We start from the raw sequence: 72,089 nt of genomic DNA on the forward strand, positions 1-72,089 counted from the left end.
ACGACACTTGGATGAATTGCTAGGACATCACTGAAGTAGTCATTGCTTTGAGAATGATAAAAGGCTGCCTGGAAGCATGAAGGAAACCCAATTCTGTTTCTAGCTTTTGTCTATGCCCACTTCCAGTCAGAAGGGCTTGACTAGAGTGTATCACTTCAGTTGGTTTGATGACCTTGAAATGTTGTCAATAGTCTTGATGTGGCACAGTGATATGTCTCTACCCCTGGACCAAGAGGCCCAGGTTCAAGTCCCACCAGCCCAGAGAATGTGTAACAACATCGCTGAACAGGTTGGCTTGAAAAGTAGGTTAGATAAAATAAACATCAATGTCTTGCTAATATTAAATCTGTTTTGTGTGCCTGGTTTGGGGGCTGGGTATTTGGGGTTTTTTTTCAGCCCAGAATATGCCTCAGTAAAACAAAAGGCCAGAGGCATATCTGCCCCCATTCTGTCAAATGTTTTTGTTTGTCAGGAAATGGTGAACTGCCTCTTTTACACTTGCTGTGTTCTGATATCTCTTTGGTTTCCAAATTCATTGCTCAGACCATTAAGTACAAGAACCATGTTGCAATACAGGAAATTGGTGAGACCACTTTGAGGACTGTGTACTGTTCTGGTCACCCTGCTACAAGAAGGATATTGTTAAATTGGAAAGGGTGCAGAAACAATTTACAAGGGATGTTACCAGGACCAAAGCGACAGGAAAGTGGAACAAGTTTAGTTTAAGAAACTTGGTCAGCATGGATGAGTTGAACTGAAAGGCCTGTTGCCATGCTGTCTGATTCTATGACTCTAAGTCAGTAAGCAATGGTCCATTGAGTGATAATCAATTAAAAGCCAAATCTGATGAGCAGCAGTCCCATATCTGGAAAGCCATTTAACATGGAGCTGAAGATACTTACTAAACTTGTAAAAAAAATACCAATTGTTTTTAAATCAAGGGTTAGTGACCATGATAGGAAGTATTTATTTGAAAAACTGAGCTATTGATAAGTCAATTATGCTGCTGTAAAACAAGCAGAACTATTACAATAGCTTTTCATCACAGCACTCAGTTGCCTGATAAATTGAAACTGGCTGACTGATCAGGTTCACCTGATGAATTTTAGTCCAGTCCAGTAAATTGTCGAAATGGCATAAGTTTTTTAAAAAACTATACTACATCTTAAGGCTCTGGAGAACCCCAAATGCACATAAACGCTCTTACAGCCAGACATTAGGGATGCTCAAGTACGACATTTAACCAGCTCAAAAGTGCTTCTGAAAAAAAAAAGGTGCTCAACACAAGACCATTGTGGTGCAGAAATCAGCTGAAGATTTACAAAATGAAAAGATCAATAGTTTTACCACCACCCAGAAAGAGTTTCAGTTGCAAAAAAAAAAAGGCTTGGATGACTAGTTTCTAAAGAAAAGCAATGTTAATTTATGATTTGGAGATGCTGGTGTTGGACTGGGGTGTACAAAGTTAAAAATCACAGCACCAGGTTATAGTCCAACAGGCTTAATTGGAAGCACACTAGCTTTCGGAGCGACACTTCTTCATCAGGTGACATAGCTCCGAAAGCTAGTGTGCTTCCATTAAACCTATTGGACTATAACCTTGTATTGTGTGATTTTTAATGTTAATTTAGTAAGTTAGTTCTTTCTGAGAGCAAACGGCTGAAAATTCTTCTAAAGTAAAAGGTGGAAGTCTGGCCATGTTCTCTCAAGGAAGCTATTTTACAAATTAAATGCTCTAGAAGCAAATTAAACAATGATTGCTTTACAGAAAGGAAATATTTAATGAATGACTATTGGTTGATTAGACAGCAACTTCACACCAGCAAATGCAAGTGCAGCTTTTTTTTGTGCATTTTATTTTGAATGCTTCATTTAAGACATTACATGGCCAATGTACCACAATAATTCTCATCTGTGTCAGTAAAGTGCAGAATTACAGTATTTGCCCAAATCCAACTGAGCCCTCAAATGTCACTTCCAGAGTCAACAGTAATGTGGATATTGTTTCAGGTATTACTTTGATGTAATATCTGGTAATTATCAATACCTTGTAGGAAGGTTGTTCTTCAAAGGAAACATCTCTTCAATTGCTGTACAAAGCCATTGAAAAGATGTGAAATCTAATTTAATGATGCATTAACTCTTGTAGATCAAAGTAGTTCATTTCCCTCCTCACTCCATAACACAGTAAAAAGGAGTCAAAATGCAGCAACTTCAAGGATATAGCCCTATTTATATTCAAAAAAGCTCTAGGTGCTTCCATCAATAAAATGGTCAGAATACCTTACGCAGTTTGAAAAACAAAGCTTTTTAAATAAATGAGCACTCCACAAAAAGCATGAGAAAAATGCCCAAAGTTCTAATCAGCTTCCAATATCTGCATAGTGATGTTTTCAACATGAGCAGTATTTTCTCCAAGCCATTGCATTGGGAGACTTTAAAGCACTTAAGGCGTTGACATTAAAGCCAGCTTTGACAATGTGCAGAATCAACAAAACACAATGCCAATTTTTTTTTTCCGTGTCAATATTGCATCTACACTAATCTGGACCACAGGAAACGTAAAGTCAACTTGAACTGATCATTCCAATACTTGTAAATATTCAGAACAAAACCAAGTTTGGCAGGGGTGTTGCTAGAACTCCAAATTATAATAAACAATCCCAAGTTTAAACAAAAAGCAAAGCAGCATATAACAGACTTCCATTAAAATACTGATGAACAGATACAAATACTATATACACACACATGCATTACCATTACACATGAATTGCAATGCAAGGTGACCTAGAGGGCAAAACAAAAACATGCAATCAAAATTCACTAACAGCTGCTGAATCCATTCAACACCTCTTAGCGCACAGATGAAAACTAAAGCACGCAACAAAATTCTTCCCATTTTTACAGGCGTTCTAGAAACTAACCCAAAAACAATTCATTTCATCTGTGGAGCAAAATGAAAGCCTCCAGTTTCTCTGGAATCTGTCCTTTGTAAACTAATTGGTGTTTTACTATGGCACAGGCAGCAAGACATTGCAAAGTTGTGTGGTTGATGGGTTGAATCAAGTTTTTCCCCATTTCCTTCTCATCCAGTAAATCACAGGCAGTCTGTTTATGGGAGTTTGTGGTGTCAAAGTGTGCACCTGCCTTAATTAGAAGATTCATGATCTCTGGATGATTGTTACGTGCTGCAATGTGCAGCGGGCTGTTGTCCTCAAAGTCTCTTGCATTGAAATCGGCTCCACACTCCAGCAACATTGCAGTGACTTGTAAAGATGGAAATTTACAAACTGGATAGCGACCCACAGAAGTAGTGTCTTTATCAACTGCAAGATGAAGTGGAGAAAAGCCAGTTTTCCCTCGGGAGTGAAGTTTTAAAAATCTGTAGATAGTCTGGCGCTTGAGATGTTCTTGCTCGGAACTGCATTTCACTTTCTCCAACAAACAGATTAGATGCAGAATTATCGAGAGCGCTTTGCTCAACTGTACTAAGTCAGGTGAGGTCTGTACCTGCTTCATGGCTCTGTCTATCTCAAAGACACTTTTGCTTAATATTTCAATCAAATCACTGAAGGACACACAAGTTCCTAAGACACCTTTTGTGCGATCTTGCAGCATAAAAGAAAAAAGTTCAGCAAAAGACAGCAAGCTGCTCGCCGTCATTGGACTTAATGGATCCAGATTGTTCTGCTGCATGTCTAATGCATACTTCCACAAGTTGATGCACCTTTCAAAGTTGCCAGAATCAGCATACACAGCTCCTCTGTATCTAATATAGTAAGAGGTATCAGGGTGTGAAGGACCTAGTATTCTCTCTCTGATCAAAAGTGCTTGCATCCTCATCTCATCAGGATCAGCAATCAAGGCTTCCAGTTCCTCTCCAGAAGTTATTTCTTTGGCATAATCATAAGCCATTATTAACTCCTGGGGCTCTGGTTTAATAAGAACATTAGTCTCATCACTGTATCGCATGTCCATAGCTTTCTTCCAGTATTTCATAGCTCCCAATAAGTCTCTCTTCTTGTCCACAAATGTGGCTCCAAGCAGCTCTAGGGCATCAATGCGTTCACTTTTGCTAGTTTGTGGGTGCTGAGTCAAGAATTCTACAATATTGGTGTGACCAGTCACACTGGCTGAAAGTAGTGGGGTCATTCCATAGCCATCTTTCTCCATTTTGGCTTCATACTTAAGCAACATCTTCATAATGTCCAGGCTTCCAGATTCAGCACAGTCATGCAAGGCTGTATTTCCTTCAAAAGAGAGGAAAAGAAATTTAAAATGTTGAAAATATTTAATGTTTAAACCATGTAAGAGAATATCGGAAGCAATGTCGGACTGAAAAAAATCTCAAAATAAACAACGTTCCATGTGCAGTCTCACTAATATCCAGTTTGATTGCAGCTGCAATTTTCTCAGCTTTATTAATTTTGTAATAAATACCAAAATGCCAGCTGCCTTCTATATTACCTGCACACCAGTTTTTGAAGATTCATGTATGAGGACATCCAAATGCCAGTAAAAGTAACACTAACACAGATAAAACAAATTGAGGAAATAACGGAGTGCGGAAATGGATCAGAAATCATCTGAGGTTACCTAAGATATCAAGGTTGTGGGCTATCTGATTTAACTTCGGAGTTGAGAAAGAATAATTGAGTTACTAATAAGGATTGAAGCCAATGACTTTGGCCTTCTCAAAACATAAACAGGAAAAACGTTCTGCTCAAGCAATACTGGAGAAGTAAGTGAGTAAACTCACTTGAATGTGTTCATGTGGGGTACTGCTCGTTGTCAAAAAAGGATAAGGAAACTCATTTTTACCAGATGCTGCAGCCAAAGTACAGCATGAAAGAAAGAGAAATGAGGAATCCCAATGGATTAGTCATCGTTAGAGTCGTACAGCAAGGAAACAAAACCCTTCAATCCAACTCATCCATGTCGATCAGGTATCCTAAATTAATCTAGTCTCATTTGCTCGTGTTTTGTCCATATCCCTCAAAGCCTTTCTACTCATTTACCTATTCAGATGCCTTTTAAATACTGTAAATTGTACCAGCCTTCACTTTCTCTGGTAGCTCATTCCACACACGCATCACCCTCTGCGTGAAAAAGTTACCCTTAAGGACCCTTTTAAATCCCCACCCCTCCCCCAACCTTAAACCTATGCCCTCTAGTTGTGGACTCCCCTACCATGGCCCCTTGTGCTTTTATAAACTTCTATAAAGTCACCCCTCAACTTCAAGACAAACAGCCCCAGCCTATACAGCCTCTCTCTACAGCAAAAAAAATCCAACCCCACCAACAACCTTGTGAATCCCTTCCGTACCCTTTCAAGTTTAGTAACATCTTTCACATTGCAGAGAGACCAGAGTTAACACAGTATCCTAAAAGTGGCCTAACCAACATCCTGTGCTGCCACATCATTACATCCCAATTCCTATAGTGCACGAGTCCATGTAAAACTCTGTAAATCACACTTTAAAAATAGAACCAGTCTAACTCAACATTGGGACATAGACAGACCTCACATCTTACTGCACTGAGTTGAGAGAAAAGCTAGACCTTGAGAACGCAATTTAAAAGTAGTTCTGGGATTTACCTCTCAAAAAATTGAAATCAACACATCCCATTCTAGAGGATGAAAGACAATCTAAAATTGTTTGATGTATCATATCTCCATGACACTCCTCATTTGGCTACAAATTCGGTGTCTTATGATCTTACACTCCACAATCACCTGAGGAAGAACCAGTGCTTCGAAAGCTGGTGTTTCAAAATAAACCTGTTGGTGTGTGATTTTTAACTAACTCAAAAGGTAGTGTACCAAATGCTTTCTTCGCTACCCTGTCTGCCTGAGAGTCCACTTTCGAGGAATTAAGACCTTGCATCCCAAGGTCGCTGTTCAGTACCCCTCATAACCTTTAATTTAAAAGTCCTGTCCCAATTTGCCGTTCCAAAATGCAGCACCTCGCATTTATCTAAATTAAAATCCATCTGCCACCCCTCGACCCACATGATCAAGGTCCCATTGTAGTCTGAGGTAACCTTCTTTGCTGTCCACTACACCTCCAATTTTATCGTCATCTGCAAACTTACTAACCATTCCAACTATGTTCACTTCGAAATCATGACGAAGTGCCTTGGATCCAGCACACCACTGGTCACAGTCCTCCAGTCCAAAAAAACCCTCCACGACCTGCCTGTTTCCTAACTTTGAGCCAATTTTGCATCCAAATGAATGATGGTCCCTCGATTCCGTGTGATCTAACCTTGCTAACTAGTCTACCATGCCAAATCTTGAATACCTTGATGAACTCTAAATAGACAATGGACTCCGCTCTGCCTTCAATCTTCTTCGTCACTTCTTCAAAACACTAACTTTTGAGACACTACTTTACATGCACAAAGCCATGTTGCCAATCCCCAATCAAGCCCTGCCTTTCCAAACACATGCAAATCCTGTCTATCACAATATCCTCCAACAACTTACCTACCACTAACATCAGACTCACTGGTCTACAGTTCCCTGGCTCTTCCTTATCATCTTTCTTAAATAATGGCACCCCATTAGCCACCCTCTTCCAGCATTTCCCCTGTGACTATTGATGATACAAATACCTCAGCAAGGGACCCAGCAATCACTTTCTTCGCTTCCCACAAAGTCCTACGATACACCTAACCAAGTCCCAGGGATTTATCGTTTTAAGACATCCAGCACCACCTCATCTGTAATATGGACATTTTTCAAGGTATAACTATTCATTTCTCAAAGTTCTCTAGCTTCCACATCCTTCTCCACAGTAAATACTGATGCAAAATATTTATTTAATATCTCACCCGAGACCTGTGGTTTCACACACAGACTGCCTTGCCCATCTTTAAGGGGCCCTATTCTTTCCCTGGTTACTCTTTTGCCCTTAATGTATTTGTAGAATCTCTTTGGATTTTCCTTAACTATATGAGCCAAAGCTATCTCATGTCCCTTTTCGCTGTTCTGATTTCCCTCAGAATATACTCAGAGGGACTCATTCAATCCCAGCTGACTATACCTGATATGCCTTTTGTTTTCTTGACCAGAGCCTCAATTTCTCTAATCATCCAACAGTCCTTCCTCCAATTTAGAACTCTGACTTTTAGACCAGGTCTATCCTTTTTCATAATATTTCAAAACTAATAGAATTATGATCACTGGCCGCACAGTGCTGCCTCGCTGATACTTAGGAAATAAGGCAGGGCAAATGACCAAAGAGAAAGTTAAGTTTTGCTCCATCTCTAGTTGGTACATCTCCGTACTGAAGAAGAAAATGTTTTTGCATACACTTGAGAAATCCCTCTCCTTTAGCACTATGATACTCCCAGTCTATGTTTGGAAAGTTAAAATTCCCTACCATTACAACATTATTTTTACAACTATGAGATTTTCTTACAAATTTGCTTCTCAATTTCCAATTGATTATTGAAGGGTCTACAGCAAATCCCAATAAGGTGATCATCCCTTTCTTATTTCTCAGTTCTACACAAATAACTTCACTGGACACACTCCCTGGAATATCCTCCCCTGACACAGCCATAATGTTAGCATTGGTACCTCAAGCATTTCACTGCCGGCCCTGTCCTTCCATGAGCCACGTTTCTGTAATAGCTATGACATTCCAGTCCCAGGTTCCCAAACAAGCCCTGAATTCATCTGCCTTACCTGTCAGGCCTCTTCCATTGAAATAAATGCAGCTTAACTTATCAGTCTTGCCTCATTTACTCCCTTGACTATTTGACTTGCTCCTGTCCTTAACTATCTCAGTCTCAGACTTCTCTTCTCTCACTCTGTGGGTCCCATGCTCTTCACTAGTTTAAAGCCTCTTGAGCAGAACTAGCAAATCTCCCCACCATGACACTGGCTTCCTTCCAATTCAGCTGTAACCCATCCTTCTTATACAGGTCACATCTACCCCAGAAGAGATTCCAATGATCCAAAAATGAATCCCTGACCCCTGCACCAGCTCCTCAGCCACACATCCATCTACTCTATGCTCCTCTACTTACTCTCACTAGTACATGCCACCAGGAGTAATCCAGACACCAGAGGACCAATTTTTTAAACTCCCCACTTAATTTCCTCTATTCTCTTCAGAACCTCACCCCTACATCAGTCGGTATCAACATGTGCAATGACGTCCTGCTAGTCACTTGCCCCTTTGAGAGTGTTCTGCACCCTCAGATATCCTTGACCCTGACATCATGCAGTTGGCTGCAGAAACATGTGCCCCTCACTGGACAGTCCCCTACCACAACTGATCATTTGCAACCTGACGTACCACACATTACAATACAGCCAGTCTCAATACCAGTAACCTAGCATTCAGTGCTACATTTCCCGGCAAGGCCATCACCTCTCTATAGTTTCCAAACAGCATACTTGTTTGAGATGGGGGCAGCCACAGAAAGCTCCTGCACTACCTGCATTCCTCCCCCACTTTTCCCAGAGATAACTCATCTACCTGACTATATGTATTTTTTTAAAAGCTGCTTGAATCTGCCTTCCATCACACCCCTGTAAATCCCTCACTAAAATTTGTTGACAGAAGGAAATAGTGGGAAGAGGCTCATGTGGAGCTTATAAAGGCCACTTCATTGACTGCTAGATGTCTCTGTTGTCATCTAGCATTTTTTCAATAGTTTCTAACAAAAACTGGTCAGGGATGCTGTTGCACACCTCTGGAGCAGCTTGGACTTGAAGTCATGCCTCCTAGGGGGACACAAGATAAATGATGCTGGATTGGTGGGAAGAGGAGCCACAGCAGGTGGTTGTCTGGCTACAAGTTGATAGTTACGAATAGAACTAGAGGGCTCTTGTAGCATGCAGTGGTAACACTTCTACCTATGGGCTAGGAGACATGGTTTCAAGTCCCAGTTGCTCCAGAGGTGTGTAACAGCATCCCTGACCAGTTTTTGTTAGAAACTATTGAAAAAACAAACACACGAAATGAGAACAGTCGCATTTAGCAGTCAATGAAGAAACCTTTCCATGCTCCACATGAATCTCTTCCCACTATTTCCTTCTGTCAACAATTGTTTCTATTCCTTTCTCCTATGCAGAGAATAATTTCATCTTAAACATAATAACAACTATCTAAAGTGCTCCACATATTACCAAGTTTGACACCAAGTCAGCAATTCCAAAAGACCGGTCAACTTGAAAGTTTCTGCTCTGCCCATCATACGTCAATGCTCAACTTTTAATAATTTAAAAATCAGAGTAGAGTTTCTCTGAATTGTTCTCAAATAGTATATCTACAATATTCCCTACAGATGGAACCTCAATGCCAATTTGAAAATTTCTTTTAGAGTATACTAAAATTGATATATTAAAACTAAAATTGATTTATACATTTTCTATATTTGATTAGTTCTAATGATATACAGCTGAGAGTATGCACAAATCCATCTAATAGTCTGGCCCATTGCTCATACAGTAAAGCCACAATATACACTTACCTTAAGGGTTTAAGCTATTCAGTCGATTGTGCAGTTTGCAAACTGTACGACATTACTGTGCAGTATCTCAAAGCAATTGCGACAGTTTTGAGTTTACTTAATTGCCAAGTCATACACAATTGTGTCTTGTTACTTGATGTCAACTGGAGTACTGTAGCTAAAGGCTAATATTTTGACTTAGGATAAAATGATAATTATGCAGGATTTCTGCAAAGCAACACTACCTGGAATGTGTATATGCAGATTCCAAATGAGAACACAATCAAATAACATCACAATTCATGGGTGAAATTAACACTGGTGAAATTCAGTTTCACATATTACAGAAAAACTGCATGGATATATTACGTCCTACACGAATACCAATGATCCAAAGCAATTATTTCTTTTTATCCCAATCATCATTGCAACAAGTAAAACCAGGATTGCATGAAGGCAGACAGGAGGACGCACGGACAGAAGAACAGGGGGAAAGGACTGAGACGGAAGAGGGAGGACATACAGGACAGAGCATGAGGGCTGGGGAGACAGACATGCAGACTGGACAGAGACGGGTTAGTCAGCGGAGAGACAGAGAGAGACGGGACAGACGGGGAGTGATGGATAAAAGGACGGGAGGAGAGAGACAGATGGGGGGCGAGAAGAAAGAGAGACACGCAGATGGAGAAAGAGAGGGAGGACAGACATGAACATAGAGAGACAGAGACAGACCCAGACAGACAAAGGGGCTCAGAGACAAAGACAGGTACAGGCAGGGCCTGAGAGACGGCAGAGTTGGGCGGAGGTAGCTGCGAAGTGAGGGCCGCAGGACTTCCCTCTAGTCAATACCTTTCACGCTTTTCCTATTGACATCGGCCCCTTTCTCCAGCAGGTATTCGGCGATCTCCCGATGGCCCTTGTAGCAGGAGATCATGAGGCAGGTATGGCCGTGCCTATTGGCCACCTCCATGTCGGCGTGGTGCTCGATCAGGTACCTGACGATATCCAGGTGGCCGTCGAAGCAGGCAGCCCGCAGCGGGGTCGAGTTGGTCAGGGTGGTGTTGTTGACCGAAGCTCCGTGTTCGAGTAGAGACCGCACCACGGTGAGGTGGCCGGCGGCTGAGGCGGCCCAGAGAGGCGGCGCCCCCTCGATGGTCTCGCCGTCGAAGCTGACCGAGCCGCCGAGCTCCACGTTGGCGCCGCACTGCTCCAGCAGGTAAACCACCACGTCCAGGTGGCCGTAACGGGCCGCCATCAGCAGCGCCGTGGCGCCGTTGGTCTTCTCGGCCGCCAGTTGCGACACCTCGTCCGGGCTCTTGGCGGTCAGCAGTTTCTGCAGCAGCCGCAGTTTGCCGTCCCGGGCAGCGTTGAACACCGCCGTCTTGAAGTCCATCGTCGAGTCGGGAGTGAGGAAGCTCGGCCGCGGTCCTGGCCTGGCCTCTGGCCCTCGTGCGCCTGCGCCCCCCCTCCCCACCTCGGGGCTCGCGCTCCCCTCTCGCGCCGCCCGAGCTCCAACCGCCGCCGCCTCAATCCCGCCGGGGGCCGCTCACACCGACAGGTCCCGAGTTTCTCCTCCCTCTGTCAGATCCCGCAAACTCTCTCTATTCCTTTCCTGACCCCGCTTTTTTTTTTAAGAAATCCACTCCACTCCCTTCCCCTTTCCACTGTTTAGTTGCAATTATTTCTTATTTTGAAAAACAAACTGTTGTCGAGTGGCTTTTCGACCAAATCGAGAGTTTGCTGAGTTTTTTTTCTGGTTCCTTCTTTCCTCCGCTCACAGTCCACACCGTCCAAGGGTGTTTTCTTTTTGGTTAAATCCCACTACCAAGCCTAAAGGGAGTTCACATCCGAGAAGAGCCGACGAGGAAAATCGCCGGGCTAACTTTATTAGCGGAAGTTGAACTTTTTTCTTCAATTGAAAAGCATCATGGCCGACACGCCGGGGAGTCTGAGCTGGGAACCGACCGAATGCGACTCATTATGACGGAGCCGGTTTCTATGGCGTCCACTAGCCAATCGGACGGCAGGAGAGTTGTTGGGGCGGGGTCCTGGGAGAGGTCAGTCGCAAAGAGCTTGTAAACTCCTGTCATTTCAAAATCCGCCCAACGTGAGGAATGAGTGTCAAAGTTAAGCAACATCTAGTTTACAATCCAAAAATAAAATTAATTTAATGTACGTGAACGAGTTTGTTTTAAATTTAGAAAGCATTTCCCTGGGTCCAATTTCATTTCTCTACCCGTAGCTTCATGTTCTGAAGTTGATGACTCATGCTGCACTCATTCACTATTTCACCCATCTATTCATTTCTCAGTACTCAGTTGAAATATTACTTTTCTTGGTAAATTGGAACCATGATCAGTGGAGAAAATAGTCACGTTTGGGAGCTGTTCATTGAATAAAACTTCCACATATATATCTAGACTTACTGCTCACCCAGTGTGAAATGTACACTTACGTTTGACGACCCTCACTGGGATAATGACTAACAGTGCCATGGGCTATAGATAACAAAATTAGATGATTTACTTAGTTTTGAGCTTTCATTACATGGCATATCATTCTGGTGCCACGTCACCTTCAACAGATGTGCTAGATACTCCACACCCAATCCTGACTGCCAAGAAAGATCGTCACTACATGATTTCAAACAACTGAAAAGTACAGAGTTTAACAAAATGATAGCAAGTTCATGAACAGCATGAATATTTCCAAACTGCACCATTTCTTACTGAAACAAACGCAAATAGTACCAGTTTCTGGAAATCTGAAATAAAAACAAGAACCAATGGAAATGCTAAGCTCAAGAAACATCTCTGAAGAAAAAAATAGATTTAATGTTTCAGGCCTTTTCTCAAAATATATTAATTGATTTTCCTTTCGAGTGTAGGGCAGCTAAAACAGCTGGCCTTCGTAACAAATTTAGTCATCCGAATTTATAAGACATCTCTACAATGTTGCAAAACTTTGAGAGTGTGCAACCAAATAATTTTTGACACTAAGCCACAAAAGAAAATGTAAGATCAGGTGATGAAAAGCTTGGTCAAAGTTGAATTTTAGGTACTGCTAGCTAGAGTTTCAAGGCAGTAAAATTCATTAGATAATGACAGGCGAGGTACTGGAAAACGAGAGATTGGCAAAAGTGGTGCCACTGTTTAAGACTGGTGCTAAGGAAAAGCCAGGGAACTGTAGACCAGTGAGTCTGACATCAGTGGTGGGCAAGTTGTTGACAGGAATCCTGAAGAACAGAATTTACATGTATTTGAAAAGGCCTGAATTGATTAGGGGTGATCAACGTGGCTTTGTGTGTGGCAAATCATGTCTCACAAACTTGATTGAGTTTTTGGAAGCAGTAGCAAAGAGGATTAATGAAGGCAGGGCAGTGGACATGATCTATATTGGCTTCAGTAAGGCATGTGACAATGTTCCTCATGATGGTTTGGTTAGTAAGATTAGATCACATGGAATACAGGGATGACTAGCCATTTTGCTTGAAGGTAAAAGACTGAGTGTGGTGGTGGAGGATTGTTTTTCAGACTGGAGACCTGTGACCAGCGTTGTGCCACAAGGATCAGTGCTGAGTCCACTATTTTTGTCATTAATATAAATGATTTGGATGTGAACATAGGAGGTATGGTTAGTAAGTTTGCAAATGACATCAAAATTGGAGGTGTAGTGGCCAGTGAAGAAGATTGATCAAGATTTTACTCTGAGGTAGATGGGCCGAGGAGTGGCAGATGGAGTTTAATTTAGATACTGTTGAGGTGCTGCATTTTGGAAAGGCAAATCAGGGCAGGACTTATACACCTAATGGTAAGGTTCTGGGAAGTGTGGCTGAAAAAACAGACCTTGGAGTGCGGGTTCATAGTTCTTTGAAAGTGGAGTCCCAGGCAGTTAGGATAGTGAAGAAAGCATTTGGTACATTTGCCTTTATTGGTCAGTGCATTGAATATTGGAATTGGGAGGTCATGTTGCGGCTGTACAGGACATTGGTTGGGCCACTTTTGGAATACTTTGTACTATTCTCGTCTTCCTGCTTTAGGGAGGATGTTGTGAAACTTGAAAGGGTTCAGTGAAGACTCAGAGGCTGAGGGGTGATCTAATAGAAGTTTATAAAATCATAAGGAGCATGGATAGGGTGAATAGCCAAGATCTTTTCCCTGGAGATGGGGGAATCCAAAAGTAGAGGTCACAGGTTTAAGGTGAGAGGGGAAAGATTTAAAAGGGACATTAAGGGTAACGTTTCACACACACGGTGGTGTTTGTGTGAAATGAGCTGCCAGAAGAAGTGGTGAAGGCTGGTACAATTACAACATTTAAAAGGCATCTGGATGGGTACATAAATAGGAAGGATTGACAGGGATATGGGTGAAATTCTGGCAAATGGGACTAGATTCAATTAGGATATCTGGTCGGCATGGACAAATTGGATTGAAGGGTCCGTTTCAATGCTGTACAGCCCTGTGGCCCTATGTTACATTAGCAATATATGAAATTTAAATAGTGCCATTCCCCCTCCTTTCCCCCATAATATTGCATATTCTTCCTTTTCAGATAATTTAATTCCCTTTCGCTTGCTTCAATTTAACATACTTCTGCTGTGTTCTTACATGATGCATTCCAAATCTTCACGACTTGCTGTGTGAAAAGAAATTCTCATCATATCATTATTATTTCTTTTGCAAATTACTTTAAATCAGTGCTCTGTCACCTCATTTGTTTCACAAGGTGGAAAAGATTCACCTTTACACTCTGTTCAGACCCCTCATGATTTTAAATATCTCTATCAAATGTCATTTCAGTCTTCTCATCAAAGGGAAATATTTATAACTTCACCAGTCTATTTCCTTTACTGAGGTCCTTAATCCCTAAAACCATTCCATGAATCCTTTCTGCACACTCTCCAATGCATTCACACATCTTTCTTAAAGTACTGTTCTTGTGTACTATGATGGGATGCATCATAGAATATTAAAGAAAGATGCTACAGATGGGAGGTTGAGTAGGTTGAGCCTATGCTCCTTGGGATTTAAGAATGAGAGGTGACATTATTGAAACATACAAGATTCTTGTGAGGTTGTTTCCCCTTGTGGGAGCATGTAGGACCAAAGAGCATAATCTCAGAATAAGAGGTTACATATTTAAGATAGAGATGAGGAGGAACTTCTTCCCTTGGATAGTAGTGAACTGGTAATTTGTTTTTATGGCAAAGGCTGGTTAATAATTAAGTATTAATAATTCTACTTATTAAGTATGCTTAGAAGTCAAGATTTAATCAATAAGGTAATCATGGGTTATAGGGAAAAGGCAAAAAGTGGAATTGAGAATTATCAGATTAGCCATGATTTCACTGAATGATGAAGAAGACTGAATAGGATGAATGGCCTACTGCTACTCTTGTATCTGGTCTTAATCATGCTGTGTGCATTAACATGCAAATTCTCCAAATGTATCTTATTGCCTCACATCTTCTCTGTCTGATATCTCATATTTCTGAATTATTCCATACTCTGGTGATATTTACCTGTCTTGGTCTTCTGTTCATCTTGTTTTTCTCTGTAATATTTAATCCTGGTGCCCATCCTCTGCTAAATTAATTTAAGTCTTCCCCACAGCACATTTCTACAAGGACAAAAGTGCCAATTTCATTCAGGAGCAACACACCTACAATATACAGCTTCCTCCATTCCTTGACTACATCCCAAAGCCCTGAAGTTCTCTCTCCTCCTCCATTTGTTCAGCCACATATTAACTATTAATCTACTACTCCAATACTCACTAACACTAAGCACTGAGAACACACCAGAGATTGGTATCTTTAAAATTTTCCACAAGTTCCTAAAGGAACTGCAGGAACCACACCTTTTTCTTTTACATATTATTAATTATCACATGGATGAGACCTCCCCCTTCAAGAACACAAGAACGAGGAGCAGGAGTTGACCATATAGCCTTGCAAGTCCACTCTGCCATTCAATATGACCATGGTTGGCATGGCCTCCAACACCACATTCCCATTGGGTCGCCATGTCAGTTGATTCTCAGAGTAACAAAAATTCTGTCTAACCCAGCATTAAATATTTTTAATGATGGGTTGTCTGCACCTTCTGGAGAAGAGAACTACAAAGATTCAGAACCTTTGAGTGAAGTAATTTTAGTCCTAAGTGATTGACCTCCTTATTCTGACACTGAACCCCGGTATTTGGGGCTCCTCAATCGACTTTGTCATCGCCCTCATAATCTTGTATTTTTCAGTAAGATTGTCTGCCACACTTCACAGAGGATAAGCCCAATTAAATAACTCCGGTCAGAACAATCCAATATCCCAACAACCCAATATTCTTTAACAAAGCAAGTCTCTTGTCTTTATTGCATCTGTGCTACATGTGACTTCAGGCTCACAGCAATGTGACAGGCTTTTGGAATGGGTGAGAAATTCATTCAGTTCAAGGGAAATTAAGGTGGGCAACAAATGCAAGAATAAAAAAACTTGTTCCCAGGAATTTTTGCTGCATAGCCCCCAATGCAAAGAATCATAGAATTTTCTTGTGAAGAAAAGGTCTTTCAGCCTGGCGTGTCTGCACTGACAAAATACTACATCTCACTGTTTCTGCATTCCATCACTTGGCTCAAAGCCTTGAATGTTATATTTCAAGAGGTCACCTTTTTATAGGTTGTGAGGTTTTCCACCTCATCTATCCTACCAGCAGTGCATTCCAGAATGCAATTGTATCTTTTCTTAAGTCATGTGATCAATACTTCACAGTACTCTACATATGGTCCCATCAAAATCTTGTGCAATTATAGGAAGACTTCTTCATTCCAAAACTTATATCTGCCAATCCTTTTGCATCCCTTTGTAATGAAGGTCAAAATATTATTTACCTTTTCAGTGGTGTTCTTTAACTTAGTATCAGAGAGTCAATGCATCATGTTTCATATACGTACACCAGAGCTGGAGAAACTTTTCTACCCCCATGACTGTTGAATCCAATAAGATCACTGCAATCTTATACTGAAATTTCAACATGGTGTGAGAATGTCACATTCCTGAAGTATTCTTGCATGGCATTGTACTCTGCTGCATGTGTACATAGTCACTTACAATTCAGAACCGTCAATAGCTTCAGTGTCACTTTCTGAACTATGTCCTTCACTCTCCTCATCTCTACCCTAGCTGAAAATGTGTTGCTGGAAAAGCGCAGCAGGTCAGGCAGCATCCAAGGAGCAGGAAATTTGATGTTTCGGGCATAAGCCCTTCATAAGTTTCGGGCATAAGTTTCCTGATGAAGGGATGCTGCCTGACCTGCTGCGCTTTTCCAGCAACACATTTTCAGCTCTGATCTCCAGCATCTGCAGACCTCACTTTCTCCTCATCTCTACCCTACTAAAGATCTTTAGAAAAAATTAGCTGCCATTGCCTGTGAAGAGTTCTGTTGCTCCAGTGTAGTTTTACAACCAATGTGTGCTCATATAATCACAGTAAATGATATTTTGTCATTGGTATGACATTTAAACCCACAAGAAAATCTCTCAAAGTTTAACACTGATTACATCAACATGAGAGAAAAATACATCCTTGTTTCTTTTGGGCGGCATAACATTTGATTACATCTGTGATTTTATTCCTAAACTGAATTAATATTCCAAGTCTACATTTATCTACTTTTACAATGCTTGTTGCTGACTCCTTGAAGAATATCTTCTCAATTTGAACACTGTCTAATTTTAAAAAAAGACAAAGGTAGTGATTTTTTTCCCCATGTCTACTTTTTCCATATTGTTTCCAGTATATGGCACTTTTATTTTATATAACATTATCCAATCTCTGAATTTGGTCCTTGGATGCTGCCTGACCTGCTGCGCTTTTCCAACAACACATTTTCAGCTCTGATCTCTGATTTTGGTCCTTTCTGTTTGTAGGATACAAAATCTTTTTTTAACAGAAGGCATTAGAAATGGGAGAAAAGAGCGCAAAACTGAGTAAAATGCTCCAAACATCAAAAGAATGTTTTATATCAGTAGGATTTTTGTGGTACTTACCTCAACAGATGTTAAAAAAAATTTAACTTTATTTTTTGATTGTCGACTAGATTAGGAATAGGACTGTTTTACAACAAAGGACTGAGGAAGGAATTGCAGTACTCTTAAAAAGCAAGTTACTGAAACACATTGTAAGTCACGTTGACACTGCTGTTCCGCGAGCAGTTTGGCAATGCATACGAGATGACAGCTTGACTGCAGTGTCTTCGTGCAAAATGAGATTCTGCTGGCAACATATTGCTGATTGGTTTGTGCAGTTGTGGGTGCCAAAGGACAGTGGCCTGAAAACAACTATCTGATGGGCTCCTGGGTGCTGAACAGCCTTTGAGTGTGATTATACCAGTAGAAGCCTTTGGGCTGCTCAAAAGGCAGATAGTGTGCCTGTCCAGTCAAATACCTAAAGCCTCAAGAAAACCAGTTTATTTTCTCCAACCAGCTATTGCTGCTTTTAACCAATAAGTCAGAGATTTTATCATTTGTGATACAATCACTCTGTGCCTTCCACGGAAGTGAAAGAACTGAAGGTTTTGGGAAAGCAAAGGAATCCTTTCACCAAATCCTGAGGACTAACGCTGTTGCACTGCTTCCCCAGACTTTTTTTTACTCCACACATAAAACCAATTTTTTTGTCTGACTGTGCCTGTCTATTTGGGTGTGTAGTGACATTTTAGAAAGGGCTAGGGTATAAACTATTACAGTTATGTGTTGTCAATTCACAGTTGTTCACCTGTCATTAGATTCTATGTTTTTATAATAAATAGTCATTCTTACTAAGTACAGAAATTGTGTCTGTATATTCTGTCATTGTATTTTGTCAAGCAGGCAAATTGGGGATTTTGCATACTTTGATAAAATCTTTAACTTTAGTGACAACTCTGAGAATAGCACAGCTTGACTCAGAGCTTATGATGTTTAACAATGAAAAATATCCAAGAAAGAATAAGAGTAATACTTAACCAGTTAAAAAAAACAGCAAGTCTACAAGTATCTGAGATCTCTTGGCCTTGATAGATTCACTCCGGCTTCTGGGCAGTAAGTACGAGTCAGATCTCAGTCACTGCCACCTGCTGGACACAGCGGACACTGGTAGCTGTGGGAAGCTAATGTGACTAGCTCATACTGCTAGCTGGGCACTAGGCTTCAGCTCTCATTGGAGGTTGCATCACACACTTTTATTGTTTTAATTGTTTCCCCAACACTATTTTAAATGTTCTGTACCTTTTTATCATTTACGGGTGGCACGGTGGCAAGCACTGCTGCCTCACAGAGCCAGAGACCCGGGTTCAATTCCCGCCTTAGGCGACTCTCTGTGTGGAGTTTGCACATTCTCCCTGTGTCTGCGTGGGTTTCCTCTGGGTGCTCCGGTTTCCTCCCACAGTCCAAAGATGTGCAGGTTAGGTGAATTGGCCATGCTAAATTGCCTATAGTGTTAGGTGAAGGGGTAAATGTGGGAGTATGGGTCTGGGTATGCTTCGGCGGGTCAGTGTGGACTTGTTGGGCCGAAGGGCCTGTTTCCACACTGTAAGTAATCTAATTGATGTGTATTTTAAACTTATTAGTGAGTCAAGTTCAATTTTAAAGAGCATCCTGGATATACACTTGAACGTGACAGGAGTAAAGGTAATAAACTTGTAGCTCATTATAAAATTTTTATTATAAAGAAACCCAAAAAAGCAAACAATAAACATGCAATCTTATTAAGCTACATTGGCAGAGGAATGGGGCCACCACAAGTAATTCATAGGGGAGAGAAAAACAGAGATGGAATTAAATGTTGACCTGCGAAAGGTAAAGGAGGAAATGGGTTGAGCAAGGTTAAATATGACATGTTTTAATATGAGGAGCCCAGAGAAATAAGATAACCTGCGGGCACCAATAGCCATGTGGGATTACAATATCATAGCTATGACGAAGACTTGGCTAAAAGGCTGGTACAATAGGTAATTCAATATTCCCAGATGTAGAGTATTTAGAAGAGATAGAAAGTGGAATAGAAGAGGATCAGGAGTTGGAATATTAATCAAGAAATCAATTAGAGCAGAGGGGAAAGGTCGTATCTTGGAAGGATCCTCAAATGAGACAATATGGGAAGAAATAAGAAACACAAAAAGGGCAAACGCTGCTGGGTGCATACCGTAAGTGCGAAACAGTCAGGGAGAGATAGAGGATCAGACACGTTATCAACACGGAAGAATAGGATACATGAGAAAGAAGGCTGTACTGTAACTGTATTAAATGCTATTGAGGCCACAATTGGAGCATTGTGTGTAGTTCTGGTCACCACATTATAGGAAAGATATGATTGGACTAGAGAAGATGCAGAGGAAATTTACCAGGATGCTGCCTGAGCTGAAGTGTCTGCATTATGAGGAAAGATTGGATCAGCTAGAGTTGTTTTCCTTGGAGCAATGAAGGTTGAGAGGGAACCTGATAGAGGTGTACAAGATTATGATGGGCATAAATAGGGTGGAATATTTCCATTGGATTAATAACTAGGGGGCATAGATTTAAAGTAGAAGATAGAAGGCAAAGCAGAGAGTTGAGGAGAAATGTTTACTCAGAGGGTTGTGGGAGTCTGGAACTCACTGCCTGAGAGTGCAGTTGAGTCAAATGCTCATAACATTTCAATCATATTTGGTTTTACTCCTGTGTTGTGCTGTTACACAAGTGTAAAGCCCATACTTTTGGATTATGGGCCAAAAGTTGGAAAATGGGACTGGTTAGTCAAGTATTTGTTGACCAACATAAACACAATGTGCTGGATGGCATCCTTCTCTGCCATAAATGCTTCTATGTCTATCATTAATAAATAATACTTACTGAATAGGTAAATCATACAAACTTTATTTTCAGATTAGGTATTTATGACACATCCAGTTTCTTACTTAAATTTTGGATTTTTTAGAATGTGTAACTTTTCATTTTCTGGAGCTCGTTTGAGGCTTCATCCCCATATAGCCCCTGAATGTAAAGGTGGCAAATGCTGTGCAGAGAAATCAAAGCATTAACCACAAATGTAATAAACCTACACTCACATCACAAAATGGACATAATAGTGAAAGCAACAAAGTTGCCATCAGACAATGCAGATATCAAAGAGAACTTTGCAGTGCCCATTAGAACTGCAGATCATCCAGAAAAGATTTGCTTTAGGAATATGGCATTGGAAGATCATGACCAATACATTTGAAAAATCTCTTAGACTGACTGGCATACGTCTTATTTTATGATTATCTCTAAATGTAATCAATGAGGTGACTGAATGAAGGAAAGATATAATCCTGTCATTTGAGCTATGGAAGTGTTCTCCAAACAGCTCTGTAAAGTTCCACCCATTGTGTAGTATTGTACTTTAAATATTTAATTCTTAAAATAACTTTTCTGTCTTTTTAAACAATAGAAATTTTGTTCCTCTCTATTGCACATTTGTACATCACAAATTGAATCAAGTATTATTTCAGTTATTTTGAAAGTATATGAAATGCATATTGTAGACAAGGCACATATATTAATTATATAAAAGTTGCAGATACCAATTAAATTTAATTTGAAAGCAGTAAAACGGTTGTAAGCTCAATTGTGTTACAATGTAGTAGAAGTGATTAAAACTTGTTTCAGTGAAGTCCGTGCCACACTGAAAGATTGTAAAATGCCTTTCCCCAATTGTTCTGCTGTGTATTACTGCCCTCTTCTGGTTCTCTTCCCAGCTTTAATATTTTCCAGCTTTACATTCCTCTTGAGAAATCTGTAGTCTCCAAATATGGACTGTTCTTCAGGCCCATTCAACTCAACGTTGATGGCCAGGACCTAAGTCATCTAGAAAGTTAGCTCTGAAATTTCCTTCCTAAATTTACCATCTCTCTGTTTCTCTGACACTCTCTTTAAAGCCTGACTTTGACAAGGTTCTTAATAAGCCATTCCAATATCTCTTCTGGTTCAATGTCAATCTTTGTCTGATTATGTCCCCTTGAAACTATTTATGACAATTTCCAACCTTAAATTACCTTGCCCAGGTAGGTAAAGATTGTTGTATATTCCCAGAATGTTATTTAGCCCAAAACTTTGTCTAACTCAGCCTTGAATGACCCAGCCTTCACTACTCACTAAAGAAACAAATTCGAATTCTGAGAGCAAAAATTCTTACTCATTTTAACTTTTAAATTGGAGATCCTTTATTTTTGAACTGTGTCCAGTTCTAAGTTCCTCAAGAGAGAAAACATTCTCTCAGCATCAGCCTGTCAAATCCATTGAGAATTTTATGTTTTAATAAGAGCATTTTGGTTTCTTCTAAACTTGACTGAGTATAGGTGCAACCTACTCGACCATTCCTCATAAACTATGCTGTCTTCTTATAAGATATTGTGCTTTGCCAGCCACAAATACCTAAAATGCATAATATATATATAGATATATAGATAAAGAGAAATACGGATGCACGGAGATTCCCTGTTACTCGTTCAAGAGAATAGTGTCCTTAATACAGGAAATACTGTCCTTGTGATCATTATCTCTATCTTGTAGAGAGACTCACCATTGGTGTGTTGCCTGCTCAGTGCCAGGGTTCGTGATGTCTCTGATTGTGTTTTTGGGATTCTTGAGGTAGAGGAGGAGCAACCACAAGTTGTAGTCCACATAGGCACCAACGACATAGGTGAAGGGATGAAGGGACTGGGGGCATTCTAGCGAAGTTTGCCGATGATACGAAGTTAGGTGGACAGGCAGGTAGTACTGAGGAAGTGGGGAGGCTGCAGAAGGATCTAGACAGTTTGGGAGAGTGGTCCAGGAAATGGCTGATGGAATTCAATGTGAGCAAATGCGAGGTCTTGCACTTTGGAAAAATAATAAAAGCATAGAATACTTTCTAAACGGTGAGAAAATTCGTAAAGCCAAAGTACAAAGGGATCTGGGAGTGCTTGTCGAGGATTCTCTCAAGTTAAACATGCAGGTTGAGTCAGTGATTAAGAAAGCAAATGCAATGTTGTCATTTATCTCAAGAGGGTTGGAATATAAAAGCACCGTTGTGCTACTGAGACTTTATAAAGCTCTGGTTGGGCCCCATTTGGAGTACTGTGTCCAATTTTGGTCCCCACACCTCAGGAAGGACATACTGGCACTGGAGCATGTCCAGCGGAGATTCACAAGGATGATCCCTGGAATGGTTGGTCTAACATATGAGGAACGGCTGAGGATCCTGGGATTGTATTCATTGGAGTTTAGAAGATTAAGGGGAGATTTAATAGAAACTTACAAGATAATACATGGCTTGGAAAGGGTGGACGCTGGGAAATTGTTTCTGTTAGGTGAGGAGACTAGGACCCATGGACACAGCCTTAGAATTAGAGGGGGTCAATTCAGAACAGAAATGCGGAGACATTTCTTCAGCCAGATAGTGGTGAGCCTGTGGAATTCATTGCCGCAGAGTGCAGTGGAGGCTGGGATGCTAAATGTCTTCAAGGCAGAGATTGATAAATTCTTGAGGTCACAAGGAATTAAGGGCTATGGGGAGAATGCTGGTAAATGGAGTTGAAATGCCCATCAGCCATGATTGAATGGCGGAGTGGACTAGATGGGCCAACTGGCCTTACTTCCACTCCTATGTCTTGTGGTCTTATAGGTAGGAAGAGAAATGGGAATTTAAGGCAGAAATTCAGGGAGCTAGGGTGGAAGTTTAGAGCTAGGACAAACAAAATTGTTATCTTTGCTTTGTTGCCCTTGCCATGTGTTAGCGAGGTGAGGAATTGGGAGAAAGAAGAGTTGAACATTTGGCTACAGAGATAATGCAGGAAGGAGAGTTTTGGATACCTGCACAATTGGCGGTCTCAAGACCTCAACAAACAAGATGGTCTTCATCCGAACCAGAGGGGTTCCAATATCCTATGGGGGGGGGTAGGGGTGAGGAAGAGGGGGGTCTATTTGCTAATGCTCTTTGGGTGAGTTTAAACTAATTCAGCAGGGGGGTGGGAACCAAACTTGTAGTTATAGTATATGGGAGGTTGAGAGGAGTAAAGTCAAAACTAAAATTTCAAGATCACAAGAAGGCACCAACAAGCAAGAATTTGGTTTGAAGTGTTTCTACCTCAATGCCAGGAGCATCCAGAAAAGGTGGTGACCTTGCAGCATGGGTTGATACCTGGGATTTCAATGTTGTGGCCATTTCAGAGACATGGGTAGAGAAGGGACAGGAATGGTTATTGCAGATTCCAGGATTTAGATTTTTCAGTAAGAACAGAGAAAATGTAAAAGAATGGGTTATGTGGCACTGTCAGTCAGGGTAGATTACAGTTGTAGAAAGGACGTTTGAGGACTTCTCTACTGAGGTAGTCTGGGCTGAGCTTAGAAACAGGAAAGGAGAGGTTACCCTGTTGAGAGTTTTCTATAGGTCTCCGAATAGTTCCAGAGATGTAGAGGAAAGGATAGCGAAGATGATACTCGATAGGAAGGAAAGTGACAGGGGAGTTGTTATAGGGGATTTTAATTTTCCAAATATTGACTGGGAATACTCTTCTCAAGTACCTCAGATGGATCAGTTTTTGTCCATTGTGTGCAGGGGAGTTTCCTGACACAGTATGTAGACAGGCCAACAAGGGGCGAGGCCACATTAGATTTGGTACTGGGTAATGAACCTGGCCAGGTCTTAGATTTGGAGGTAGGTGAGCACTTTGGTGATAGTGACCACAATTCAGTTATGTTTACCTTAGTGATGGAAAGGGATAGGTATATACTTCAGGGCAAGAGTTATAGCTGGGGGAAAGGCAATTACAATGCAATTAGGCAAGATTTAGGATGCAGAGGATGGGGAAGGAAACTGCAGAGGATGGGTACAATTGAAATGTGGAGCTTATTCAAGGACCAGCTACTGCGGGTCCTTGATAAGTATGTACTGGTCAGGCAGGGAGGAGCGTGGGAGCTGTAGTTTACTAAGGAAGTTGAATCTCTTGTCAAGAGGAAGAAGAAGGCTTATGTTAGGATGTGATCTGATGGCTCAGTGAGGGCGCCTGACAGTTACAAGTTAAGGGTAAAAACAATGACTGCAGATGCTGGAAACCAGATTCTGGATTAGAGGTGCTGGAAAAGCACAGCAGTTCAGGCATTATCCAAGGAGCAGTAAAATTGATGCTTTGGGCAAAAGCCCTTCATCAGGAATAGACAGGGAAGACCTATAGAAGGAGCTAAGAAGAGCCAGAAAGGACATGAGAAGTTGCTAGTGGATACGATCAAGGAAACTCCTGAGACTTTCTATAGGTATATCTGGAATAAAAGAATGACTAGAGTAAGATTAGGGCCAATCAAGCATAATAGTGGGAAGTTGTGTGTGAAGTCAGAGGAAATAGGGAGGTGCTAAATGAATACTTCTCAGCAGTATTCACTAGAAAAAGACAATGTGGTCGAGGAGAATATTCAGATACAGGCTACTAGACTAGATGGGATTAAGGATGTTTTAGCAATTCTGGAAAGTATTAAAAAATAGATAAGTCCCCTGGGCCAGATGGGATTTATCCTAGGATTCTCTGGAAAGCCACGGAGGAAGTTGCTGAGCCTTGGCTTTGACCTTTATGTATCATTATCTATAGGAATAGTGGCTGGCAGACGACTGGAGGAGAACAAATGTTGTTTCCTTTCAAGAAGGGGAATAGAGACAACCCTGGAAATATGAGACCTGGGAGCCTTACTTCAGGTGTGGGTAAAGTGTTGGAAAGGATCATATGAGATAGGATTTATCATCATCTGGAGTCGAATAAGTTGGTTAGGGATAGTCAACACAGTTTTGTGAAGGGGAGGTCGTGCCTCACAGACATTATTGAGTTCTTTGGAAAGGTGACCAAACAGGTGGACGAGGCAAATGGCTGACGTGATGTATAAGGATTTCAGTAAGGCATTTGATAAGGTTCCCCACTGTAGGTTATTGCACAAAATATATGGGATTGAGGGTGATTTAGTGGTTTGGATCAGAAATTAGCTAGCTGAAAGAAGACAGAGGGTGGTGGTTGATGGGAAATATTCATCCTGGAATTCAGTTACTAGTGAGGTACTGCAATCTGGGTCCACTGTAGTTTGTTTTTCTTTATAAATGACCTGGATGAGGGCATAGTAGGATTTCGTAAATTTGCAGATGACACTAAAGTTGGTAGAATTGTGGATAGTGACGAAGGATATTGTAGGTTATAGATAGACATAGATAAGCTGCAGAGCTAGGCTGAGAGGTGGCAAATGAGTTTAATGTGGAAAAGTATGAGCTGCTTTATTCTGGAAGGAGTAACAAGAATTCAGAGTACTGGGCTAGTGGAAAGATTCTTGGTAGTGTAGATGAACAGAGAGATCTCAATGTCCCGATACATAGATCCTTGAAAGTTGCCACCCAGGTTGAGAGGGTTGTTAAGAAGGCATACAATGTGTTGGCTTTTATTGAGTTTTGGAACCATGAGGTCATGCTGCAGCTATACAAAACTCTAGTGCGGCCACGTTTGGAGTATTGCGCATAGTTCTGGTCACCGCATTATAGGAAGGATGTGGAAGCTTTGGAAAGTGTTCAGAAGAGATTTATTAGGATGTTGCCTGTGTGGAGGGAAGATCTTACGAGGAAAAGCTGAGGGATTTGAGGCTATTTTCGTTAGGAGGAGGTTGAGAGGTGACTTAATTGAGACATATAAGATAATCAGATGGTTAGATAGGTTGGACAATGAGAGCCTTTTTTCTCAGATGGTGATGGCTAGCATGAGGGGACATAGCTTTAAATTGAGGAGTGATATATATAGGGCTGAAGGGCCTGTACTGCACTGTAATGTTCTATGTTGTCTTGGATGCAAATTGCTTAGAATTAGTTTTGTTTTTTCCAGACAGAATCTAAATTTCTTCTGTGCCAAATAAAAGTTCTGTAAGCGGGTTTTTGTTGTCCTAAATATATTATTTATTAAGTGTCTTATTTCTTATATTCTCAGCAATCACACTAGTAAACTTTCTCTGAAATTCTTCTGATGCAAGCATATCCTTCTCTAAAATAAGGAGATCAAACTATACACTCTACATGTTTTCCATCAATGCCCTGTACAGTTGTAGCAAGACTGTCTTACTTGTATAGTTCTTCCCTCCTGCAAGGAGACCCAACATTCCATTTGACTTCCTAATTACTTGCTATATTAGCCTGCTAATAATTAGGATTTGTCCTTGGTCTTGATAATTGGATTCACCAAAGGTGTTAAATAGCCCTTTGAAGGAGAGGCAAACAGACATACAAACTCATAATTCCTGGGACACTAAGCAAAGTAGTGTCAACAAGTCAGTCATTTATGACAAAGGAGGACATTTGGTGTATCAAATTTATGCCAGTACGGAGCAGTGCAATCCGATCGGTATCACAGCCCTGGTTATTATCACATTTTTGTTTCTGGGAGCTTGATTGGCCAGGACCTGCTGGAGGTATATGTCAGTATGCTTCGGGCAGGTACCATGAGTGAATCCATAAGGAAAGACATCATTACCCTCATCTACAAGTGGAAGGGGGAGAGGGAGGAACTCAGAAATTGGAGACCCATCTCACTGTTGAATGCGGATTACAAAGTTCTGTCAAAAGGTAATCACCAACCGGGTCAGGTCTGCTCTGGGGTCGGTGATTCATCCTGACCAAACCTGTGCTGTACCAGGCAGGAAGATCGCTGAGAGTCTCGCGCTCCTCAGGGATACGATCGCCTATGTGCAGGATAGAGGGTTGGACACCTGCCTGATCAGCCTGGACCAGGAGAAAGCTTTTGACAGGATATCACACAGGTATATGAGAGAGATGTTCTCTCCAAAATGGGCTTTGGGGAGGGAATCTGCAATTGGATCAGACTGCTCTACACCAACATTGTCAGTGCAGTCTCAATCAATGGGTGGGAATCGGATAGCTTCCCAGTCAGATCTGGAGTCAGGCAGGGCTGCCCTCTCTCTCCTGCCTTGTTTGTGTGCTGCATACAGCCATTTGCCGAGTCCATCAGGAAGGATACGAGCCTGAGAGGGTTGACTATTCCTGACAGTGGGGGTCTGCAGGTTAAGGCCTCCCTGTACACGGATGACGTCGCCGTTTTCTGCTTGGATCCGCTGTCCGTGCGCAGACTCAGGTGCACAAGTGACCAGTTCGAACGGGCCTCGGGGGCAAGGCAAACCGAGGCAAGAGCGAGGTTATGCTCTTCAGGAACTGGGCCAACCAATCCTTGAACTCCTTCACCATCAGGACCGACCACCTGAAGGTGCTGGGTATTTGGTTTGGGGGGGCTGGGGTGTGCACCAAGACTTGGGAAGAGCATATCAGCAAAGTGAGGCAGAAACTGGGCAGACGGAAGCTACGGTCACTCTCCATCGTGGGAAAAAACCTGGTCATCAGGTGTGAGGCATTGTCATTGCTGTTATACGTGGTACAGGTCTGGCCTATTCCCAGAACCTGTGCTGCTGCTGTCACCCGGGCCATCTTCCAATTTATATGGAGGTCAAAGATGGATCGGATCCGAAGGAACCCGATGTATAAAGATCTGGGCAACGGAGGAAAAAAATACACCCAATGCCACCCTCACCCTGATGACCACCTTTGTGTGTGGCTACATGAAGTTATGCGTGGATCCCCGGTACACAAACACCAAGTGACACTACGTACTGAGGTTCTAACTGTCCCCGGTGTTGCGAAGGATGGGCCTGTCCTTGCTGCCGCGGAACGCTCCGAGTAGTTGGACCATTCCGTATCACCTGTCCTTCGTGGAGAAGTTTATGAGGAAAAACACCTTTGACCACAAGTCCATCAGGAAGTGGTCAGTACGTAGTATCCTTGAGACCCTTCGGGAAAAGGAGAGGGCGGTTCCCTAAGCAGATTGAGAAAGCCAGAATTTTCCGACAAGCACCAAGACATGGCTTGGCTGGTGGTGAGAAGGGCTCTGCCTGTGAGATCCTTTATGCACGCCCAGACTCTCAGCCGCACCACAGTCTCCTCTCCCCCACAGCCGCTTCGAGGGCAGCATGTCACACACCTCCTTCTGGAATGTGCTGAGGCAGAAGTCTGGAGAGGAATGCAGTGGTGTTTGTCGAGGTTTGTCCTGAGCAGCGCCGTGACGCAGGACTCCATGCTCTACGGTCTGTTCACCGAGACGAACATCAACAGTGCATGGAGGATCATCAACTCGGTGAAGGACGCTCTCTGAATGGTCTGAAACCTGTTGAGCTTCCAGCTGAAGGAGTTGACCCCAACTGAGTGTTGCAGACTGGCACATTCCAAGGTCCAGGACTACATGTTGAGGGACATGCTGAAGCTTGGGGCAACTGCCGCCAAGGCGCGGTGGGGAAAGACCACCGTGTAACGCCTGCCTGCCTAAGCACAGGGGACTGATGCAGTAAGGGGGCTCCGCTGACCTCCCAGCTAAACATTTGCATAGTAATCATACAGACCTGTATATATGAATGATTACTCTGTCGCTGTATGTAAAGAAATTGAATGTTTACGGATGTATGGCATGACCAATTGTACAGATCATCAAAATATATTTATGAATAAAGTATATTTTTGATATAAAAAAAATTTTGTTTCTGGGAGCAAGCAAAACTGAAATTGACCAAAGATGTTTTTACATTACAACAGTTTCCATACGTCAAGGCCACATAATATGCCATAAATCAACTCAGTGATGTCTTTAACTTTTAAGTTATTTGTTTATGGGATGTAGGTGCTATTCACTAGGTCTGCATTTGTTGCTCATCACTGAATGCCTGAAGATATTATGTATGTTTATATCATCCCCACTCCAACCTATCATAGTTTCTACCCATGGCCTGCAGCAGTTCAAAAGGCAGCTCACCACTACCTTCTCGAAAGCCAAAAGGGATGGGCAATTAATTTTGGCGTAGCTGGTTTCGTCCACACCCCATGAATGAATAAAATGAAATGAAAGCCTTTTTTGTGGGATTAAACATGGGGGATAACTGGAAAATAATCATTTTTGAACACAAATCAATAAATTCTTAACAAAAAGTAAATCATATTTGAAGTGGTATTCTGCAGGGAGTGTTAAAGGTCAAACCTGTGCAACTCATTTTAGAAACTATGATACCTTGCAGTGGGATCTGTATGGTTTTACTGGATAGATGAATATGGATAGATTACCCCCAAGCACCATACCACACTTAAGTCATGTTTATTTGAAAACATTCTGAAATAAAATGTCAAATAATCTTTCTTCCAGATTGACACCAATTTATTTTAAAACCTTCAGTTCTACAAATGTCATATTTGTTTGCACATGCTTTTAAAATTCATATAATATTCCCAAACATGAAATATTGATTGGCCCTGTCTCAGAAGTTGAGTTGACATTGGAAAAGCTCAAGTTTTATTTGTAATAGCGTCATAGCTATTTTAAATATTTTACAGAAAATCAAGACAAGAATTATAATGAAGCACAATGTTTACATTACAACCTTCATGATTCACCAAAAACAGAAAATGGAAGAGAATAGACAACAATAGGTGAATGGGGGTGGGGATGGAGGTGATAGGTCAGAGAGGAGGGTGGAGTGAATAGGTGGGAAGGGAGATTGGCAGGTAGGATAGGTCATGAGGACAGTGCTGAGATGAAAGGTTGGAACTGGGTAAGGTGGAGGGGGAGGAGAAATGAGGAAACTGGTGAAGTCCACATTGATGCCCTGGGGTTGAAGTGTTCCGAGGCGGAAGATGAGGTGTTCTTCCTCCAGGTGTGGGGTGGTGAGGGAGCGGTGGTGGAGGCGGCCCAGGACCTGCATGTCCTCGGCAGAGTGGGAGGGGGAGTTAAAATGTTGGGCCATGGGGCGGTGGGGTTGATTGGTGCGGGTGTCCCAGAGATGTTCCCTGAAACGCTCTGCTAGGAGGCGTCCAGTCTCCCCAATCTAGAGGAGCCTGCATCAGGAGCTATGGATACAATAAATGACATTGGTGGATGTGCAGGTGAAACTCTGATGGATGTGGAAGGCTCCTTGGGGCCTTGGATGGAGGTGAGGGAGGAGGTGTGGGTGCACTGTTTGTTACCTTCTCCATAGCCCCACCCATCCCCCATTTATCTCTCCACCCTGGAGGTTCCCTGCCTCCATTCCTGATGAAGGGCTTTTGCCCGAAACATCAATTTTCCTGCTCCTCGGATGCTGCCTGACCTGCTGTGCTTTTCCAGCACAACTCTGATCTAAACTCTGATTTCCAGCATCTGCAGTCCTCACTTTTGCCTATTGGAAGAGAATAGTTTAATTTTAACAGACTAGCTAAAAAGTCATTCACATTGCAAAATAAATAATAAATGCATTTTCCTACAATTCAAATATTGTGAAGTTCTGCCCAGGCTATTCAGTTCTCTATTTTCCTATATGGTAGAGTGAAAAATATAACTTTATATCACATAGATAATAATACAGTAATAATGTACCTTAAACACCTAATGCCCTATTATTTTAAATAACTATGTTACATTTTTCCATTCCACTCACTGTAGCCATCATGTTATAGTTTCAAAAGTAATTTGAAAAAAAATTATAGATTTTGAGAATTCAATGTTATATGTGTACATTTTAACAAACTGTTGGAACTTGTAAAATCATACATGGTGGTGTGCGATGAAGCACATTTGCAACTATAACAAGATTAGATTTAGATGTGATTTTGCTAGTTACAAATAGCTAGGTCTCAGACACATACAATGCAAGCTTATATTTGAAGAATGGCCACTTACATGAGATACTGGAGAACTGCTCATGCGTAGGGTACAATACCCAGCATAAGTCAACTCGGGTAATATTAACCTTGTTCATTGTGAGAAGCATTGCAAGATGAATCATCACTTCAGCTCATCATATTGTAAGATCAATCTTACAATTCTTAGGGTAAAAACAATGACTGCAGATGCTGGAAACCAGATTCTGGATTAGTGGTGCTGGAAGAACACAGCAGTTCCGGCAGCATCCAAGGAGCAGTGAAATCGACGTTTCGGGCAAAAGCCCTTCATCAGGAATAAAGGCAGAGAGCCTGAAGCCTGGAGTGATAAGCTCGAGGAGGGTGGGGGTGGGGAGAAAGTTTAGCAGAGAGTACAATAGGTGAGTGGGGGAGGGGATGAAGATGATAGATCAGGGAGGAGAGGGTGGAGTGGATTGTAGAAAAGGAGATAGGCAGGTAGGACAAGTCTGGACAAGTCATGAGGACAGTGCTGAGCTGGAAGTTTGGAACTAGGGTGAGGCTGGGGAAGGGGAAATGAGGAAACTGTTGAAGTCCACATTGATGCCCTGGGGTTGAAGTGTTCCGAGGCAGAAGATGAGGCGTTCTTCCTCCAGGCGTCTGGTGGTGAGGGAGCGGCTGTGAAGGAGGCCCAGGACCTCCATGTCCTCAGCAGAGTGGGAGGGGGAGTTGAAATGTTGGGCCACGGTGCAGTGTGGTTGATTGGTGCGGGTGTCCCAGAGATGTTCCCTAAAGCGCTCTGCTAGGAGGCGTCCAGTCTCCCCACTGTAGAGAAGACCGCATCGGGAGCAACGGATACAATAAATGACATTGGTGGATGTGCATTACTGAATGCAAAGCCATGTGGTACAGAAGGTGTTTTTCATTTATAAACTCTGTGGAGCTCCCTGCCTTGCCCCTCACAGGCCTTGCACAACACTCACCACCATGTTCCCAATCATACGTTTGTGGTTTTCACTAACTTTAATTGCAAGATTGTAGGCAATTACAAATATATTGTAATAAGTTTATCATAAGTACAAACTGGATCAATAAAAGCAGTACGGTTTTCAGGGCACAAGTTCGCATTTCTGGTTGACTAAACACATTGCTCGTGTTCTCCTTTGCTAAAACATAATTGTGGGACACGATTTCCTTCACACAAATCTATTCTATCTCAACCATTCCTTGCCTCTCCAAACGCATATAAATACCACCTTTCAAGATCACCTCCAACAAATTACGCAGCACTGAAGTCAGACTTACAGACATATAGTTCCCAGGCTTCTCCTTACCTCCCATGAATACACAACTATCGACAATAATTTTCAGTGTCTATCTATGGATTCCTCTCGCCCAGATTACCCAAACAGACTAAAATAACTACCAGTAGCTACGCCACCTAACATTTAAAGTACATATATATGGTCCTTTTAAAATAAGTTGATGTCTCAAATGCAGTTTCAACATCCAATATCTCAGCACAAAGACATGCTGATAAGAACACTGCATACTTTCAGACGCAGTATGTACTACATTACAGCATCCTACTTCTAAATCATTAAATGAGGTCAAAACCAGTCTCTGATCTGGCATCATTACACGACACTAAAATAAGTGGGACAGTAAGTTGCCATGAAGAAATAAGAAAGTTACAAATGGGTACGGGTAGGTTAGATGAATAGGCCAAAACTTGGCAAATGGGGTTGAGCTTGGATAAATATGATACCTTTTTATCCTTCTGCCCAAAATGGAAAGTATCTAAAATGGAGAACAACTCCAAAACGCTTTGGTGCAGATGAACCCAGATGTCTTTGTACATGAGCCACAGAATGATTTGTAGGTCATAAGGAGGGCAAATGATATTTTGGCATTTTTTGCCAAAGAAATGGATTATAAAAGTGGATAAATGTTGTTGCAAATGTACAAGGCTATAGCAAGACCAAATCTGGAGAGTTGTGTACAGTTTTGACACCTTTTCTTGAGGAAGTATGTAATTGCAGGAGGGGCAGTTCAAAGAAGGTTCACTAGAGTAATTCCAGAGATGCTTATCTAATGCAGAGAGATTGAGCAGTTTAGGCCTATACTTGCTGGAGTTCAGAAGAATAAGAGATCTAATTGAGGTGTACAATATGCTAAAAGGAGATTGAGAAACTAGATGCAGAACAGATGCTTCCCCTTGTGGAATAATCTAAAATGAACAGTCATAATTATAGGCTTAGGAGTATCAGGTTTAAAACAGAATTATTTCTTGCAGAGTCATGAATCTGTGGAATTCACCCCCCCAGAGTGCAGTGGATGTCAGGACATGAACAGTTTTGAATTAGTGATGGGTTAATTGGTTATGCAGGCAGGCAGAAAAGTGGAGCTGAGGCCAAGAGGAAATCAGTTTTGATCACATTAAAATAGGAGAGCAGGCTTGTGGAGACAAATTGCCTACTTCTGCTCCTAGTTTATGTTACCATACACAGTCAGCAAACCACGTACACTACATTTCACAATAAAAGCCAAAAGAACTGTGGATGTTGTAAATCAGCTACAATCATTGATCTTATTTCATCTGGTGATCTCCCCTCCCCCTCTCCCCACAGACTGCCTCCAAACCCCACATAGCTCGCTTCTACCTCCTTCCAGAAATACACTAACAGGACTCCCTAGGCAGACCCATTGTTTCAACCTGCTGCTGCCCCACAGAACTCATTTCTTCCTACCTGGACTTAAGTCTTTTCTCCCCTGGTTCAATACTTGCCCACACACATCCAGAATTCCTCTGAAACTTTACACCCTTTGCAAGCTCCAGCTGCCTCCTGTTTAGGATGGACATGTAATCCCTTTATATGTCCATCTCCCAACAGGAAAGTCTCAGGCCTCTCTGCTTCTTCCTGGAGTGAAGGTCTGAACTGTATTCACCCACCATCACCATCCTCTATCTGGCTGAGCTCATCCTCACCCTCAACTTCTCTTTTAACGACTATCATTTTCTGCAGGTCAGAGGGGTGGCCATGGGTACTCACGTGGGCTTCTGTTATGCCTGTGTTTGTGGGGTGCATGGAACATTTCTTATTCCAGTCTCTACCCACAACTCTTTCTCCAATATATCAACGATGTCATCAGTACTGCTTCCCTTTCTCATCCAGAATTGAAGAAGTTCATCAATTCAGCTTTCATTTTCCATCCCGCCTTCACTTTCACCTGGTCTCTCTCTGACTCCTCCCTTCCTTGACATTTCTATTTCAATTTCTGGGCATAGACTGGCCATTAATATCCACTACAAGAACACCCACTCCTACAGCTACCTGGACTATACATCCTTGCACACCATTTTCCTGTAAAGAATCCATTCCATTCAACCAGTTCCTCTGTTTGTTGTTTATGCTCTGTTGAAGCCAACTTCAACAAGGGAGCCTCCAAAATGTCCACCTTCTTCCTCAACCGAGGATTCCCCAGCACTGATGTCAACAGGACCCTCAACTAGATCTGACCCATCTCCCACACTTTCGACCTCATCCCCTCTCCCCTCCCGCAACAGTGATAAGGTGCCCTTACCCGACCAACCATCCCACCAGCATCCAGATGATCATCAGCCGCCTTTTCGCAAGCTGCAAGATGCCACCACCAGACACATATGCCCTTCTCCTCCTTTGCCCGCCTTTTGCTGGGACCGCTCACTCTGGGACACCCTGGTCCACTCTTCCTTCACTTCCAACACCAAACCCCCCTCAAACTGCTCCACGGTACTTTTCCCTGCAACAGAGGATGTAATAGCTGTCCATTTACTTCCTCAGTATCCAATGGCCAAACATACCTTCTAAGTGAAACAATACTTTACCTGTACTTCTCACAATCTAGTCTACTGCATTCGCTGCACACGATGTAGTCTCCTTTACATTGGGGAAATGAAGCACAGGCAAGGTGACCACTTCGCAGAACATTCTTTCCACAAAAAGAGACCCTGAGCTTCCAGTTGTCTACCACTTTACCACCTGGTTCCCTGGCCAATGTCTGTCTCAGGTTTGGTGCAATGTTCCAGTCTACCAGCACAAGCTGGAAGAACAACATGTCATTTGGAGATTCTGTGGTCCTCTGGACTCAATATCGAGTTCAATAATTTTAAGGCCTAAACTCCCGCATGTCCTAACCCCTTACACACACACACCATAAGACCATAAGACGTAGGAGTGGAAGTAAGGCCATTCGGCCCATCGAGTCCACTCCGCCATTCAATAATGGCTGATGGCCTTGTTATCACACAATCTGTCATTACAAACCACCTATTGTGGCCACTAACAGTCTCCATTAATAGTTATTCACCCTCCCAGGCAGATCGTTATTGACTCCTTTGTCCGTGCAATCATTCTTCTCTCTCTCTCTCTGTCTCTTTGGGCTCCATGCCTGCCATCTTCTGCTTATAAACCTAGTTCCTATTTCCTAGTTAGCATTAGCTCTCAGGAAGGTCACGGGACTTAAAAACATTAACTTTGATTTCTCTTCACAGTTGCTGTCAAATATGCTGAGCTTTGCCAGAAATTTCTGTTTTTGTTTCTATACTACATTTCACATTTGATGTTAAAGTTTTAAAACTGATATTTTGGGAAAAAAAAACAACTTAGGAACATAACTTAGGGCAGCATGGTGGTTCAGTGGTTAGCACTGCTACCTCACAGCACAGGGTCCCAGGTTCAATTCCAGCCTCGGTCAACTGTGTGTGTGAAGTTTGCACAATCTCAGTGTCTGCGTGGTTTCCGCCAGGTACTCTGGTTTCCTCCTACAATCCAAAGATGTGCAGGTCAGGTGAATTGGCGATGCTAAATTGTCCATAGTGTCAGGTACATTAGTCAGAGGGTCTACTCTTCAGAGGGTCAATGTGGACTTGTTGGACCAAAGGGCCTGTTTCTAATCTAATCATAACCATTCACTGATTGCTCAAAATATCTATGTTCTGTTACTGCCAAGGACATTGAACGATCAACCAACTGTGGCCTCAGGTTTAAAACCTAATATCTCAAAACTTTTAAGGACTCAAAGTACAGAAGTATATTTTGCCTTGTGTATCACTTTTTCTAAAAAAAAAACATTATCTGTGTAGGTGTTTCGCCACATTTTCTTCTTTTTTTGTCCCCAGTAGAATTATAGAAAATAATAAGGTTTTATAGCATGAAAGAAAGGAGTTTAAGTGTGATACCCATGAAAAAAATAAAAAGGCTTGATGTGACCATAGAAAAATCAGCTAAAAAGATGGCATTCCCAATTGTCTCCTTGTCAATATACCCAGTGGAGAAGATGTCCAAATTAGTTATTATTGCCATTTCACATCTGTTTGGCTTTTAATTTGATCTTACCTGCAACTATTTGCACATTCTCTGCTCTTGCACACCCTTTGTACACTTTCTTTCATATTCTCTTTCTGTAATTTTTCTATCAAAATGCATCACTTCACGCTTATCCACTGTGACAATATGTGCCTTTAAAAGGGATTTGTCCTGTTTCTCTTGGAGAGGTGTTGTAAATCTGCAACGGAGGTGTCTGCTCCATTGAAAGCAGAGTAAATAACATTTTTTTAAAAAAAAGTTAAACAAAAGAAGCATGCGTGGATGGAGTCAGGCTCTCAGACCCAGAGTTTTAACTTTTGCTTTTAGCTGTTGAAGTTGGGGTTTTGGAGGTGAAGCTGCGAGATACAGTTTTCTCTCTCTTCTGCTGCCAAATTGAGGACTCTTTCTGGTTTAGATTAATGATTTTGTTTTTTCCTTCTTTTCTCCTGGACTGGAGAGGTAGCAAGTGAGGGAGATCTGTACTGCTGAATTTGCCTTTGCAAAGTGGATGTTTATGGGATGCTACTATATTGGAACAGTTTGTTATGGACCAGACCCCCTCAAAAATATATTAAGGTAGCCTAGCCCCTAACATTGTTATTTTTAAGGTAAATATCAGGTGCTGCATTCCAGATGCAATTCCATTGGTGAAACGACTCAATGTTTAACAAAATGCAATTTATACAAACACTATAGATAAAATGCAACCAAACAACTTGGAATAACCTAACTCTATTGGAAAACTTAACAGATTAATAGATACAGTAAATATTACTAATTAACTGCTCCAATATAGTACTATTCCACAAACACACCCTTGGCAAAAGACGAATTCAGAAGACATTTTGTCTCACATGCAATCCAGCAGCTTATGAAGTGAACCCCCAGCTTTTGGCTGTAATAGAGGAAGAAGAAAATTATCTTTCACTTCAAGACCCCAACAGCAACTGCTGCTAAAAATCAAGAACTAAAAATCTCTAGTTCTGTGGGTGAAAGCTCAACCACACCCATTCAGGCTGCCTCTATTGTTCCAGTTTTAAAACAGAACACCCAAGTTGTTTATCTTCAAACCAGCACCTGTCCCCAAATCTCTTTGGAAAACAAACAGGATAACATAACCTCTTAAAGCCAGAGCATTGTCACAAGTTTATGATTGGCAGTTGAAATGTATTTTTTTTCCAGTATTTCAATAAAGTTGTGCCAATTCTTCCCTTATAAACAAAAGCATTGTGACAATGCTCTGGCTTTAAGAGGTTATGTTATCCTGTTTGTTTTCCAAAGAGATTTGGGGACAGGTGCTGGTTTGAAGATAAACAACTTGGGTGTTCTGTTTTAAAACTGGAACAATAGAGGCAGCCTGAATGGGTGTGGTTGAGCTTTCACCCACAGAACTAGAGATTTTTAGTTCTTGATTTTTAGCAGCAGTTGCTGTTGGGGTCTTGAAGTGAAAGATAATTTTCTTCTTCCTCTATTACAGCCAAAAGCTGGGGGTTCACTTCACAATCTGCTGGATTGCATGTGAGACAAAACGTCTTCTGAATTCGTCTTTTGCCAAGGGTGTGTTTGTGGAATATTACTATATTGGAGCAGTTAATTGGTAATATTTACTGTATCTATTAATCTGTAAAGTTTTCCAATAGAGTTAGGTTATCCCAAGTTGTTTGGTTACATTTTATCTATAGTGTTTGTATAAATTGTATTTTGTTTAACATTGGTGAAATGACTCAATCGAATTGCATCTGGAATGCAGCACTTTACACACTTGGCTATCTTCTCGATATGTTTTGAAGAGATTTGGTTTGGTCCATAACATCCATGTTGAACTGCATCTGCTACCTGTCTCCCAACTCTACTAGCTTACTGATACATTTTGAAGTTTTATACTCGCAGCTTTCAACAATTCCAAATTTTGCATTATCTGCAAACGTTGAAATTGTACCTTGTTCAAAGTTTAGAATATCAATATATGTCAAAAGCAAGGACTCCATAACGGCCTCAAAAATCTCTGATATAAACTTAGTCTAGTGCAAGATATCTCTTGACTATTATTCTGTTCCCTAACAACAGATTGTGAATGCAAAATGCACGATGATACACAATGATACTGCCTAATTTATTCTTTGTGCTCTACCTTTTTTCATTTGACTGGCATAAGACAGTGTCATGAGTCTTTTGGAAGTCTATTTACACCACATTAGCAGCATTACCCTCACCAACCTTCTCCATTGTATCATCTAAAACCTTCAGCACATTAAAAGACAATTTTAAGAAATTCATGCTGGTTCTCCTCTAACTTTTAAATTAACATTCATCCATAACTAAATTTTATTCTGATTTATTATTTCTAGAAGTTACCCCATCAAAGTTAAACTTAGGCCTGCAATTTGTTGGGCTTTTCCTTATACTCATTTTCAACAAGAGCAAAATGTTTGCAAATGTTTTGGTCAGTGCCTTCACAGTTTACACTTATGTCCTTTAACATTTTTTCTAATTTTCATGTCAAGAACTTATTCAAAAATTCTGAACACTTTTAGTGATAAAGTTGCCTCCATTGTCACCATGGCTTGCATAAACATCTATTTCCATAGTAAAGACAGATACACTCAACTATGTCTCCTGTTTCCATATGTAAATCTCCTGGTCTCCAATCAGCTGTATTGCTCCTTTCACTACCATTTTGCTATTTTTCTGCTTATAGACAACTTGTGAAATCCCCTTTTATATTCTCTGCAAGTGTCTTTTCATTACTGTGCTCTCGCTTTATTTGTTTGCGGTTTCTGGGACATGTTTTTCTCGAACATCGCATTGCTTTTTAGCGATACTGCCAACCCTTCAATTTTGTACTTTCCAATCTTACCTGAAGACCTTGAATCCATTCAGGAATATTTAATAAGCAGTCGCAGTCTTTCTTAAGCCAAACTTCTGTTACAAGCACATCATAATTACAGTTTGCAATTTGTATCAGCAACTCCCCACATTCACATACACTCAACTGAATCCTAATTTACAACGTTTGAATTTCTTCCTTGTCTTCATCTATTAAACATTCTCAGGTTACCCATCTCTCCTAATATTTGATGCACCGTGGTATTTAATTCAGGTTTCCACACACATATTTAGTTTAAATCTATGCAAAATGCACTAGCAAAACACACCACTAGATACTCAGTCCCAGCTCTGTTCAGCTGCTACCCTACACATCAGGTTGTAGAAATATAAACTTCCTCCTTCTTGTAATACCTTCCTCTGTATTTATGTTTTATTCTCCAATTTCTGTACTCACTTGTGAATAGCATTGTGAGCATTCAGAAAATTACTACTTTTAAAATTCTGCTTCATAACTTTTTACCTAGCTCTCTAAATGCTGACTGCAGGACTACATCCCTCTTCCTATCGAAACCATTGGCAAAGTGGACCATACCTCTGTTTATTTGCTCCCAAAAGAAAGCCCTGTAACTGCTGACAGCTCAACCCTGGACCAATATATCAACCATGGAATTGTGTTTACAAAACAAATGCTTGTCAATTCCCATACCAACAAAGGCCCCATTCACTATTGCTCTTCTGACATTCTTCCTTTCAGTGAAGCTGAACCATCAAGCTGAATGGCCTGGCTCTGGCTGTACTCCTGACACATCATTGTCCCCACCAGTATCCAGATCAGAAATCAATAAAGAAAATAGTTTTAGGGGCTCCTGCGCTCCCTGTCTGCTTCTCTTGTACTGTCTGGCTGTCACCCATTCCCGATTTGCCTGCATATCCTTCTGCAATGTGACCACCTCCCTAAGTGTGTTACCCATAGTCCTCTGTCTCATGAATGCATCACAGTAACACCCACTGCCACTCAAGCTCTAAATCCCAGAGATTATGTTTCTGCAGTCAGTAACACTTCTTACACCTGAATGTCCATAATTCCCCACATGCTACAGGATGGACATGTTGTGTGGTCAAGCGCCCCTGCTGTAGATTAAATTTACTTTTGGATTATTTACTATAAACTGAAGATTACAAAGTAGGAGATAGAATCACTCACCAAGCAGATCCTTGATCCATATCTGAAGAAAGAATTAATTTCTACAAAGCAATTTTTTAAAAAGCCAAAGACTCACCTCTTTCTAACTCTCTCAACTTAAATTCCCAGCACTCCAAAGTCATGTTCCAAAATACTTAAGTTTTACAAATGATTGAAGTACAAATATTTTATCTTTCACATCAAGAATACATGGAAGTTAAGATGATCCCTTAGAAAAATAATCTATTTTAATATGTGTACCAACTGATTTAAATTCTCTGGGAAAGCACTATACTATACTGATTGTAGCTTTGAATGAAATCATTTTGACTATCAGCAGACTTCTTAAAAACAAAGGCTTCTCCATCTTACTATACATGGATATTGAGATTCAAGGAGATTCTTGATCCACTTAAGTCAGTAAAACAAGGTGAGAAGATAGCAAAAGGTTTGATAGTCCTAGCAGTGACACCATCATGAAAAGGCTGGAATGGAGAATTGACAAAACACCACAAGTTACAAATTGTAAATCTGCTTCACTAGTTTAAAAACATACTCCCGTACCAACAAACTTGGGTACATGTACCATTATCTTTATTCAAAAACCTGCTGAGACAAAATTGTATAGAGGTACATTAATTTTCTTTGCCGACTCATCATTACTCACGACATGGCAGAGACTACATTTATTTTCAAAAGATAACTTATGGGGAATGGTTTGGTGTATCATTCCAAGCACATCTCTGTATTTAAAATTTGTTTAAAAACAGTGCATGCGATTCTGTATTCCACCAGCCCAAGGGAAAACTTGGAATGGCATTTTGTCTTTGATGTATCATCCATGCAATCTACTTTGACGTGTAGAAATCTATTATCATGTCCTGTACTCAACAATTACAATACTTTGCAGAAAGAGAAGGCCACTTACTTCTATCCCCATAACATTGCCCAATTGCATCCCTGCCTCGGCACATTTATTCCTGAAACCTTCATCCATTCCTGCTACCTTGGCTATCCCAATGGTTTCTAGGTTAGCCTCCCAAATCTCCTTAAACTTGAACACATCCAATACTCTGCAGCTTGGATGGAAATAGGCACCAAATCCCATTGATCCTCTAACCTTAACCTCACTGACCTAAACTGGCTTTATTCAGCATCGCTTTAATTTAAAATTTTCATACCCGTTTTTAAGCTCCTTTGTAGCCTCACTACTCTTGATCTCTGTAGCTGCCTTGAGTTTAACAACCATCAGATATCTACATTCCAATTCAGGCATCTTGAAGAACCCAATTTGAAATACTCCATCACTGGCAGCTTTAACTTCAGCTGCCAACGCTCCAAGTTTTAGAACTTGCTCAATGCATCTCTGCCTCTTAATATACTTCAAGACAACTCAAAATTTGCTTCAAGTGTTTGGTATTTCACCCACATAATATGCATGTGGCCAATGTAAAATTTTATTTGATAACACTTCTGCAAAGGTTTAAAGAACAAAGGTATATAAAATTTTCAAATGTATAACTGAATATAAAAAATGTTTAAGTTAATGATCTGTTTAAGTGAAGGGAATGAGGAACCTTGTCTAGTACAAGCATCACAAGAACCACTGACACTACATGGAAAATCATGTACACTCACCCTGAGACCCCCACTACTGGCATATATTCAATCTACAATAACCATCGATGACTACTGTGTTTAAGATCTTTCAGAACTGATATCAGATGCAGTGTTTTATATTTTTTATTATCCAACTTCATAGACCTTTCTTCTTGCATCCACTGATAAACTTCCCAAAGCAGGTTTGCGTTTCAATTCCTGAAAACTGAATGAAACTGAATAATGACTCGATTGATTAGCTAGTGGTTTATGATAGAAATACAAAATGCACAATGCTTATCAATACAATATCTTGTATTTTCAATAATTTATGCATTTGTAACAAATTCTGTGTTTGCATTGATACAAAATAAAATCAAGCACTCATTGTTTAAGAATTTACAGTGCAACATGAACATTTTTAATTAAATGAAACAGTTTTAAACACAAGAACTTATCCCAAGTACACATTTTAATAGTTACTATTCTATTATTACTGATCAGACTTGTAATTCCCAGATGTACTATCACAATTGGTTTTATGCCAAAAGCAAGCTTGCATACAAACATCCATTAGTGTACAATTTACTCAGTGGTGTGGGTACTGGAAAAAACAAACTATGCATAACCAAATTTCTGATTATTTAAGTGGGCAATTAATGTCAAATACAGGGAAATGGCAGAAGAAAAATAATCAAATTCTTAATTGGGCAGCATTTAACCTACAATTCTTAAGCATAAAATGCCAACAAAACCAATTGAAGCTCCCATTTAATAGATTAATCATGACCCTGCACTTGATCATTGAATTCTGCTGATTGATTACAATTTTAAAAGTTCTTCTCTTTCTTTAAAGAAAGCATCTATAAAGACTTGACCCTAAACATAATATATAGATTTTTTTATTTAAAAAAATCAATTTCATTCAGTGAGAAAACATGCTATGGATAATTTGTTATCCCCTTTACATTTCTAAGCAGAAAGAAATTTACACCCTGCCACATACAATAATCCCAAATTCCTCCTCTTTTAATCCTTATTGGCTTGATTTACTCAACACTTGTTTATTATTTCAGATTACCAATGCACACAAAATAAACAAAGTTTCACAAAACAAAAACAACTTTATTATAAAACAACATCTTGCCTTGAAAAGCATATTTTTCTAACCTTACCAACCTTATAAAATGGCTATTCCACTGTAATCATAACTGTTAGTAAACCATGTCAATTTAAAAGGGCATGTTAAAGTAGGAAAAACATTTACAAGATGTAACCTGACTAGATTTATGTTGAAATACTGTCATTTACGCACAACCACGTGCAATGGAAAAGGTACAAAAATTGCTTCTCAATGCAAACAGCAGTATGCTTAAGAACTGCTTTAGTAATTCTATAGTTACATCACTTTAACAAATCAAAAGCACAAGAGACAATTCAATATGATTGCTGCTGCTTGTTCAAGAAAGATCTTAAAACATCTGGATGCTAACAGACAAATGGTGATAAGTGAAGGTAGTTGGGTTTTAAGTTAGCTTTGATACCTTAAGGTCAAACAACTAATTTTCAATTTTATTACAAAGTCTGAGATGTGCCACTGATTACATATTTCAAAAGATGCATGAACTAGGAATTATGTGACAAAGAAAAATTATCAATGGCTTTGCCCCCATTGTGGACATAGCTCGTGTAGATATCTGTTGTGACATCCAGTTGTTGTAAAATGTTAACATTCTATCTTCAAATATCTGATCTGCTTAATAACCCAAAGTGATGAGAAAATCAGCTCAAGAAGGATTTTAATCTTAACAGTTTTCTTGAACTTAATCTTCAAACACACAAGATACTGAACTGAAAACTGTCAGGTACTGCTTAGGCTTTATGCCACAGCTACTTGTTATGAACCTACACGTGTGGAAGTGGTTCTTTTGTCTGAGAAGAAGCTCCTGAGGAGAACCACCTGGCCAAGACTCACAACCAACAAGATAAGAGCTTCACCTATGGACCAAAAAGCAACCCTTGAGTTGAGGTCCTCAGCACGACTTCGACCTTGTGCTTCCCTGAGACGGAAATGAGTTTGGTAATCGATGACAGACTTCATGGCTTCGTGCATTGTGACACAAGCTGACTCCATCTGTTTCATTTTAAAAGTGAAAGCGTTAGTATGGTGAACAAAATAAAGAATCTAATTTTAAGAAAATATTTCATTCACTCACATCAAAACCCATAGTACTGTACAGTAAATCAACAATAATAAAATGCCACTCACCAAGATATTTTTAGCAAAGAATTTATTGCACCAAGTCTTCTCATTTGTTACCAGTACTTTGTTAACCTTCAGCTGCCTACATAATTTTTTATATTTACTAAAATTGATTCAACCCCAATGCATTCTGAATTATTAATCAAAAATGTTCCAAACTGCATGTAAGTCAACAATTTAAATACTTGACACTATTATTAGCTAAAGCAATTTCCCACTGAAGTTTAAGTTCATCACACTGTCAAGTCCTACTTTAAAGCACAAATGTGTAGACACTAGAATTTGTTGTGTTGTATATTTCTCAACAGAATAGGAAGAGCTGCTTTAAAGATCTTATTTCAGTTCAATTACATTTATAATCATAGATCAAAGAAATCAATGAAAATAAGTATCTGTAACATCAAAGTTAACCTGTCTAAGTTAAATCATTCATCTTAGAACCAATCCTTGCTAAAACTGTTTCCAAAGTTCTGCTGGTAGTAAATTAGAGATGAAGTTAGACCAGTTATAAAATAATGTTCTAATACTCATTGCAGTACTATCCCGGGGGATATCTGACGGAACCTGTGTGTTATTACTCATGATTACATTTAAAATTTAGGGACATTAAAGTTTGCCTACAATTGTTCTTGCATTAATTGTCCAGAAAACATTTTTAGGATTCTTGAAAGATTAAGACAAAAATTACTTTATAAAACCAAAAATGTAATTACTTTTGAAACTCAACACTGACCTCAACTTATCTAAAGGATAACATACTTATTGAAAATATATATAGCTTAACTGAAAACGTAGTTAAACAAATTTTATTTTGAAACTACAAAGGGCACAGGGGCTAAGTTTAATACAAAAAGTGTTGTACAATGAGTTTTACCTCCGCACCTTATGTTGTATGGATGGCTCAATAAAGATCAAGATGGGAATTAGGGATTGAACATAGATATCTTTTTGAAGCTGGGGGAAACACTGTTACTCCTCTTGACACAGAAGCAGCTGACGGATCCAGCTCCCCTCAGCTCACTTAATCACTGCAGAATATCCCTAAAAGATTCTGACAATATGAATTGAAATTAAATCACAAAAAATGAGGCACAGCCTTCTTAAAAGGCTTTGATGACCAAACTGCAGCCCAAGAGCAGATTGATCTCCGGAACTGCACATTCCTTGTTAAAACCAGGAGAAGGCCGGCAGGTTGCTGTTTCAGACTCAACATTTCAAATTGCCCCAACCCAAGTCCATCGATTTAAAAAGAAAAGTTGAAATTAACCATTCATTCAGAGATCTTGCGAATACAGGTATTAGGAAATCAAACTTGAGAGGTTTGTCTTATTGAGAGATTGTAGTTAGCCAATGTGCTCAAGAATTTAGAAGCATAAGAGGAGGTTTAATTTAGATATATAAAATGTGCTGAAGGGAACTGACAGATGTAGTAGAGTGCCTGTTTCCCTTTGTAGGACTATCTAGAACAAGAAGCCATAGTTTTAGGAATAAAGATAGCAGATTTAAGACAGATGCGGAGAAATTCTCTCTAAGGGTGTGAATCTGTGGAATTCATTACCCCAGTGCGAGATGGATGCCAGGGCACAGTAAGATTGAGGAGATAGACAGATTTTTAATTAATGAATTGAAGGGTTATAGAGAGGGGGCAGGAAAGAGGAGACCAAGATGAGATCAGCCATGATTGCATTAAATAGCAAAGCAGATTGGAGGGACTGAATTACCTACTCCTGCTCAGTTCTTATAACAATGCAAAATTACTCTAATAAATACAGTCAAGTACATTATTTCTCCTCATTAACAAATAATACCATTGGTCCCTTATTGGTGCACAGGCTGTTAACCAAATCAAAATTTATTTCCAGAAACTATTACTGTTGAAGTTGGCAGTATCTTTTGAGATTTTAAAAGAGACCGGTAAATTGAAAGGAATTTTTTTCTGCTAAAACTTAATCAACTTGAAATAGAATCTATCAAAAATTTCAAAGAACGTAGTGCTCTAGTACCTGAGTCAATGCAGAGACTCTGTTTTCATTGGGAAATAAAGGAGGGTCATCCCCAACCTGGAAATCAAAATACACAGTTTTGTGTGTGAAGGTGGAAAACTCATTGCTGAAACAGAACTTATACGTTCCATTTTTAGCAGCTGTGAAGGTGAAACTGTCGTACTGTTTCTTCATCTCTTTGTACAAAACTGCACCATCAGCATCTTCGAGCCGACAGTCAACATCGTAATGACCACCAGTAATGACCTGTAAAATATGCAAAAGATTAAATAACATTTTAAATTAAAATGACAATCTCAAGCTTTTAAACAGAAAACATCAACACAAGCATAAAATTTTCTCAAAAAAATTTACAAAGGGAAGGTTTCACTAACTTGTAGACTTTATTTCAGTTAAATCTGAAAATGTTGGAAGCATTCAGGAGTATCCGTAAAAAAGAGTTAATGCTTCTGCTCAACCTGAAACATTTACTGTTTTTCCTCTGTACAGATGCTCCTTCAGCTACTGGCTTTGCTCATTTCAGATTTCCTTTATCCAGTGTGTTGCCTTTGCTTCAGCTAAATCAAACTTTATAATATTCAATATACTTGTATTAAATTCTGGTTTTCATAATTTCAAGCAGTTGACATGTTAGGATTGAAAGGGAAAACACAATGGTCCAGATTTTCTGATGGCTAGATGATTGTTTCTGTGGCGTTGACTTCAGAGGTGGGCATTGGGCCCTTGCAGAATCTGAGCAGGTGAATTTGAGAAATGTGCCTGAGAAATTTAAATTTTCAAATGTCAATTTTTCCTGCATTTGGAAACCATCAGAAGGTTGAAAGATTCAGACTTAATTAAGCTAATAGTTAACCAGGAAAAGTACAGTATGTTTTTCATCCTCAAAATGCCTGGGTAACTATTCAATCAAATTCTTTACTCGCCACTAGCACCCTCCCCAACTAAACTCAATATCGACACCCCACTTCCAATCCAACTGACATTAGCACCTTCTTTCCAGCCTGATCCCCCTCCTTAACCTCTAAACAGGTATCCATTGACCCGAGACAGTAGTTCATCGCCTCTCCTGCTGGTTTCAAGGATTTCTGAACAGGTTCCTAACAGGGGTCTCCTGGTCCAGAATCTCCAAAGCACAAATCATTCAAGGGTACTTGGGTCATTTTAAAATTTGATCAAGGTTAGAATTAGGGTTCCAATACTAAATATAGACTATACTTCACCCAAGACGCGACCCAATTAAATTTTTGATATCAAACAAAACAGTCTGTAAGAGATGATAAAAACTTATTTTTGAGAGATGATTAGGCACCATCTACTGGATAGTAAGTGAACAGCATTCGGATCTCCACAGTGATTTTCCACAAATTTCAGCCACAGGAAAATCAGAGACAAGAGAAAAATTAAGAGCTCATTTCAATGGGCGGCATGATGGCTTAGTGGTTAGCGCTGCTGCCTCACAGCACCAGGGTCCCAGGTTCAATTCTAGCCCAACTGTGTGTGAAGTTTGCACCTTCTCCCTGTATCTGCGTGGGTTTTCTCCCACAATCCAAAGATGTGCAGGCCAGGTGAATTGGCCATGCTAAATTATCTATAGTGTTAGGTGCGTTAGTTAGAGGGGAGTGAGTTACTTTTCGGAGGGTCAGTGTGGACCAAAAGGCTTGTTTCCACACTGTAGGGAATCTAATTGAAATACAGGTCAAGGAAGTCCACAAAACTTGTGCTTCAAGACAACAAATTCATCTAATCTTAGTGGTATAAATTTAAAATATTTGAATTGTACTTGCAGATCACATGCACATTAAAACTTGAAAAAAGTCTAAGATTGCACATGCGTGTTTGCAAACAGGTCAACTTCATTAACGCAGAAAACAAACATGGCTTAATATGTTTGAGACAGAAAACTAATGTTGAATTATGGCTGGCAATTTGGAACTAGACTAAGATCAAGGCACCCTTATTTTTCAGGTGCAATGGTTTCTCAATATAGAAGTCACATTCGCAGAGATCAAATAAAATCTGTCTTATCTACATGAACATATTGGGGAACACTAACTATGGAGAAAAGAATGCAATTTGCTACAGAAATCCATTGCATGTAGCTTATAAATAATCTAAGTGCAAGTTCAAATTGCTTTTTCAAGTACCTGCTGACATCAAAATCAAGCACCAAACGGTCTAAAATTACACAAAGTATAACTGACAGTTCACATTTAGACATAATTAATCAATGACAATTTGAAAGAAAATGCCAGCAAAGGCTTGTCACCTGAATACAGTGTATACAAGATAACATCCAACTCTTGATTAACACCAAACTGGAAACACCCCATCTTAAACAAATCCTACTGCAAAGGATTAAGTATATGGATAAGTGAGGGGGCTACCATTTCAGATCAATGGTTGAAGGCTTATGATAAATTTGGGATGGAATCAGGTTAGAAAGGGGCTACAGATGTCAGTCAGATCAGAAGTGGGGTGTTGGAAATCAAGGGCTGTAGTTGGGAAAACAGTATGAGTGGTTACTCAGGGCTCAGTTTAACCATCATCCAGAAGTTACAGTGGGTTTTGTATCCTCTAACCTGTCCTGGTTAACTTATTGGCTTATTTTGAGTCTTAACACTCCAAATTTGCATTTTGAGGGCTCTTCTAGGACATTCCAGATGTTCGGAAATTTGTCAAATAGAGATTAACTGCCCATTTACAAGCTTTTCTGTAGACTATCAAGACTAACTTGCCCAAATATGTCTGCCAGAATTTGGAACACTCGGAGATTAGAAACTCAATCTGTTTAATTTGAACTAATTTAATGAATACAGGTAACAATAGTTGGAAGTGTTATCAGTACACCATTTTTAATTTATGTTATCCAATGAGGAGGGGCTCAACAGGCTAGGAAAGTACCTGAAATTTAGAAGAATAAGAGGTGGCTTGATTTAAACATTATAAAACATCAAGAGGTCCTGGCAAGGAAGTTGAGATGAAGATTTATGCTCTTACGATAGAATCTAGAGCTAGGGGTCACAGTTTTAAAATCAGGCATTTTGCATTTAAAACAAAGATTAAGCAAAATATATTTCTCTGACAGGCGAGTGTCTTTGGAACTCTCTGCCTGAGAAGGTGGTGGGAGCATTGTACTTGAAAATTTTTTAAGTCACATGTAAAGATAGTCTTCATAAGCAACAAGGGTGAAAAGCCATCTGACATAGACGGGAAACCATGAGCTTACAATCACATCGACCACAATCTTACTAAGTGACAAAACAGGCTGGAGGGGGTGAATGGCTTCTGCATGAGCATTATGTTTGTAATCTCAAAAATGCATTTTTCCTATTAAATGCACCTCAAAAGATGAACATTGATCGTACTTCCTGCACAGTAGCTTCTCCTCCATAAAAGGGAGGACAAAAACATTCCAGATTACTTTCATTTCACAGCTGTATTATCAAACATAATTTGATTCAAATGGATAGATATTAACATAGATGATCAGAAGCTGACCTTAAAAGAGGAAAGAGGTGGAAAGATTTAGGGTGGTAATTCCAGAATGTAGGGTTCTTAAAAGTTGAAGGCATAGACACGAAAAGTTGAGTGCTAAAACAGGGAATGTAGAAGTGGTTAGAAATGAAGGCAACAGATCTTTCGAGTATGTGTACCTGAAAATAATTAGAGATGGGGCATTCAGAGCAGAATGCACAACGTTTGATCAGCTAATGAGAGTCTGGCTAGGATTATATTGGAAGAGTCAAGTTTGGCGAGAACTAAGGCAGAACTGAGAGTTTCAGCAGATAAGCCAAAGACCTTTACATAAAAAGTGCAGATGTGAATAGAAGACCATCGCTGGATAAAAAGTGTTAACCAAGGCAGCAAACAGTCCAGGTTCACACACGGGCAGCAGTGACAGGGGGGTATTGACGCCTGCTCCTCGACTGTCACGGGAACAATGAATACTGTGTACAAGGAGAAAATTAAAACCACACCCTCAATCGGACTCGTAGCCCAGAGAATGCGGCATACGCCAATATTTACAGCGCGTACCCAGATATAACACAATCTTCACCACCCACCCACCCACTCTCTGCTGGTTCATCTACCCCCCATCACTCCATCTTTAGAGCTACCACAGTTCCTCAGCTGCAATATCCCGGTCTCACTGAAACCACAGCTCCCCCTCCCAGGCCCTGACCCAGGCCCCGGCCCCGGCCCCGGCCCGGCCTGACCTGGAACTCCAGTGTACACTTGGTGCCCTGCACGATGTCCTCGTAGAAACACTGCTTGGCGTTGTCGGGTAATTCGAAGGTGAGCTCGGAGCCGCGGACCAGCGCCACCAGAAGCTGGGCCCACAGAAGCTGCAGTAAGAGGCTGGCCCACATGCCGGCTCTCACAGACCTTGCCGGGATGAACGGGTGAAGTTTCGCAGCCGACAGCGGGGTCCCCGCGGACGGATTTAAAAGTGAAGCGGCGGCTGCGGCTCCTGGGCGCTAAAGCTCCCGGATGTCGAGACGCAGGAACCAGACGTGGCACCGCAGCTCTACCCGGATGTGTAACCTCTCACCCCCCGCCGGGGAGGACACTGCACCTGCGCGGTCATGCTGTTTCTCCACCAGTCAGTATGGGAGGTAGGCAGCTAGCTGGTTGTGACAGTCATGCTCAGCTCAAAGTTGACAACATTTTGATGATCAGACATCTCTAGACAAACCTGTTGTGTTTGCAGGACTTGAAATAAAAGAAAAGAGATGCAGGGAGAAGATAGTAATTAGATATGGGCATTTAGCATTTAAATACAACTTGAATATTGCTCAAAAAAAGGAACATGTCACTGTTGGAATTTTTCATCTTCCAGCAGATGTAGGAATTCCAAATTTCAAAACAAACACCAATTTGTACTGCACAACAAAAAGGTGCTGATTGCATTTTCCTTATGTGAAGCATTGCAGTGGAACCAGTGAATAGTTATCCCCAACAAAAGCAGAAATGCTGTGTTTCACAAAGGATCATTGGGAGAAAGTGAGGACTGCAGATGCTGGAGATCAAAGCTGAAAATGTGTTGCTGGAAAAGCGCAGCAGGTCAGGCAGCATCCAAGGAGCAGGAGAGTCGACGTTTTGGGCATGAGTCCTTCTTCAGGAATGAGGAAAGTGTGTCCATCAGGCTACATTGGACTCAACTTTAACTCTGTTTTCTTCCACAGCTGCTGCAAGACTTGCTACCTTTCTCTAACACTTTCCACTTTTGTTTCAGATCTCCTGCATTTGTAGTTCTTGTTTTTTTTCACAATCTTAATCACTTCTATCAGATTACCCATCAACCTCCTGTGTTCCAGTGAAAAGAAACCCAGTCTATCCAACCTTTTTTCATAGCTAAAATCCCCATACCAGGCAACATCCTGGTAAACCTTTTCTGTACCCTCTCCAAAGCATTCAGATCCTTCTGGAAGTGTGGTGACCAGAACGGTATGCAATATTTCAAGTGTGGCCTAACTAAAATTCTATATTCCTGATGAAGGGCTTTTGCCCGAAACGTCGATTTTGCTGCACTTTGAATGCTGCCTGAACTGCTGTGCTCTTCCAGCACCACTGATCCAAAATAAAGTTCTATAAAGCTGCAGCTTAACTTATCTGTCCTTATACTGAATGCTCCTTCCAATGAAGACAAGCATGCCATAGGGCTTTTTTTGCTGTCTTATGCAGCCACCTTCTCTTTCAAGTGGGAGGCCTTTAAAAGTGAAATAGCTGTGGTTAAAGGTCTATATGTTCCTGTAAGGGTGAAAGGCCAGGTTGACAGGAATAGGAAACCCTGGATGATGAGATATTGAGGCTTTGACCAGAAAAAAAGAAAGAGGTATGCCTGAAGTCCCAGCAGCTGGGATCAATGGAATCCCTGGAGGTATATAGGGGATACGGGATTTTATGAAGAAGGAAATCAGGAGGGTGAAAAGGGGGCATGAGGTAGCCTTGGCTGAGAAGAGGTTCTTTAAGTATATTAAAGGAAAAAGAATAACTAGAGAGAGAATAGGACCCCTCAAGAACCAAATTGATCATGTATGTGTGGAACTGCAGGAGATGGGTGAGGACTTCAATGAATATTTCTTCTCTGCGTTTACCGTGGAGGAGGATATGAAGACTTAGGAACTTCGGGAAGTTTGTGGTCATATCTTGGGGACAGTCCATATCACAGTTGAAGAGGTGTTGGATGTATTAGAAAGTGTAAAGGTGGATAAATTGCCTGGTCCTGACCAGATATATCCAAGAACACTGTAAGAGGCTGCAAAAGAAATTGCGGGGACTGTGACTGATATTTATGCATCATCATTAGCCTAGAAGAGCTCCTAGAAGACTGGAGGGTAACGAATGTTGTGCACTTATTCAAGAAGGGCTGCAAAGAAAAATCTTGGAAATATAGACCAGTAAGCCTAACATCCGTGGTATGTAAGTTACTTGAGAAGATTCTGCGAGATGAGATATACATTCATTTGGAAAGACAAGGTTTTATTAGGAATAGTCAGCATTGCTTTGGGAAGATCATGCCTTACAAATGTGTTAGAGTTCTTTGATAAAATAACCAGATGAGGGCAGGGTGATAGATGCAATTTGTATGGATTTCAGTAAAGCCTTTGATAAGGATCCACATGGCAGGCTGCTGTGGAAGGTTAGATCGCATGGAATGCAGCGTGAGCTGGCAAATTGGATACACAATTGGCTTGATGGTAGGAAGCAGAGGGCTATAGTAGAAGGATGCTTGTTGGATCAGAGGCCTATGACTAGTGGGTTGGTGCAAGGTCCATTGCTGTTTGTTATCTATTTTAAAGATTTGGAGAAGAATGTACAAGGTATGATTAATAAGTTTGCAGATGACACAATAATAGGAGGTATCATGGACTGTGAGAATCTAATCAAAAATTGCAGGAGGAGCTTAATCAGCTGGGGAAATGGGCTGAGAAATGGCAAATGGAATTTAATATAGATAAGTTTGAGATCTTGCATTTTGGAAAGTCACATTAAGTTAGGAGTTGCATGGTGAATGGTAGCACCTTAAGGAGTATCGTGCAACAGAGGGACATTGGAGTTAAGATGCACATTTCTCTGAAAGTGGAGTCACATGTAGGCAGAGCAGTGAAGAAGGCTTTTGGCGCATTAGCCTTCATCAGTCTGGACATCGAGTATGGAAGTTGGGAAGTTATGTTGCAGTCATACAGAACATTGGTGAGGCTGCATTTGGAATATTGTGTTCAGTTTGGTCACCTTTGTTATAGGAAGGATGTTATTAAACTGAAAAAACTGCAGAAGGAATTTACAAGGATGTTGCCAAGACTCAACGGTCTGGACCAGCTAGGATGTTTTCCTTTAGTGCTTAGGAGATTGAGGGGGATCTTATAGAATTGTGTAAGAATATGAGAGGCATGGATAGAGTGAATGCATTCAGACTTTTTCCCAGGGTTGGGGAACCAAGGACTAGAGGGCATCAATTTAAGGTTACGGGGAAAGAATAAAAGGGAACCTAAGGGGCAACTTTTTGTACACAGAGGATGGTATGCCTGTGAATTGAGCTGCTCGCAGCAGTGGTTGGAGCAGGTACATTAACAACATTTAAAAGGCATTTGAACAAATACATGGATAGGAAAGGTTTAGAAGGATATGGACCAAGTGCAGGGAATTGAGGTTAGCCTTGATGGACATTTTGGTTGGCATGGACCTGTTTGGACCAAAGACCCTGTCTCCATTCTGTAAGACTCTATGATTTTCTATGACTATGACTCTATCTGTGGAATTCCACACCCAGATCCCTCTGCATATCAAGACCTCTCAGGTTTCTGCTAATTTCCACCTGTACTTGACCTTTGAAGTTTATAAGATTGTGAAAGGCATAGATAGAGTGGGAAGTATTTTCCCAAGGTGGAGTGGCCAATTACTCAGGGACACAGGTTCAAAGTGCAAGGGAAGAAGTTTAAAAGAGATGTGTGAGGCAAGGTTTTCACACAAAAGATGTGAGTGCCTGGAATGCATTGCCAGAGGTGGTGGTGGAAGCAGATACTATAGTAGCATTCAAGAAGCACCTGGATGAAGACATAAATAGGAAGGAAATAGAGGTATACGGATCCTGCAAGTGGAGACAGTTTTAGTATGGAAGGGCAAGATATGCCAGCACAGGCATTGAGGGCCAGAGGCCTAATCCTGTGCTGTATTCTTCTTCCTTGTTCTTGTTTTTATTTCATTATTGTTTCATTCTGTTTCAAATTCCACATTTCCATATAACTTACCTACTGAACATATATCAACCTCTGCCTTTAAAACAACAATGACTTCAAGTTCTGAGGTAGAGAGTTCCAAAGTTGCAAATCTTCTCAGAGAAAAATAAAATTCTCATTGTTCTTGAAAGGGCAGCCCAGACATTCAAGCAGTGTGTCCTAATTTTAGACTCAGTCATGAGTAAGCAGCCTTTCTGACACTGTTCAAGATTCTATATCATTCAATCAAGTTACCCCCACTCTTCTTCCCTCCAACCACAAGGAATGAACTCAGATTTCTCCAGTTTCCTCATTTCCCCTCCCCCCACCTTGTCTCAGTCGGTTCCCTCAACTCAGCACCGCCCTACTAACCTGCAATCTTCTTCCTGACCTCTCCGCCCCCACCCCACTCCAGCTTATCACCCTCACCTTGACCTCCTTCCACCTATCACATCTCCATCGCCCCTCCCCCAAGCCCCTCCTCCCTACCTTTTATCTTAGCCTGCTTGGCACACTCTCCTCATTCCTGATGAAGGGCTTATGCCCGAAACGTCGAATTTCCTATTCCTTGGATGCTGCCTAACCTGCTGTGCTTTAACCAGCAACACATTTTCAACTCACTCTTCTGAACTCCAGTGGAAACTCCTTTTCTCATAAGACAATCCCGTCATTCCAAATTTCAATCTGTTAAATTTTTAATAAACCACTAACAACACATTTAGATCCTTTCCTAAATAAGGAGACCAAAATTGCACACAATATTTGAGATATGATCTCACCAACACCATTTTTGGTAATTCAAGATGGAGGATGGGAGAACATTGTGGCAGTAAGAGCTGCTCCTTTTTTTGAGATATTTTCAGTGTTGGAGATGATTTCCTCAAATTCTAGGAGCAGTATTTACTGTTTCATAAGGTGTTGCATTGTTTGGGAACTTGGCAGTGACCACACGGGAAGTGATTCAAACAGGGAAGTAAACCTACACTGCTGTCTGACCCAGTAATAACCTGCACAGCTGCTGCCTTTGCTGTTTGGTTCAAGCATCTCTGGACATTGGAGTTAGTTCTAAGGAAAACAAACAAACAGCAAAATTCCCAGGTGACCTTGGAGAATCCTGTTTGTGGGAGGCCACAGCAGGAGTCATAAAATCATTAAGTCATAGAGATGTACAGCACGGAAGCAGACCCTTCGGTCCAACTTGTCCATGCCGACCAGATATCCTAACCTAATCTAGTCCCATTTGCCAGCACTTGGCCAGCAGCTAAGTATCTTTTTAAAGTGTAACCTTACTGGTTTTCTTTTATAAATCTACAATAGAGAGTAGAATGAGTTATTTTTTGATCTGTCTATTGATTTAACTTCAAAAATCCAAAAGCATTAGTACTAAATAAGCCTGGAGCAGTGTTTTTAGAGCAGCAAGATAATGCTATTTTCTGGGACTGTATATTGTTAAGGTGTAAAGATGGCCTTTAGTAGAATGATGTGCTTTTCCTGTTGGATGTGGGAGATCAGAGAGAGTTTCCATGTTATTGATGATTTTGTCTGCAGGAATGTGTTTGGTTGTGATTCCTATCCTATGCTGAAAATGTGTTGCTGGTTAAAGCACAGCAGGTTAGGCAGCATCCAAGGAACAGGAAATTCGACATTTCGGGCACCAACCTTTATACCGCTGAGGCCAAACGCCAGCTCGCAGACACCTCCTCTTTTCGCCCCCTTGACCATGACCCCACCTCCCACCACCAAACCATCATCTCCCAGACCATCCATAACCTCATCACCTCAGGGGATCTCCCATCCACCGCCTCCAACCTCATAGTCCCACAACCCCGCACCGCCTGTTTCTACCTCCTGCCCAAAATCCACAAACCTGACTGCCCCGGCCGACCCATTGTCTCAGCCTGCTCCTGCCCCACCGAACTCATCTCCGCGTACCTTGACACGGTTCTGTCCCCTTTAGTCCAAGAACTCCCCACCTACGTTCGGGACACCACCCACGCCCTCCACCTCCTCCAAGATTTTCGCTTCCCCGGTCCCCAACGCCTTACCTTCACGATGGACATCCAATCCCTGTACACCTCCATCCCCCATCACGAAGGACTCAAAGCCCTCCGCTTCTTCCTTTCCCGCCGCACCAACCAGTACCCTTCCACTGACACCCTCCTTCGACTGACTGAACTGGTCCTCACCCTGAATAACTTCTCTTTTCAATCCTCCCACTTCCTCCAAACTAAAGGAGTTGCCATGGGCACCCGCATGGGCCCCAGCTATGCCTGTCTCTTCGTAGGATATGTGGAACAGTCCATCTTCCGCAACTACACTGGCACCACCCCCCACCTTTTCTTCCGCTACATTGATGACTGCATCGGCGCTGCCTCGTGCTCCCACGAGGAGGTTGAACAGTTCATCAACTTTACCAACACCTTCCATCCCGACCTGGACTGTCTCAGACTCCTCCCTCCCCTTCCTAGACCTTTCCATTTCTATCTCGGGCGACCGATTCAACACAGACATCTACTATAAACCGACTGACTCCCACAGCTACCTGGTTGGTGGGGTGGTAGGTGAGAACCAGTGGGGTTCTGTCCTGGTGGCGGTTGGGGGGGCGGGGCTCAAGGGCAGAGGAGTGGGAAGTGGAGGAGATGCGGTGGAGGGCATCGTCGATCACGTCTGGGGGGAATCTGCGGTACTTGAAGAAGGAGGCCATCTGGGCTGTACGGTATTGGAACTGGTCCTCCACTGGTTCTCACCTACCACCCCACCAACCTCCGTATACAGCGTATTATCCGCCGTCATTTCCGCCACCTCCAAACGGACCCCACCACCAGGGATATATTTCCCTCCCCTCCCCTATCAGCGTTCCGCAAAGACCGCTCCCTTCGTGACTCCCTCGTCAGGTCCACACCCCCCACCAGCCTAACCTCCACCCCCGGCACCTTCCCCTGCAACCGCAGGAAATGCAAAACTTGCGCCCACACCTCCTCCCTTACCTCTCTCCAAGGCCCCAAGGGGTCCTTCCATATCCGCCACAAGTTCACCTGTACCTCCACACACATCATCTATTGCATCCTCTGCACCCGATGTGGCCTCCTCTATATTGGGGAGACAGGCCGCCTACTTGCGGAACGCTTCAGGGAACACCTCTGGGACGCCCGAACCAACCAACCCAACCACCCCGTGGCTCAACACTTTAACTCTCCCTCCCACTCCACCAAGGACATGCAGGTCCTTGGACTCTTCCATCGCCAGAACATAACAACATGACGGTTGGAGGAAGAGCGCCTCATCTTCCGCCTGGGAACCCTCCAACCATAAGGGATGAACTCCGATTTCTCCAGTTTCCTCATTTCCCCTCCCCCCACCTTGTCTCAGTCGATTCCCTCGAACTCAGCACCGCCCTCCTAACCTGCAATCCTCTTCCTGACCTCTCCGCCCCCACCCCCACTCCGGCCTATCACCCTCACCTTGACCTCCTTCCACCTATCGCATCTCCATCGCCCCTCCCCCAAGTCCCTCCTCCCTACCTTTTATCTTAGCCTGCTGGACACACTTTCCTCATTCCTGATGAAGGGCTTTTGCCCGAAACGTCGAATTTCCTGTTCCTTGGATGCTGCCTGACCTGCTGCGCTTTAACCAGCAACACATTTTCAACTCTGATCTTCAGCATCTGCAGACCTCACTTTTTACTCAAAGGTGCAAAACTTGACCTACTCTTGGGAAATAAGACAGGGCAGGTGTCTGAGGTGACGTGGGGGAACAATTTGGGGCCACTGACCATAATTCTATTAGTTTTAAAATAGTGATGGAAAAGGACAGACCAGATCTAAAAGTTAAGGTCCTAAATTAGAGAAGGACCATTTTGGAAGGTATTAGGCAAGAACTTTCAAAAGTTGATTGAGGATAGGTGTTAATGGGAAGCCTTCAGAAATGAGATAACGAGAGTCCAGAGACAACATGTTCCTGTTAGGGTTTAAGGACAAGTCTGTTGGTGTAGGAAATGCTGGAAATTGAGGTTTGGTCACGAATACGAAGGAAGCATACGTCAGGTATAGACATCAGAGATCAAATAAATCCCTAGAAGAGTATAAAGGCAGTAGGAATATACTTAAGAGGGAAATCAGGAGGGCAAAAAAGAGACATGAGTTATCTTTGGCAAATAAGGTTACGGAGAATCCAAAACGATTCTACAAATACATTGGGATAACTAGGGAGAAAATAGAGCCCTTAAGATCAGCAAGGCCATCTACGTGTGGAACAACGTATTTTGCATTAGTGTTTACTATGGAGAAGGATATAGAAGATATAGAACTTGAGGAAATAAATGGTGACATCTTGCAAAATGTCTGTATTACAGAGGGGGAGGTGCTAGATGCTTTAAAATGCATAAAGGTGGATAATTCCCAGGGCTTAATAAAGGCCAGCAGAAAAGGTTACCTCAGAGTACAACAGGATCTTGATCAGATGGGCCAATGGGCCAAGGAGCGGCAGATGGAGTTTAATTCATCTCTGTGGGTGCTGCATTTTGGAAAGGCAAATCGGGGCAGGACTGACGCACGTACTGGTAAGGTCTTGGGGAGTGTTGCTGAACAAAGAGACCTTGAAGTGTAAGTTCATATTCCTTGGAAGTGGAGTCACAGATAGATAGGATAGTAAAGAAGGTATTTGGTATGTTTGCCTTTATTGGTGAGTGCATTAAGTACAGAATTCAGGAAGGCATGTTGCAGCTGTACAGGACATTAGTTAGGCCACTGTTGGAATACTGCATGCAATTCTGGTCTCCCTGCTCTAGGAAGCATGTTGTGAAACTTGAAAGAGTTCAGACAAGCGTTACATGGATGTTGTCAGGATTGGAGGGTTTGAGTTCTAGGGAGAGGCTGAGTCGCCTGGGGTTGTTTTCCTTGGAACGTTGGAGGCCGAGGGGTGACCCTTATAGAGATTTATAAAATCATGAGGGGCATAGATAGGGTCAATAGACAAGGTCTTTTCCATGGGGTGGGGGCGTCCATAGATTTAAAGTGAGAGGGGAAAGATATTAATGGGACCTAAGGGGCAACTTTTTCATGCAGAGAGTGTGTGTGTTTAGAATGAGCTACCAGAGGAAGTGGTGGAGCCTAGTATAATTACAACATTTAAAAGGTATCCAGATGGATATATGAATACGAAGGGTTTAGAGGAATATGGGCCAAATGCTTGCAAATAAGACTAGATTTATTTAGGATATCTGGTTAACATGGTCCAGTTGAAGCTCCATGACCTTACTGAATGCTGGAGCAGGCTTAAGGGGCCCAATGGCCCAATCTTTTCCCTGATTGAAATGTTTGTAATTTTTGAGTTGAGAAATGTAGGTTTCTGTTGATTGTTGAATTCTGTGGAATTATTCTGGACTATCTGGGAATCAGTTTCCTGGATACTGCTGTGAACAACACTAGAATAATATCAATGGGATGGTAACAACATTTTTTTTTCATTGATAAAACTATTGGAGGTAGAGAAAGAAGCAGGGCAGTTGGAAGTAATGAATTATGAAATGACAAATCTAGGAATATGTTCAGTCCTGGAAACCCACCTTCTTATTAATTAGCGCTATTGACCCGAAGACGTTCACCAAGTTTAACTATCACTTGCAGTTCTGAAGAAGAGTCATACTAGATTTGGAACTTTAACACTCTTTCTCTTTTCAGAGATGTTTCCAGAACCACTGAGTTTCTCCAGCATTTTCTGTGTTGCAACTGTCATTCCAGTTTGCGCACACACATTTGTTTATACATAAAAGATCTGATACACGGAGGAGGCTTGTCACTTCAAGAGTTCAGCAAGTTGATGTGATCGTAAATGTGAAAAAGTGTTGCTTAGGTTGCTGCCTTAGGATGAGTTGGCTGATCGTAACCAGGATAGTGATTGCGTTCACTCCAGTGAACTGCATCATCTAGATTAGGAACAGGGCAAACAGCTAAAGTTCCTGTTTTTTGTTAAGACTTACTGAGCCCTGAAAAAAGCATGTGAGTGTGTGTTCAGAAGGAATGTATTGAATCAACATTGATAGTCTCTCTGCTGAATAACACTGATTGTCTAGGCATCGACACAAAGAACTGGAATTTGTATTGAGCCTTTTGGCACCAATAGAACTGCAACGTGAGTCACTTTCAGAAATGAGTGAAAGGAAATTAGGAAAAAGGAATGTTAATGTTACAACTCTAATAAGTGCAAAATAAAAATACCATTTATAAAGGTGCTTAATTTAATTGTTGACAAGCAGAGCAAAATTTCTGTTTCACACAAATGGGTTCTGACCAATCTGAACCTGCTTACTATTGAATGAATAAATAGGGACGCATGAACAAAATATTGTCAGTTATCCAGAATTATGTAGCTTTTCTTTTGCATGTAATGGCCATCAGGAATGTACAGTGAGTTATTAATAATATATTCAGTGAAACATCGCTGCAAATATTTACCGTATTACTTGAGCAAAAGTCGATCTCATGTAAATATCGACCCTCTATTTTTGGCCAAAAAATTTGGAATTTTCCACATATCTTGTATAAATGTCAACCCTAGTTCTTCACAGATAACAGATCAACATTTGTGATTCAAGGTATTATCCTGCATGTAAATTTTACCATGAGGAAATGAACTTTTTTTGTGCTATTATGTGATTTTGATGTACAATTTACACCAATTTGGCATGAATGTTTAAACACATCAGGTCAGACTCAGGTGACAATGAAATTCATGGAATACAGTCAATTACCTAGTTGAGGTTTTAAAATTTCTTCAACATTTTGTGTAAAAATGCCTTGTTGAAAAAAAATATATAGCAGCATTTAACTGAAAGTTGAAGTTGCAGAAAAGCAGCAAGAGAATTTTGTGTTTCAGAGAAACTTGTGAGAGACTGAAGAAATATATTGAGCCAATTTCAGATAATATTAAAATGAAAGTATGCCAACAGAGGTAAACCTAACAAGTGACCACAGTTGGAGAAAAAAGTTGCTGAGTGGGTTCTTGAAAATCGTCAAAATGGAAAATGTGTTAGTCATGAAGCCATTTAAATCCATGCACAAAACGAATCAAAGAAAGATGGAATTTCGGATTTAAGGCAAGTGCTGGATTTTGCATAAGGTTCATGAGAAGGCATGACTTAGTACTTCGGCAGAGAACTAACAATGCACTAAAGCTGTTTGCTGAACTAGAAGATAAATATTACAGTTTCACCAGTTTGTAATCAGAAATTGGCAGAAGCATGGCTACAAGTTGTCATACATTGGAAACATGGGTGAAATGTTTATTACTCTTGACATGCTGGAGAATCGAACTGTGAACCAAAAAGAAGAAAAATTAGTATTGGTGAAAACCCACTGGCCATGAAAAACGTAGGTTTACTTCAGTCTTTCTTGAATGGCTGATAGTACTAAGTTAAAACCAATGGCTATTGCCAAATGAGAAATTTCCAAAAGTAAGTGTCATCCATATGCATTCACAAGACTGGATGGATGAAGGTGGATGTATAAAATGGATAAAGGAAATTTGGAAATTGACTTTGTGGACTATGCAAGGAAAAGAGTTTGCTCGTCTGGGACCAGTTTAGCTCACATCCAATGAAGAATGTTGTTGATAACATCTGATCATATAAGACAGATGTAGCTGTAATCCCTGGCACACTCACAAGCGTTTTGCAACCAATAGATGTTTGTATCAAGATGCCTTTTAGGGACGTGATTAGGATGAAGTGGAATAACAGGATGCGTGGTGGAGAAAAACATACATGAAAGGAGATAGTATGCGGGCTCCATCACTACCACTGATCTGTGAATGGATTGTTGATTCATAAAACAAAATGAAAGCTGACACTATTTTCAAATCATGCAAGAAATATGGAATTTTGAATACATTGAATGGTACAGAGGACGATTATCTATAGGATGACAAAGATGAGGAAGACGCAGATGACATTCTACCTGGAACTACGGACAGCGAAGATGAAAAGGATCCATATGATGCTATCATTCATTCTAATGATTATGAAGCTTTATTTGGTGCTGAAGATGTTGAACAGTGTGATTTTGCAGGATTTTAATCAACTTCTGTATTTGACAAGTTTAAATTAAGATGGACCATGTAATTGTGATTTAAAGTTGTATTATATTTCTACTTCACTTTTCCTACATATAAATAAAAGCTTACTAATTCATTTTTATTTCTTTTATCTTTATCTGGTATTCACCATAATTTGTTTTGTTTTCTTCTTTACTTGTTTAGAGATCAATTGGGCTTCAGCTATGGTACCATATTTTGGACTGTAGCATAAATTTCAGCTGTTCAAAAGTAGTATCCATATATTAGTCAACCCTGTAAATTTAACATTTTAAAAAAAGTATTAAAAATTTGACTTTTACATGAATATATATGGTAGTTTGTAATCCCCAGAGGCACACTACATTGCTTTCACTAGACAAAAGATTAAGTTTCACTTCATACTGAGCAATAAAAGCGTCAAATTGAAATTTTTTGTACAGTTCTTTGTACACACCTTGAGCAAAATTTTGTAATCTTTCTTCAGAATTTTATTACTATTGTCAATCTAGAAAATAAAAGTCCATAGTGTGTGGGGCTTGAGAGGCTGTGTAGATTGGTGTCTGTGTGGTAATTTGGGGGTGTCAGTTTAATAGTCACCCAGTTTTAGAGTAGATTTTCATTGTTAGCTTTTCCTAATTAATTATTAATGGATGCTGCAAATGTGTTGCTGGTCAAAGCACAGCAGGTTAGGCAGCATCTCAGGAATAGAGAATTCGACGTTTCGAGCATAAGTCCTTCATCAGGAATTATTAATGGCAGCAGAATCCTCCCAGTTCTCTGATGTAATTGGATACTTCTAGAGAGTCCCATATGCAGGAAAATGTCCCATTGGAATCTTCAATCTACCAGGAAATATCCATGGAGTTTGTTACACCTGAGGATTCCACAGGTCCAGACAGCTTGGTGGAAAGGCAGATGGAATTTAATGAGAAGTGTGATATCACACATTTTGCAGGGGAAATGGGGATAAAACAATGTAAAGTGAAAAGTACAATTCTAAAAAAAGTACAAAGCAGAGAGACCTGGATGTAGATATGTGGATAACTTAGTGAGGGTGGCAGAACAGGTTGAGAAAATATTTTTAAGTTATGCATCAATGGATGTGGACATCACTGGCTAGGCCATTTCAGAATCAGTCACATTGCTGTGGGTCTGGTGTCACATATAGGCCAGATTAGGTCATGGTAACAGAGATTTCCTTCATACTTTGCTACTGACTTCGCTAGAAAATGTGATGCAGCTAATGTAGTAGTAAAGGAGGAAGTTGTAGCCATATTTAATCATTAAAAACATAAATTAAGTAGAGTTCCTTAAATGGTTGGCTAGATTAAGCTTGAAAATGTTGGTCCAGATGAGATATACTGTACTCTAGTTTACTGAGGGAAGAAATTCTGGACATTAAGAAAGTTCTAGCTACAAGCTTCCAGTGGTCATTGGGTATGGGAGTGGTTCCAAGGACTAAAAAATTGCAAATGTTATGCCTGATTTTTAAATGGAGATAGGGATAAATCTGACAAAGCCAAGCCAGATAGTCTGCTGTCTTTAGTGGGTCATCTTGAGAAAACAATCTAGGACAATATTACTTGGCATTTGTGAAACTATTAAAGAATGTGAGATTAAAAGGACAGCAACAGGATGGATACAAAATTAGCTAAGGGAGAGAAGGCATAGTCTAGTGGTGAAGGTTGTTTTTCATATTTTAATGAAGTGTTCAGAATTAGTAATTTTAAAGTGTGGAATTAAGATCAGGCGTAATTTAAAAATTTACAAATGATTCAAAAGTTTGAAATATAATAAGTCAGTGGTTCTCAAATTGGGGCCTGTGACCCCATGAAACAACCTTATACAGGGTCTAGAAAATAATGAGAATGTCTCTTGTTTCTCAGAAGAAAGGCACAGTACAACTTGTGAATGACATAATCAACAAAATACATAGATTTAAAAGTGGAGCTTCAGTATGATCAGCCCATTAATTTCCAAAACAAAATTGTTTCTTTTTACTGTTTCTTGCCTCTGGATTCATCATTGGTGTAGGTTGGGCTTGGACAGTTGACTACGATCCTGATTTCATTCATCTACTGGAGTGGTGCACTTGAAAGCTTGCTCAGTAGGGAATTTGATCACTTCGTGCCTTTCCAAGGTGAGATACTGTTAAGCTATCATTGGGCAGCCACTGGGGACAAGGCAGCTGTGGAAATGGACATGTAACCATGGATGTAGGTTTGCTCGCTGAGCTGGAAGGTTCATTTTCAGATGTCTCCACCATACTAGGTAACATCTTCAGTGACCCTCCAGCTGAAGCACTGCTGACAATTCCTGCTTTTTATTTATATGTTTTGGTTTCTTTGGGTTGGTGATGTCATTTCATATGGTGATGTCATTTCCTGTTCTTTTTCTCAGGGGGTGGTAAATGGGGTCCAAGTCAATGTGTTTGTTGATAGATTTCCAGTTGAAATGCCATGTTTCTAGGAATTCTTGTGCATGTCTCTGTTTGGCTTGTCCTAGGATGGATGTGTTGTCCCAGTCGAAGTGGTGTCCTTCCTTATCTGTATTAGTGAGAGAAGTCCAAACATAGAAAACAGGTATCATCAGTAGTGCTTCGTCTTGAGGCTCACTGAAGATGTTATCTAGTATGGTGACAAAACATCTGAAAATGAACCTTCCAACTCAGCGAGCAAACCTACATCCAGAACCTCAACCTTCTCAAGTTGAAAGCTTGGACTGCCTGAGAATCTTAAAACAGGGGTCAACAGACCTCAGGAATACTGAGCTGAAATATTCAGGGATGGTAGGCAGGAAACACTACATCAGCTTGTCCTGAGGCCTATGTAAACTGGGTCTAGCCTGAATTCCAATTGTATTAGAACTAATACTGTGATCCTAATAGCTGTCAGTGTCCCAGGAGCAGTAAGCCAATACATCAAATGTTGTTTTAGTGATTTTTCCAGTGCAGGCAGCCAGTCAACAGCAGACACAAGGGAACAAAACTCTGAAGCAGTAAACAATGTGCAGCAAGTGCATGTTTACACCTGAAATGGTGCCAGTGACAACAGGAGACGTTAAGCCTCATTTCAATCCTGGAAAAGCAAGGCGGTACCATGGGATGACATATTCAACAAGTGTATTGTGGATTTTATACTTTCAATAGAAGGAAGGAGAAGAGTTTTAGTGATACATTTTTGATGAGAAGTAAGGGAGTTTTGCTACAGTTGCATTGGCCTTTGATGAGATCACATCTTAGGGTACCATATACATTTTTAATGAGTTGATTTAAGAAAAGATGGACAACTTAGTCCTGTTCCAGTGCAGTTTAGAAAATGAAAGGTCATGCTGTTTGACATATCTCCACGGAGAATGGTATGCCGTCACCAAGTTACCCTTTATTTACACATGAACAGTGCTTGACTTTAGTACTGCATCAGTCAGTGGCAGCTGTCAGACTTGCAGTATCTCTGACACTTCCCTTATTGTCTGTCAGCCAGATTGGACCAGGTTAACAGTCAAACAGAGAACTCCTATTGTATGAGGTACCTTTGGCTGACCTTATTACAATCACACCATTCCCCGCCACTCTGTTCTGAGGACATAGGCTGGTCCTTTTTCTTGGAGAGCCTCCTGGGGTATGTTAGTACCAGGTCAGTTTCCTCCGACTCAGTGTCTGATATGGGCAGCATGTAGTGCATGGGAGCTTGCTTCTTGCACCAGGAATGCCTCAGTAGAAGTTCATTCTTCTGCAGCAAAGGCATCGAAGAGGCTACATCCTGCATGTCCATCTCAGATTCTGAGGACTTATCACTATTTGATGGAGAAGTTAAACCCAAGGGTTCCAGCTGCACTGTTTGTCATTTCATTAGCTTCCGTGTACTTGTTCAGGACTGCCTAACCAACCTGAACTTTACTCGTCACTGGTCCTGACCTCTTATCAATCATGCATGACTCTTACTCATGTGGGCTGGTTTCTGTGATTCTCACACCAAACTTTTTCCCCTGCATCAAACTGTTTCTGTCACTTGTGTCCAGCACTGGCATTCCTGATGCTGTTTCACTTCCACCCCCCGCCATCCTCCCGCAGGTCCGGGAACATCAGATTTATCCTGCTGTCTTCCACCTTTCAGCAATTCTGCCTGTAGGTGTTCCTGTAATCAAATTCGAACTGTGACAGTTTGGTATCTAGAGAAGCTGGAGGCTGTATCTTCAAGCCAGCCTTCAAAATTTGGTCTGCTCTTTCTGCCAAGCCATGACATGATGGTGGATATGGAGGTCTCCTCATATGTCGAATCTTATTCGATGTTAGGAAATGCCTAAATTCCCAAATTCTCATAAACAAGACCCATTATTTATGACCAACGCTGACATTGAAAACAGTGCGTGCAGTTTATTGTCACCCCAGTGTTTGATGAATGGACCCTATACACATCGAACCACTTTGACTGGATGTCTACAATGACTAAGAACATTGAATCCATGAAATAACCTGCCTCGTCAACATGCAACCAAGGTTTACGCAGCCATTCCCATGGATGTAGGAGAGCTGCTGGTGGTAATTTTTGTCCTTGTTGGCACTCTGGGCACTGCACTACTGTGTCTTCTTACAGACCTGACCACCACACATAACTTCTCACCAACATCTTCATTTTGGAAACCACTTGGGAGTTCAGCCAGTATTTAGCGGTACTCTTTGCTCAGGACAATCACTCTTGCTTTCCATAATAAGATGCCCTCTGGTCTCTCCAGGTCCATAGAAGTTTCAGTTCTAGTTGTGATGATAGTTTTCCTCCAACACCACCAGTTGTTTCAGTTTTGAAAGGACTGGATCTTTCTGTATCCAAAGTCTGACATTGTCAGCTGTGACTGGGAGCGTATCTAGAAAATTTAATATCATTGGAGGGACCACTGGTTGTGTATCTGCTTATGAGAGGCAGCTCAGTGCATCTGTATTTGCTACCTGGTCTCCTGGACAATGTACTAACTTGGAGAAAGTGAGGATTGCAGATGCTGGAGAGTCAGAGTCAAAAAGTGTGGCACTGGTCAGGCAGCATCCGAGGAGCAAGAGAGTCAACGTTTCAGGCTTAAGGTCTTCATCACATGTTCTAACCTATAACTGTAAGCACTTAGTAATCGAGCCCACCACTGAATGTGGCCCAAAGCTATGGGTGGCTCAGGCCTGTCCTCTTTTAGCAGACCAAATAGAGGTTGTGATCCATAATTATCACAAACTTTTTTCCATAAACGTGTTGGTGGAACATCCTGACTCTAAATATAACCTCCAATTCTTTTTTCTCAATCTGTGCGTATTTACGCTCTGTATTAACTAAAGTCCTGGATGCAAATGTTATTGGGTGTTTCTCTCCACCAGATCTTTCTTGGGATCATAGTGTACCAACACCTTAGTGGATGATGTTTACTTACTTCACTAAATGCTAGAACTTGTCTATGCGACCATTTCCAAGGCTGACTATTTTTTAGGAGTTGATGCAAAAATTCCAGCATAGCGGCCTGGATATGTATGAACTTCCCCTTAATAATTCACTAGCCCAAGGAAATACCTTAAATTTTGGATATACATGGGGGCCGGGGCACCTTTGATCACCCTCACTTTATCTTCCAACGAGGGTAACCTGCTCTTGTTGACTCAGTAGCCCAAGTAGGTCACTTTTGGGGGCCTTGAACATACATTTTCCTTCTTAGGCATACACCTTCCTTGGACAAATTCCTTTGGACAATATCCAATTTCTCTAAGTGTTCCTTATTAGTTTTCCCTGATATTAGAACATCATTCAGATAAATGGTGACCTGAGGTAGACCTCGCAACATGTCCCGCATTGTCCATTGAAAAATTTAACAGGCTAACGATACCCCACATTGTAGTCTTGTACATTGGTACAAACCCTTATAGCATACATCTGAGAATCCTTGTCAAAGCGCAATTGCAAATAAAACGTGGCTTATGTCCAGCTTGATGAAGAACAGCACCCTGCCTGCTAAGCTATAAAACTTCTATCCGAGGAATTGTGTATTTATTCAGGTCTGAAAGGTGGTTTACCATTTGTTTAAATTCCCCACAATGGCAAACTGACCGGCAATAAGTTATGCTACTTATTTGAAGAGCCAGAGCACAACCCTAAGTCTATGTATTGTAAGATGTTCAACATTTTGACTGCAGTACTTTCTAAATACAAATATTCTTGTATGTCATGCAGAAAATAGAATGCAGTAGTCTAATACCATTCAGATTCATATAAAACCCTGTATTTATAAATATCCAATCATCATTAAGGCAAGAAAAAAAAAAGACTATTATGAAGTTGAAGGTGTGTACTATATATTTAAGACAGAATGCTGTTCTGAACTGAGAGTTTATAAGCACAAGTGTGTATGACTAGTTGGCAGTCCCAGAGTGTGCTGGAAAATTGAAAATATGTAACATTTGGTTGTGAAAGGGATGCCTGAGTTTTGGTTGCTGTTTTGACAACAATTCAAATTTAACCAATCAGTTTAAATTATGTCCCAGGATACTAAAATCCAATCGAGTTTGAATTTATTGTTTTGTAAATATCGAACGAATGAAACCATCTGATGTTGGAGGATAAAATGTGGACCTTTTAAAAATTGGTCAGAGACAGCAATTACCATCAAGACAGAAACGCCTGGAGATCTAACATCTTGCTCTCCAAGAAATTAGGAAACACTCTGTATCAAAGATACCTTTTCATATGAAACATACTTGCAGTAAAAAGAAAGAAGATGATCCAGGAAAATCAGCTGCCGGAAGAAGAAAGACACAGAAGATGACAGCAGCTGTGTGGTTTTGAAATTAAGTTGGTGTAATTTGAATAAGTGTCTTACTGGAACAGCATATTATTATAGAGTTGGAAGCAGATAATAAGCAGTTAAGAGAAAAAGGAGCTTAGAGTTAGAAGCAATTGTTTAATGTTCACTTTTAGAGTTAAAAAATAAATTGATGTTATTTTCTGTGGATTTTGTGAGTTCTCTGTCATTCATATTTTAACAGATTATGAGGTGAAGTGAGATTTTCTGGGTATTTCGTTTAATTAACAAAGGAGTTCACCTTCATGTCGTAACAGTAAATACAAATATTCTTGTATGTCATGCAGAAAATACAATGCAATAGTCTAATACCATTCAGATTCATACAAAACCCTGTATTTATAAATATCTATTCTGTATAAAGGCAAGAAAAAAAAAGTAAATGGGAGATTATAATCATAATTGTGAATATTAGACCAGTGTTGACAATCTATGTTTTGTGATGGGACATCAAAAACTACCTATAATCTTTTACATACTGCAGATGGTAGTTGTGTGAAGCTTGGGGTAGTGACCCTGCCTCTGAGCTGGAAGTTCCGGGCTCAAGAGCTGATCACCCAATAAGGTGTGTTTATAATGCAGATAAAAAGTATTCTTCCTAAACATGGAAATGGCAGGCAGTAGGAGTGAGAGAGATTCCTGGCTAGCCATGTATTGTAGAACATTAGAATTTCTGCCATCAGTATCCATAGCTGCAAACAACAACATGTAAAAAATGAGGTCTGCAGATGCTGGAGATCACAGCTGCAAATGTGTTGCTGGTCAAAGCACAGCAGGTTAGGCAGCATCTCAGGAATAGAGAATTCGACGTTTCGAGCATAAGCCCTTCATCAGGAAGGGCTTATGCTCGAAACGTCGAATTCTCTATTCCTGAGATGCTGCCTAACCTGCTGTGCTTTGACCAGCAACGCAAACAACAACATGCAAATGTATGCTTTGACAGCAACTCAGACTTGCTGAGTGAATTGTAACACTCGAGCAACCTAATATGCCTTTCAGAATAAGCATGAAGTAAAATGGTTTCACTGTTTGAATATTCATTCTGTTCTTACTAAAACTGAAGACATAATTGTGGTGGTAATGTAGTATTCAGTTGAAGTATTCAAGAGAACTTTTTAATAATAATTCAATGTTCAGGGTAACAGCAAAAAAGAGTGGTTTTGAGTTAAAATATTCAACCAGTCCTGATGCAATGGGTGAAATGGCCTTCTGTTACCCTATGGACCAAGAGGAATAAGGCTAATGCTGTGGAAACATGGGTTCAAATCCTGCCAGGGCAGGCTGCAGTGTTTAAATTCAATCAATAAATCTGGAATATAAAGCTGGTCTCAGCTTTGGTAACCTGTCAAAAACTCATCCTTTTCATGATTGTCCTTTAGGGAAAGTAATCTTCCATCCTTAACTGGTCTGACCTACGTATGACTCCAAATCACGGCAATGTGACAGATTCTTAACTGCCCTCTGGCATGGCCAATTTGGAGGACACTGAGAGCTAAACATTAAATGCTAGTTTTGACAATGATGGCTACATTTGAGAATAAAAAAGAAAGTTAAGTGAGAAACAGCTAGAACTGACTACAAATGACTGTATATCACTGGCTAAAACAGAAGTAAACTCATCTAAAACTGGCAGATTGGTTCAAGATTGATTTGGTTAGCCATTGGTTAGCCACGGTCTTTATCAGATCAGACACTGGAGAGTTTCCTTTGTCATTTCGGCGCTTTTGCATCAGCAACATTAATTAATTTTAATATAATGTCCTTTAATGTTGAAACTATTTCAAGGTATATCAGAGAGTAAGAAAGAAACACACCTTCAGCCTTTGTGGATAAGTTAAAAGAGAAAGACTGAAATGTTCTGATTCGGGTTCAGGAAGAAGTAAAGATTTTTGCTGTGTCCAGCATTGGCTCTCTCTTGTCCTTTTCTCAATTTCAACACTATCATTTTGTTGAGTGCTGTCTTATAGGGGTCTGAGTAATGTGGGTTAGGGTGAGATGGGTGGCAGAATCAGATGACCAGTATATCAAGACTCATCTCAATGTTGAGATCTTCTCATTCAAGCTTTCATGAGCAGCTAATGAAATTTATGTTTGACAATAATGAGATGCCAGTTGACACTCATTGTAAGTTGTTAAATGTCTCGTTTACGTCACAACCTGCCTCATTAATATTCAGACTCCATCTTACTAAACTCGCTGAACAGGCTGCACATCAGGGAAACTCAACAAAGAAACAAGAGCAAGTTCCAGGCAGATCTAGCTCACCACTTGCTCTAAACAATCTCTATATTGGAAACTGGACACCAACCTCTCAGGATATGCTGAGTGGGTACTGGCTACACACATATCGCACTCACAGATAGTGGCATTCAACATCTATGAGCCACTAAGAACCATCAAGGCAAATCTTTGATTTAATTACTGGCCTTGTCTGCATTCAATGCAGTACAATGGGCTGCATTGGCAACTATCATCATAATGCTGCAGCAGCAAGAATGCTGTGTGCTCAGGGACATGCACCCAGCTCAAGTTCTGGGCAGGGCTGCATCTCTAAGCACTGTTTTAGCATTCACTCTCTTTGAGGTTACTTG

General features: G+C 40.9%; 2 protein-coding genes across 2 annotated transcripts; both read right to left on the minus strand.

The window, feature by feature from the left end:
* Positions 1 to 1,693: 1,693 nt before the first annotated feature.
* fem1c (fem-1 homolog c) lies at positions 1,694 to 11,506 on the minus strand. The gene is made up of 2 exons (XM_060837506.1): positions 10,321 to 11,506; positions 1,694 to 4,250 (listed from the first exon to the last, which is right to left on the minus strand). Exons 1-2 carry the CDS (start codon positions 10,862 to 10,864, stop codon positions 2,941 to 2,943), a joined length of 1,854 nt encoding a protein of 617 aa, XP_060693489.1. The 5' UTR covers positions 10,865 to 11,506; the 3' UTR covers positions 1,694 to 2,940.
* Positions 11,507 to 42,513: 31,007 nt separating this feature from the next.
* On the minus strand, positions 42,514 to 50,907 carry tmed7 (transmembrane p24 trafficking protein 7). Its single transcript, XM_060837511.1, has 3 exons — positions 50,599 to 50,907; positions 46,382 to 46,627; positions 42,514 to 44,249 (listed from the first exon to the last, which is right to left on the minus strand). Exons 1-3 carry the CDS (start codon positions 50,749 to 50,751, stop codon positions 44,013 to 44,015), a joined length of 636 nt encoding a protein of 211 aa, XP_060693494.1. The 5' UTR covers positions 50,752 to 50,907; the 3' UTR covers positions 42,514 to 44,012.
* Between the last annotated feature and the right edge of the window lie 21,182 nt (positions 50,908 to 72,089).

Source organism: Hemiscyllium ocellatum, chromosome 2, assembly GCF_020745735.1.
Source record: "Hemiscyllium ocellatum isolate sHemOce1 chromosome 2, sHemOce1.pat.X.cur, whole genome shotgun sequence".
Classification (NCBI taxonomy): domain Eukaryota; kingdom Metazoa; phylum Chordata; class Chondrichthyes; order Orectolobiformes; family Hemiscylliidae; genus Hemiscyllium; species Hemiscyllium ocellatum.

What these genes read in the sequence shown, in the direction of transcription:
- fem1c (XM_060837506.1), bottom strand. Translation starts at nt 10,864, where the DNA reads ATGGACTTCAAGACGGCGGTGTTCAACGCTGCCCGGGACGGCAAACTG. An exon ending in CAATAGGAAAAGCGTGAAAG is followed by an intron (nt 4,251 to 10,320) that starts GTATTGACTAGA and finishes TCTCTTTTGAAG; the next exon opens with GAAATACAGCCTTGCATGAC.
- tmed7 (XM_060837511.1), bottom strand. Translation starts at nt 50,751, where the DNA reads ATGTGGGCCAGCCTCTTACTGCAGCTTCTGTGGGCCCAGCTTCTGGTG. An exon ending in AGTGTACACTGGAGTTCCAG is followed by an intron (nt 46,628 to 50,598) that starts GTCAGGCCGGGC and finishes CATATTTTACAG; the next exon opens with GTCATTACTGGTGGTCATTA. An exon ending in GAGTCTCTGCATTGACTCAG is followed by an intron (nt 44,250 to 46,381) that starts GTACTAGAGCAC and finishes AAAATGAAACAG; the next exon opens with ATGGAGTCAGCTTGTGTCAC.